General features: G+C 39.0%; 3 protein-coding genes across 3 annotated transcripts; all 3 read left to right on the top strand.

The window, feature by feature from the left end:
- Positions 1–19,049: 19,049 nt before the first annotated feature.
- Positions 19,050–21,744, top strand: LOC134815970 (uncharacterized). The gene is made up of 3 exons (XM_063824607.1): positions 19,050–19,384; positions 19,484–19,645; positions 19,883–21,744. The coding sequence occupies exons 1-3, from the start codon at positions 19,243–19,245 to the stop codon at positions 21,001–21,003; spliced, it is 1,425 nt and encodes a 474-aa protein (XP_063680677.1). The 5' UTR covers positions 19,050–19,242; the 3' UTR covers positions 21,004–21,744.
- A 3,683-nt stretch (positions 21,745–25,427) lies between these two features.
- Positions 25,428–26,736, top strand: LOC134815394 (hornerin-like). Its single transcript, XM_063823926.1, has 2 exons — positions 25,428–25,448; positions 25,630–26,736. The coding sequence occupies exons 1-2, from the start codon at positions 25,428–25,430 to the stop codon at positions 26,734–26,736; spliced, it is 1,128 nt and encodes a 375-aa protein (XP_063679996.1).
- A 12,120-nt stretch (positions 26,737–38,856) lies between these two features.
- On the top strand, positions 38,857–40,155 carry LOC134815942 (uncharacterized). The gene is made up of 4 exons (XM_063824556.1): positions 38,857–38,960; positions 39,142–39,300; positions 39,516–39,569; positions 39,745–40,155. The coding sequence occupies exons 1-4, from the start codon at positions 38,912–38,914 to the stop codon at positions 39,831–39,833; spliced, it is 351 nt and encodes a 116-aa protein (XP_063680626.1). The 5' UTR covers positions 38,857–38,911; the 3' UTR covers positions 39,834–40,155.
- The last annotated feature ends 31,934 nt before the right edge of the window (positions 40,156–72,089 follow it).

The raw sequence follows: 72,089 nt of genomic DNA, 5'->3' as shown, positions 1-72,089 counted from the left end.
CTCCACTTTTTCCTCAGTCTTCTTCTTCCTCAGTCCTCCTCCTCCTCAGTCATCCTCTTCCTCCTCAGTCCTTGTATGTACGATACATTCTTAGTTCTGAAAACAGTATTCCTAATTATTTCCTAATTACATGATGGCGTTTTTCAAAGGGCATATTCTAGGATAGACCTCGGCCTCGGTCAAAAAAGCACCCCAGGCCACGGCTTCCCTCGACCTCGATCTTCTTCCTCATCAGCCCTCCTAGCCTCCTCTTCCACCTCCTCCTCTTCATTCCACCTTGTGACAATTTTAATTTGCCATATTTAACAGTACTCTAGTAGCAGGGAATAGTTGAGTGTGCACTTCGATGTATACGATTTCTGACAACACAGGGTTGTTTGAAAGATCATTCTTAACCAAAATTGTTTAGGTACGCAATTTGTGTCGCTAGACATAACCCTACAGGGCAAATTTTCTAAATTACCCTCAGTCGCGTATACGGGATTTTTGTATTTCAGCTCCTGAAGGTCATAGAGACTTCAATTTTAGCTTAAAATTACCGCAATGGCCATATTTATATACAAGTTATGAAGCAACATAAGGTCCTTAGTGCTTTGTTTTATAGATACTGACAAAAAACTGTTTTTTGTCTCAGCGAACCAAAAATGGGACTGAATTTTGATAACTTGAACTAGGAAAATCGTAGAGACTTGAATTTTAGCTTAAAATGAGCGCAAACATCACATTTATATACAACTTATAAAGCAATATAAGCCCTTTAATGCTTATTTGTCAAGATATTGACAAAAATCGGTCATTTTGGCTACACGTGTGAGGAAAAATATCAAATTGGGCAACAACTTTGGTCTTTTTTTTACCAGTTTTGTGCTCGAAAGTTATTAAAATGTGCTTTGATGTTGTAGATCGGGTGTTATCTTCCAATATGGGTTTCGGTATAAATCTGGAAGCACCCGGTTCATGGGTGATAAGGGTTAAAAACCCTAAAATGTCAGGCGATGGGCGAGACAATTGTCTGAATTTGGTTATAAAAACACTTGCACTCTTTGCTAGGGTTTGCTTTTTTCCGCTACAGCGATCCGATTTCTAACTACTAATGCATCCCCCTTTACATCATTCTCTTTTAGTTACATGATTTCTATAAGTTCTTAAAGGTACATCCGGCATGATGTTAAGTCTATATATCAAAGCATTTTAATGTGGTCTTAACAAGTTGCAAGATATTCAAATTCACTAATATAAAACAAAGATTGTAGGTTATCCTTCTTTTACATGACGTAATATTGGGGGGGGGGGGGGGGGGGGGGGGGGGGGTCCAACCCGATGTCCGATATGAGGGTTGATGAGGCCAAAATCGGAATCGGAAAAATCGGAAAATTGAGAAATTTTAGAGAATCGATCTCTAAAACCTCTCAGAAGTGATAAAAAAACCCCTACATATGCTATATTGTTATGAGAAAACGAACTAATTGGACATTCCAATATAGACTGGAGTACCAAAGAAGAAGGTTAGAAAGGGCACAACAGCAATAACTCCAACGGTGCTGAAAAGGGAGGCCGTGTCGAGGTCAGGACGTTTGAAAGCTAGGAGGTTGAAGTTGGAGAAGGAGAAGGTATGTTTGCAAAAATCGCTTGAAAACTAGAATAGAAGGTTTTTAAATTTAGTCGAGACACCATTACAAAAGCACTATTTCTATGGGGCTGGTGAAATTTTAGTTTTGACATTTTTCAGCGCTTTTTGGCGCGTTTTTGTCGCTTTTTTGTAGCTTTTTGTCGCTTTTTGGCGCTTTTTGACCCTTTCCGACGCTTTTAGCACCCAGCGCTTCAGAAATGGGGGGTATAGTATTTAGTTAGTTCATGTTTTGGATGTAATTCAAAAGCTAATTTGACAAGAAGTTTGGCTCCACACGACACTTAACGTCACTTAAGCTCAGTTAAGCGACCTTGTCTAGCGACTTGATCCAGTAAGAGGCCATATGATCCTTGTACAAAAGATCCTTGTGCTTGGCTTGTGATATCTATTGGTCGGTCGATATACAATATAGTTAAGCACTATTTCTATGGGGCTGGTAACATTTTAGTTTTGACATTTTTCAGCGCTTTTTGGCGCATTTTTGTCGCTTTTTTGTCGCTTTTTTGTCGCTTTTGTGTCGCTTTTTGTCGCTTTTTGTCGCTTTTTGGCGCTTTTTGACTCTTTTCTGACGCTTTTAGCACCCAGCGCTTCAGAAATGGGGGGTGTTTATTTAGCTTACGACCTAGTTACACGTCCCCTCTTTATAGCGGGACTGCCCTCACTTTTAAATTATATCCTTCGTAAAAGGCCAGTAAGTGCCGAAACGTCAGGTGCACATGTCCGTATTATTTCCATTCTTGTTATCACATTTGCCTAGTTTCATTTCGTATTTGTACTTTGTTTCTGTTTTTGCTGTATAGCATTTTAGTCACTCCGCAGTTTATTAACTGTGTCTCAACTCTGCTTTGTTGAATACTGCTGGGATAGGCCAGCTACCATGGGGTAAGACCCATATGATAAGACAGATTAGTATGCCTGGTTTTGGTCTTTAGGTTGGGTAGTGGTCGGAGCCTGCAGCGGATCTGCAATAGAGAAGTCAGACGGGGTCATAAAAGTGGCTACCTCAGCCTACATCGGTACCACGCCTCCTGCTTCTCTAAGGCCCCGGGAGTCTTTATTTAGAGACGAGTTGCCCGGGTTAACAATAAAGGCTTTGTAGGCATCCCTCCACTTACCTGTACTCCGGAAAAGGACAAACCTAGGTAGTCGAGAGTCCTCGACGGTTGAAGCAGGAGAGGGACAGAGTTGTATCTGTGTATGTGGACGTTGGTTTGACACAGTCAAAGGCAGGAATATCCATCGGGGTCGAATGAAGTGCATTTGGGAAGGGGAGTCGTCGGCTGGCAGTATGCCTGTAACTTCGACGGAGGTATCTAGCCAGGAAACAAACCACAGTGCTAGATATATCCGGGCTCTCCTTGACAAGAGAATTTCAGTCGAACCACCTGCTAGCAAAAAGAGACAAGGTGAAGGGCCGGCGTCCAATGATGGTCGGTGGAGTAAGTTTGATGAGTGTGTGGTAGAGAAGTTTGCAGTGGTTCTCAAGCGGAAACCATTTCAAGAGAAGATGGTGAGTCATTGTGATGTAGTGTACGACGAGGGTGCCAAGTTGTTTGGTATTGTTGAAGTAGGTGCTGGTAGTGGAAAGAAGTCCATGAGCTTTAAGAACAGGCGAAAGGAGGAGATTGACAGCCTGATTAAAAAGAGGAAGCAGTTGAGGAGGAAGAAAAGGAAGGCAAGGAGTGAGATAGAGAAGGATGGTTAGGAGGCATTATTGAGAGTGTTGGCTGGTCGTTTGATGAAGTTGAGGAGGGCTGAGAAAAGGAGACAGAAGCAGAGAGAGATAAGGGAGAGTTAGAGGGGATTTTGGACGCGACCCTTTCAGGACAGTCAAGGGAGTGCTAAATCCAAGTCCAGTGGGGGAGCTTAAGTGTTCAAAGGAGGAGCTAGATGATCACTTGGCCAGAACGTACGGAGATCCCAGCCCGGCAGCAGCCCCTTGGTATACTTGAGGGTCTGCCTGAGTGTGCTCCTGAACCCTCTGTTGCCTTGACCTCACAACGGTATCCAGGAAGGAGTTTGAGGAGGTTGTAAAGAAGGCAAGGAGCAAGAGTGCCCGGGTAACAACGGGATCCCGTACACAGTGTACAAAGAGATGTCCCTGGTATTGCCAAGAATCTCTGGGACCTGTTAAGAACTGGATATAAGTTAGAAGAATATCCTGACAATTGTAGGTATTTCGAGGGTGTCTACATCCCAAAAGGCGGATGGCGACTTTTTCACCAAGTTCAGGACGGCCTATTTCCCTGGGTAACATTCAAGGGAAGATCTATTTGGCGATCCTGGCGAAGAGGTTGACCAGCTTTGTTGTCTCGAATGGATATGTAGACCTCTCTATACAGAAGGGTGGTGTGCCAGGCGTCCCGGGGGGTGCACGGAGCATTTTGGTGCCATGTGGGAGGTACTGAAGGAGGCAAAGGTCAAGAAGAAGGATCTGAGTGTAGTATGGCTTGACCTGGCTAACGCTTACGGAGCGGTACCCCATGTTCTGATTGCCAGGGCCCTCCGTTTCTACAATGTCCCCTGAGAAGGTTATCAACATTATCCTACGGTACTTCTCCGGGGTATTCGGAAGGTTCTCCTCAAGAACGGTGACATCAGACTGGCAGCAGTTTGAGATAGGAATCTTCATGGGGTGTGTGATATCAGTCATCTTGTTTGTCTTGTGCATGAACCTTGGGCATGAACACCTAAAGTCTAAGGTTCCGAGAAGCATTGAGTACATCAAGGATGACACACCAATACCAACTCTGAAAGCTGTTTATGGACGATAGCTGTCTGACCCACCGCACGTGCAGAAGATATGCAAACGTTACTCAATGTGTTTCAGAAGTACGTGGACTGGTCCAGATTTTAAGTTAAAGTCCTCCAAGTCCAGAGCACTGGTGTTGAAGAAGGGAGTGGCTGTGAGGTGGGTTGAGGAGGTAGTGGTAGGAGAGGAGGAGGTGGAGAGAGAAGAGGTGTGTTTGCAGTTGGGTGGTGAGGTGATTCGAATGTGTCAGAGAAGCCGATAAAATTCCTTGGGAGATGGATAAGAGTGGAAGGAAATGACAAATCAGTCATCGACTCAAACCAAGGTCGACCCTTAACACTTTTCTTCGGAGACTCGATGAAAGTTCCCTTACTGGACTCCAGAAGTGCTGGGGATATCAGTACATGGTCCTTCCAAAACTGAAGTGGCCTCTTGCCATCTATGATATTCCGATCACAACAGTTACCAGATGGGAACAGAATACCAATAGTTTCCTCAGAAAGTGGTTAGGGGTGGGGACACACTCTGAGTGGTCTTTGTCTGTTCAGTCAATCATCCAGTGTGGCCTTACCGGTGAGCAGCCTGACAGATACATGGAAGATAGAGAAGTGTCGACTGTTGCAATCTTATCAGACATCTAAGGATGACCTGATTAAAGCAGTCCAGCCCCAAGTTCGTTCTGGTAGAGTTTGGAGGCCTGAGACAGAAACTGGAAGAGGCCAGAAGAGATTGGTCTGTGAATCGGTGCGAGGGATGGTGCAACCTCAAAAAGAGTTGGCATCGGTTTTGGTGACTGGAAAAAACCTTGGGAGAGGATGGATGAGCGGGAAGAGAGAGGGAGGATAAGCTGAGAGTGAAGGAGAACATTGAAAGAGAGAGGGAGGTGCAAGTAGGTTTCTCTGGAGATGCAGAGCAGGGTGGGGTGAGTGGAGAGAGCTCGTAATGAAGACGGATTTGAGCTGGCATACACTTTTTAAGTATGGTGACTCACTTATTGGGTTCTGCTAAGTGCTGTGTACGGCACCCTCTTAACCCCATCTATGGTTTCCAAGTGGAGTGAAGATGAGGATGGGAAGTGCAAGTTATGTGAGGAGAGGATGGGCACCATTCAGCACATTTGGCTGGGTGTGAGGTTGGCCCTTAGTCAAGGAAGGTATAGATGGCGGCACGACAAGGTTCTGAAGCAGATATCTGAACAGGTTGTCTCCCATTGATTTCTTGTCATATTTAAGTACAGAAATAGCTACCTATATCGCCTAGAAACCTCAGAGGGAAGATTTAAATTTTCCCGATTTTTCCGATATGAGGGTTGATGAGGCCAAAATCGGGATCGGAATCGATCGGAAAAATCGGGTTGGACCCCCCCCCCCATATATTGAGGGGCTCGCATAATTGCAAAGCACCATATATTGTGTCTCTTCGGTGTTAGCTTTTTCACCAAGAATAGTAATAAAATTGTCTAGAGTCTGTTTCCATTATTAGGTAATAAACGACATTATAATCTCTTAGCGACAATTTGGCAAGATAAACGACATTATATTCTGACGGCCCTAACGTTAATGTGGATCTTGCTATGTGTTGGTTCAGCCGAATTAATTATTATGTAATCAAGTTTATTTTTCTCGTTAGTTGTCGTCCGGCCAAACATTAAGCAACTTATATTGCAGTACCATATATCAATTAGTATATCAAAATATGTCATTGTAATTTTGCATGGCTGAAATGTAACGCTTGATTTATATATATAATAATTAATTGAATTTTGAAATTAATGACAATATTACAAGACAAACGACATTATATTCTGTTAATGACAATATTACAAGATAAACGACATTATATTCTCTCAATGACAATATTGCAAGATACACGACATTATATTCTGTTAATGACAATATAACAAGATAAACGACATTATATATTCTGTTAAGTTAATGACAATATTACGAGATAAACGACATCGTAATCTTTTGGTGACAATATCAAATTTTAAACGACATTATTGCCAAAAACGACGATGTTCGTGGGAATTGCGCCGGCTGACCACCTGCCCATTAGGAAGACTTCAAACATTCACTATTTCACGCTGAATTTAATTACAGTTGGTTGTCTGTTGGGACCGCAAAAGCTGCTGTTGGAGACTGTGTCTTCGTGAGACTAACAGAAGGAATACAAATGGGAAGAATAATATCAATTATATACAAACACAACAAAGAACACAAGAACGCTACAGATCCTGTACGTTTGAAACTGTACAGGATCTACTTGGAGGAGGAGATGTTTGTCAACCAGCGGGAATCAGCGACCATCCATGTCAACGAGGCTTTTGCTACAGACTTTGTTATCCATGCTCTGGCATGTCAGGTGGATGAGACTGTTGATGTGGTTTATTTGAAGAAGAAAGAGAAGATTCCTCCGCAGAATGAGATACCTAAAGGTTAGAAAGGCCCCTTAAAAATGGTTTACGGAATTTATTAGAAGGCCTGAGGTAGCTTCAAAACTTTGGTCACACCTGATTTCCCGGGGTTCGACTGTCTAACCCAGAATTCCTTGTCTTATAAGTTATAAGTGAACAGTAGCGTAGATCTTGTCAGGTACTGCGAGGTTTTAACTAATTCATTATTATTATATAATTAATAATACACTATATAGTATATTATTTACAGGACGGCTGTTTATTAGGCGGTATTACCACCCACAAAGACATTTGCTACGATCCCTCGCTGAACCTCTAGACTCAGCAGATCTCTCTATCATACCTCGACCCTATCCTCCTATAAATGGTTATACCGACTGATTTTATCTTCAGCTATTAATCTTTTTCTTTTAAAATCACGCACAGCAAAAATAATGCGTACATTTTGGGAAAATTTTTAAATATTAATTGATGAAATATAATGATTCCATCCCATCATGATCGAATACCATTGTCATTACTCATTACGTTTTATCTAAATTAGTTCCTTGTCAAAGTAAAACACACATTTGAAACATTTAGGGAGTGAAAAGCACGCTCCCCAATTATTACTAATAATAATCTTTTATTCTGTAATAACATCGCAATTTGGCTACAAAACACGTGAGACATGCTATTCTCTTGTTAAGACACCCTTAAATACGTGACGTCATAGCACGTGACGTCATAGCACGTGGCGTTACAATATAACACGTGATGTGACAAAAAATCGCGTGGTGTGACGTCAAACCATATCATTATTCTCCCAAGACCCAAAATACAGGCGATTCAAGAAAAGTATGAGAAGTGCCAGTTGATACCCCGAGGAATTGAACAAAAAGTAACGGTCACGAAAGAAAGAACTTTATCCCCTTTAATGACTGGGGGGGGGGGGGGGGGGGGGGGGGTCCAACCCGATGTCCGATATGAGGGTTGATGAGGCCAAAATCGGAATCGGAAAAATCGGAAAAATCGGAAAATTGAGAAATTTTAGAGAATCGATCTCTAAAACCTCTCAGAAGTGAGGAAGTGATAAAAACCCCTACATATGCTATATTGTTATGAGAAAACGAATTAATTGGACATTCCAATAGTATGTTTTATGTGTTTTTCCACTGCAGGGGCTAGTATGCTCACTACTAGTTGGAGTTGTCATGTACTCCCAGACCCGAGTGCTTTGGCCTCTTGACGTGAGATCGATTGTTTCTGCTCATTAATTTTATCCTGTTACTTGTTATTATGTATTAGTACAACACTAGGTACCGGGTTATATTTTGTCATTTTGTGGTCCCGTCTTTAAACATACCATAATATCACTAGTACACTGCACCTTAAATGTATAGTCAAGTACATTTGTATCGTAACACATGCTTGGCTGGGGGATCATGTTTTGTGTCCGTTCGGTACCCTATATGTTAAAAACGGACAAAAAGTAGGGCGGACAAAAACAGACAAAAACAGACCAAAAACAGACAAAACATTTAGATGTCCTCCTCCTCCTCCCTAGTCTTCCTCCTCCTTCTCATGCAGTCGCATCCGCCTCCCTATAAGTATTCATCCGCCGCCGAGGCCGTCATCCTCCCGGTGGCGCGTCATGGCCGCGGCATGAAGACGCGTCAGCCGAGGCCTACGCTCCACGCACGCACGACTGTACAAGAAGAAGCAGCTGGCCGTCAGAAAATGGCAGATCGCCGGAGCCTGCGCCGCCGCCTCCGTCCATCCGCCCGCCGACAACCGCAGCCGCTGGCGCGCCACGCAGACCGACAGCGGGCGCACGCCCCTAGCAGCCCGCACAGCAGGCCTTCATGAGAGTCGTCCGACGCCTCATCGTAAGCAGACAGCCGCTGTTAGCACGCACCTGCGTCGGCCGGAGTGCCGCCTCCTCCTGCTTGCGCCTGTGTGTCCGCTGCTGGCAGCTTATGCTGGCCCTCAGATGTATGTAGTGCTCGGCCGAATACGAGTTAGCATCCCTCCTCCTCAGGCCCCTGGAGGCAGACTCATTGTGTCTTCCGCGCCGCTTGACGCATCAGTCCGTCTTCCTCCTTCTCCTCGTTCGGCGCACGCCGAAGCAGTTCCGATGCAGATGGCGGCGGCCGACCGCGCCGTCGGCCTGAGTACGAGGCCATGCGGCTGGCGTCCGCCGCAGGCCGACCGCTGGCCGAACGAGAAGTATGACGCCGCGCCGCAAGCATGGAGCAAGACAGCCGCTGCATCCTACGCAGTCCGCCTCAGGCCGCCGCTGGAGACGACCGATTGCGAGCCGTAGAACTAAGTAGGACGACCGACACGGAGCACAGAACTGCTGCAGGTCCCATCCGCTGGACCGCCATACGAGGTGCGTCCTAGGGCACGCGGAATGAGGCCTCCGCACGCTACGACGGCAGCCCGACGGGGCTCCGCCGAAGCGGAAGCAGCCGGTGGCGCCGGGGGTGGCCGAGGGAGGCCGCCGATCATTCCAGGCCTCCTCCGCGGAGGCTGGGCGACTCACGGAGAGGCTCAGCCGGAGGCCGCCGCGACCGCACGGCAGGTTGACAAGCAGACGGTGGACTGAAGAAGCAAGCGCGCAGAACGCAGCCTGGATGCAGACGGTGCACTCACGAAGCAGCATGGCCTTCAGCACCGCAGCAGCGGCCGCGAGCTGTATGCATGGACGAGGACAGGAGCAAGGGTTGTGTGCCAGCTGACGAGGAAGCATTCCGTAGGCCTGCGGCCGTCAGCCTCCGATGGAGGACGCAGCTGGGTAGGCCGCAGCCGAGCCGCAGATGGTCCGAGCCCGGTCTCTGCGCATCCTCCTCATCCTCCTCCTTAGTCCCCTCAGTCCCCAGTCCTCTTCCTACTCGTCAGTCCTCCTCAGTCCCCAGTCCTCTTCCTACTCGTCAGTCCTCCTCATCCTCCTCCTCCTCGTCAGTCCTCTCCTCCTCGTCAGTCCTCCTCCTCCTCCTCAGTCCTTCTCGGTCCTTCTCCTCCTCGTCAGTCCTCCCCAGTCCTCCTCCTCTTCAGTTTTCCTCCTTCTCCTCCTCCTCCTCAGTCCTCCTCTTCTTCAGTCCTCATCCTCCTCCTCATCAGTTTACACAATTTATTGTTACTAAAATGTTTATTAAACGCATTTGAGTCTGTAACATATTGACATGTTACTGTTACTGACTCAAAATGTGCTGTAGAATTTTTTTGTTTAACATAGTTTTTACTCTCCAGTACAATATGGAAAAGTTGTTACATGATAAATAAAGATTTTGATAAAATAAAGTGATTTTCATCCCTTTTAATGTTATTAAAAATTGTGTAAACTATTCTTGTATCTAAGAGATAACTGTGCTACCCATTTCTGCAGATAGCCTGTTACAAATTGTGGAGACAATTTAAATCAAAAGTTACTAAAGCGTTCGCTATTTGTTACGATTGTTATTACCAACCGTACCTCTTTCAATTGTGGACCGGGGTGGATGTTTCTGTCAAACAAGAGTTGATACGACAGTGTGTTTTTTTTTCGGACGAAACGATTCTTGTTTGGAACAAGAAACTATTTTGGGGTTCTGGGACCACCACCAATCGATTTCTTGTCATATTTAAGTACAGAAATTAGCTACCTATATCGCCTAGAAACCCTCAGAGGGAAGATTTAAATTTTCCCGATTTTTCCGATATGAGGGTTGATGAGGCCAAAATCGGGATCGGAATGATCGGATTGGTTCGGGGGGGAGTAGTTGGACCCCCCCCAATAGGTTTGAATGATAAATATTCCAACCTGTTTTAGGGACAGGGTTGCCGAGAACTTCAAAGGTTGACCTGGTTGTGCTGCTCTGGAGTCCGGTGAGTACGTATAGGGGGTGGCGGGGGGATTTGTTGAGAAATGATGCGCTGGGGAGAGCTGTGGGGCTTTTTCGGTAGGCAGCAGGCAGAGAGAGCGAGAGACGCGCGAGAGAGCGAGAGAGAGAGAGAGCGAGCGGCGCAGAGAGAGGAGAGAGAGACAGCGAAGAGCGCGCAGGAGAGAGACGAGCACGCGAGCGCGACGAGAGATGAGCGGAGCGCGAGAGAGAGAGCGCGATCGCGCGCCTGCGTAGCGAGTACAGAGATGCTCTCTCTGCTCTGCGCGACGCGCTAGATCGTCGCTCTCTCTCTCTTTCTCTCTCTCTCTCTCTTTCTCTCTCTCTTTCTCTCTCTTTCTTTCTCTCTCTCTTCTTTCTCTCTTTCTTTCTCTCTCTTTCTCTCTCTCTCTCTCTCTCTCTCTCTCTCTCTCTCTCTCTCTCCTCTCTCTCTCTCTCTCTCTCTCTCTCTCTGTTCTCACTTGCACTGAACAGTTAAATTGAGCAAACTTACCAAACTAATACATGATTTTTCAGAGGGTGCAAACGAAAAACGATTGGCGGAAGAATTGTATGCCACCCGGCCCTGTGGAAGTCAAGGAGTAAACAACAAACCAGGTTATTTTTCATTTTTGAGGTTCTTTACCTAAAGAACAGGGCCGTTTTTTTTTGGAAAATTTGCATTTTACGCTATGTAAGTGTTAACTTTTTAGTATTACAGAAGGATTTATCATGGTTGCTGGTCAATTTTATCGCTGTAAGGATTATGTTTATCTTTGCAATATGTCCAACAGAAAACGTTACTCTTTCTTATATTTTATTAAACTTCAATCATGCTTACGTCAAACCTCGTTTTCAGTTCAAGAGGGAATAACAATGAAGTGCAAGCTGATTATTGAAGAAATGAGGAGTTATTCCGATTATTATGGAGTTTGGTAGGTAATTCTTTACTATGAACTCATGATGAACAATGAAAGCTTCTAATAAGTTTCTGCTCGTGTATACCATGGTTACTTCCTGTTGAAGAAACGGTATTTGATAAAAGTTGATTCGTAGTATGTAATTGTCATAGTCTCGAGGTTTATCGAACGCCAATAAATTATACACAAAGTCGTCAAAATACATTTTTTGAAACCGCGCGAATTATTATACGTCAAATTCAATTCTATTGTATACGAAACGAAACGAAACACAATATTTACTACCCCGCTACTATTCGATAAAGATATTGTATAAAATATAACTAATTAATTGACACAATACGGTGCCCAGCTCTGAGCGGCTTTCCTCAAAAAACTTTCTCCCCTCATCGGAGCAGAAAGTTAAAAACAAAACACTGATGAGATTATCACTTATCTCAAGTGTCGTTTTTCATGAGATCATGTGGTCAACTGTCATTTTTCTAATTAGAGCTAGCTCATTCCTGACAATTTCTAACGCATTAGTGGCTGTCCCCTCCTGAGGTGTCTTAAGCAGAGTCAAGTGCCTCTTACTAAAATTGTAGAGCTCCTTCATCACTAGAAACATTGACGTCTTGCTGTTCATGGTGGCTAGATCTGAAAACTCAACTAACATATTCAGCTTATTCTTACCTTGTACACTGTTGTTGCCCAACATGCTTTAAATTAGGTGATTCTGGGTAAAATAGATTTAGAATTGTATTTCTATGAATGCTAGTACATAGTAGTAAACCCGCGATGGGGTGGCATGTGCCTCAATAGGATATTTGGGGGGGGGGGGGGGGGGGGGGGGGGGGGGGGGGGGGGGGGGCAATGGCACAAAATGGCATAAAATGGAGAATTTCTCATAGGTTTTTTCCATTTTCCTCCATAGAAATAGTCTCCATTTTATGCCATTTTATGCTATTTTATGCCATTTTATGCTATTGAAAACCTGAAAAATTTAGAATTTCGAGAAAAATTTAAACGAACAATGTCGTCAAACAAACTGAATAATAACTAGATACTATATGAAAATATTACAATAACAATATTTCAATATATATATTGGCTGAGAGGGCTTGACAGTTGTAGTCACTCGATCACTGTCAATAATAAGAGGAATGTCGATGATCAGTTCCATAGACTGAACAGAATTAGAAATAGTCTCGACAGCGGTAACAGTAACTGGGATGATCGGTTCAATAACAGGCTGATTAGAAATAGTCTCGACAGCGGTAGGACAAGAAGGAGGCTCCGGTTCGAGAGGACTTGAGCATAGTGTAGGTCATAAGATTGACTGGAAAGTTTAGGCGCAGGTTTGAAGAAAGAAGTGATTCCAGAGGACTTGGGACGCTCTTTCTTTCTTGACATCTGACTGAGACTAATTAAATATTAATATTCGATTACCAATGCAACGTACATGTTATATGGTTACAATTTACATAACTTACTTAATGATAAAAGGTTTTTACCTACTATGATTTTACATCTTAATTTTTCGACCAATTTAAACGAACAATGTAGTCAAACAAACTTAGTCAAACAAACTTATTAAAAGTAAAAAAGAAAGACATTGTTACTCCGGGGATTGAGCTTTTTCTTTGTGCTCTCTATTAGAAGTCTGACATCAAACTTTGAGGCAACCAACTGAAGCATGGCTTCCACAGCTTTTCCTTGGTCAAAGAACTCAAAGAACACCTGGTCTACGGCAGCTTCTAGTTCATCATCACTGATGTCTTTGCCTGTTCCGTATAACAGCACCTCCTTTCCAAAATTCGCTGCTATAGCCTGTATCAACTCTGGTGAGTAAATAGGAGCTTTGCTGTCAGACGTACTAGCTCGTGCATCAGCTGCTGCCATCAGCTTCTCGATTGCTGCGGTTCTTATCTTTTTCGCAGAGTCCGCCTCAACTGAGGCAATCTGGAACGTGTTGGTCTGTAGCACGCCCGTCTCGACCGCTCTCTTCATTGCTGCATAAATGTTGTCTGTGGGGCCCTCAGGCTATCTCCTTTCCCAAAATACTTGTACATTAACCTCCCTGTTTTTCCTTCTAGCTGAACTCGCGACATGCCGTTTTTCACGAGCACATCCGGATGTCGTCACAGCACGGATCGACGCTTTTTTGTTGGCCTTTTGGACCTGTTCCATGAATGTGTCTCTGAATGAAATTTGTTCTTCGTTGCCGACTGCAGCGAAGTTGCCTCGATTTGGAGTACTAGCCTTAGATCGAGGATATTACAAATACATCGATTTATATCATGTTTATCATATTATAATTAAACAATATTAATAAATTACGGTTGATCCTTCACACTAAATAAATATACAACATAAAATGAATCTAAAATCTTGTTTATTTTGAACAGATAGAAGCAGATTTGCCGAAACCTGCTCACGAGGAGCCGTGCGCGTGCGAACTAATTTTTTTCTGGAAAACGAAATTAGATATATACAGAATAGTATTACAGGTTATATATTAATCTATATATTAATCTAAGGTTATATATTATGAATATCATCATTGCCAAAATAAAAACCAGTCCATGGGACTGAAAAAATTAGTTGATTTTCGATTCGAAAGAGTTAAATTCTAAATCATCCATGTTAGATAATGCACTAGCTCGTGCTGCGGTTCTTATCTTTTTCGTAGAGTCCGCCTCAACTGTGGCAATCTGGAACGTGTTGGTCTGTAGCACGCCCGTCTTGACCGCTCTCTTCTTTGCTGCATAAATGTTGTCTGTGGGGGCCCTCAGGCTATCTCCTTTCCCAAATACTTGTACATCAACTTCCCTGTTTTTCCTTCTAGCTGAACTCGCGACATGCCTTTTTTTACGAGCACATCCCGGATGTCGTCATGAGTCACAGCACGGATCACAGGACGGATCGACAGCACGGACCGACACTTTTTTTTTGGCCTTTTGGACCTGTTCCATGAATGTGTCTTTGAATGAAATTTGTTCTTCGTTGCTGACTGCAGCTAAGTTGCATCGATTTGGAGCACTAGCCTTAGATCGAGGGACCGTAGAGGTTTTGGCAATATATTGTTCAATATATTCACCATCCTTTTGGGTGCGATACGCTAAACAGTGCCTAGCAAAGTTTTCATTCTTTACTTACGGGTCTGACATTAATTTTGTTTTCCTTATATTCCAGTAAAATTTAAGTATTAAGTTATATGATTGTCATGCGATATTTAAGTCACTGGTCACAGCTGCTCGCAATATATTATTGATTACAAAATTGTTAAATATGCTCGTTATACACTTTTGGATACCGCATGTATATGTACATATTAGCTCATAATAACAAATACCAATAATAAATAAAATATAAGCATGAAGAGGTCCAAAACCAACTCAAGCATGACACCAGATTAAAACCAACATTGAACACATTGTCATCGGAAGCTGCAAGCTTATTATCGTATGAATCCACGTTGATCCGTTATTATGCAGTCACCTTCAGGCGGTGTCGACGGATCATGCGAAAAGGGTTTTTGTCAGGCTGTGCCCTTACCATATTAATTAAACTGAACCATTGCTTGATGTAAAAATGAGTTGATTTTCGATTCGAAAGAGTTAAATTCTAAATCATCCATGTTAGATAATTCGTCGGTTTTATTTGAGGTATTTCTAGATCCCCTAATCAACAATAAAATTAATTTCCTAATTAAAAATGATAATTTACACCGATAATAATTTATGATATTGTTGTATTTCTGTTTCTCTCTAATAACCAAGTTTGTTGCATAGCAGTTTTACAAATGTCTTAACTTGAGGTACCATGCCACCCGTCACTCATCACTGAGTAAACTAATGGAGCGAATGATCCGTGATCTACATTAAGAATTCTCTCGTTGTAACATCGTAATTTCTGTCTCTCGGCATTTTTCATGGTCTTCTTTGTCGAATGTTGAAGGTAGGAATTAGAATTAGGATTAATTACCTTAACATCGAAAAAAGGCCACTTGGCCCGGCCTATAGAAACCACGAGCTCGAATATCCAGTCTTGCCCGGTCACCCGTAAGTGTTGAGGACCTCGTGAACTGCTCTCCTTCTAGTTCTTGAAGCTGAGGTTCAACTTCCACGTCCGAGCAAACAGTTATCAAGCAAACACAGTCAACTCTTCGTAAATGAACAAATGAGTAAACTCTTTTATAAATTTCTTCATCACTATCAGAAAGTCCTAGAAAGAGGAATGTTTTGGACTTGGTTAAAACGTCCCTCAAAATCCGCCTCTTCGCCGAAAGATTCATCTCGGTAACAGTCGGGAAGTTTCCCCCAATCAAAATAAACTGATGGTAAAACCGCCGGGTTTTACGGATCTGTTTTAAGGAAAATTCAGTATTCGTAACTCGTGGACAAGAAAGGTTTTCGATTTATCCAATATTTACTGTTCACTTACTTTGGTAAGTGAATCATTTTATCTAATTCTAACCTTTAAAAATAATTTATACAATACTTGTTGCTGCTGGAAGTACACGTTCGTCGGCATGTGTTTAGGAGCTGATGGTAAACACGATAAGAATGTTGTTCAGCTGCCCCAGATGTTGGCGGGAGCTGTTCGCACTTGATGTCTGCTGTTGAAGATTGCGACTTCAGTTCAAGAACTGAAAGTCTAGCTTCATCTAGTGATCTCGATTTTGATGAAATAAACTGCAGCATCAAAAGTACTCCGACATGCTTTATGGTAGCTGGTCTAGAATTTGCCGAATAAAAAGCATCTATTATACTTAATAGAATAATATATAACTTAGGAGCCCGCCCCGCGAGCTCATTACTACCCTGGCATGAATAATGTTCGCCTGAAGTTGTCGAGCTATCTCCTCAATAGTAGAGGATGGTGGGGAGGTGGGGGTGGGGGGGTGCAACGACCATTAATGTCAGTATTTTATTTTTTGCCAATACTGACATTGTTATTAATGATGATTAAAGGTCAAAAAATTATAATAAAATTCATCACCCAAAGCAGACATCTTTAAAAATTGTCCGAGGATTTTAAAATATTTATCAATCCTTAAAGTATATCATGTGTGCGGCTGCCAGAGTCTTCTTTAAGAAAATGATCAAAATTCGAGGTTACAACTTCAGGCCGCAAATGGAGACTAGCATTTTATAGTATCTTAATATAAAGATGTAAAGAATTTGTGATGAAGGCCATAAGAGATAAGACTTCTAACAGTCTCGAGGACTCACTAGTCACTCGTATGTATAATAAGTTGCTATACGAGTAATAAACTAGTTAACTTCACAAAACTTTCTCTCTTTACTAACAAGAGGCTGGACAAAGTTCACAGTTACTTTAAATATTACACAAAAGCGGATTTCATTCTGTTGTCATAATCAATTATTCTATGACAACTGGAAAATCATTAGCAAAAGATGGACATAGATCTATGCCCAATACGCTTTCAAAGTTCTCCATGCAAGAAAGCACCCCCCCCCCCCCCCCGCTTCCGTCTTCCGACAACCTCTTGTGTATAATGTATACATATATATTGTAATGTATACAATTACATGTACATATACTTAACATCAACCGGAAGTGTCGGGTCAATTGTATAATTTAGTCGTTTCCCAATATCAATATACGCTTTGTATTTCCCGAGTTTGTCGGTATTAAACTATTCTAATCCCTGTTAAGTTCGCTATCAAATCCGAAGTTTATGTCTGGCTCCATTGCGCGTTTTCTCAAATTAAGAAATTCCAAAAATACAGAATACTGAATAGAGTTTATTAGTTCCTCTGTTACGTTCCCTTCTATTATGTTCCCTTCTGTTAAGTTCCCACTTCCCTTCTTCGTCTGCGTAATTTATTGTGCTATATTTTAGTAACCTGGCAATGCGTAATTCACAGCATGACAAGTAAACCCATGTTCTAAGTTGTGTTTTCGTGTGATAGTTTTTACCGAAAATCCTGCATCTTTTCTCCCATATTGTCAGGCGAGTCTTCAAGGGCTCTTGGTGAACTAATAGTCGGACTATCGGGTCCGAGGATTCTGCCATGCTCTCGGTTCTTTGTCTTATCAGTAAAGGGATCCTGGTTCTTAGTGAAAGTAGGCCTAGTCCACCCGTACTGGGACGTCCTTCGGGAGTTTCAGCCACCTTCTGACATACTCTCGCACTAGTATGTCGATTTCGGCGAGGATCTTACAGGTTACTTTTTCGAATATCATACGGTGGTTAAATCTTAAACTCTCAACTCCTAGCATGGCTCCATCGAAGAAAAAAAGAAATATTATAAATTAATGAATTAAATTATCATATTATTAAACTTTTTTTAAATAGCATAATCGACACGTAAAACAACGAAATTTCATCTCTCTAATTCATCTTATGAATACTCTTCCTTTTTGACAGCAGCTGTGAAATAATCTAACGGAACGGAGTGGAATCTCTCGTTGACCAGTGGGTTTAACATAATATCCTTCATTGACTTGCGCGTTTTCTCAAATTAAGAAATTCCAAAAATACAGAATACTATATACAGAGTTTATTAGTTCCTCTGTTACGTTCCCTTCTGTTATGTTCCCTTCTGTTAAGTTCCCACTTCCCTTCTTCGTCTGCGTAATTTATCGTGCTATATTTTAGTAACCTGGCTATGCGTAATTCACAGCATGACAAGTAAACTCATGCGCAACGTTGACCCCATGGCCATCCCCAGTCACTGTGTCCTCCGAGGAGTTCATAATCCGGGCTATACAAAGAAAGCGAGCTAACTAGACGAGCATGAAAAATCGATACGAATAGATCAGGTAAATGAGCTGTACTATCGGAAAATTGTTTATTAGTCTAATTGTTGTATTAGTTACAGTTTATTGCGACAAGGAAAAGGCTCTCATAAGGATAAGGAAATGTTAATACATTGAATCACGTGATAAGGAAATGTTAATACGTTGAATCACGTGATCCTTTTCATTATATAGTGCGCTAATCGCACTTTGTAACGACAGGACTATATGGCGACAGTTTCGCAATAACGTGCTGTCGTAATATAGTGTATTCGTAATAAAGTTCCATTTTGTTGTTCTATTCTTTTCTATTCTAAAACTGCGGAAACCACCAGTTCAACAACATTGTGCAAATGTAATGACGTAATGTGTGTCTCTCGTTTGACATTTTAAGCGGCGCGGTGGCCACAAATAAGGTTGACATTGAGGTTTTCAGAACAATTAAATGCAGACCATTTAATAATTCAATTCTTGTTTATCGTGCACTACACAGCACTATAAACGATACACTTACACATGTTTTATTAAAAGATACACTCGCACAATTCTTATTAAAGTTGAATGTAGGGCCGAAAAGGGTAGACACTTGACTACGATGTAATTGTATGTGTGCCTTCTGAACCTTTATTTCTCAATCCTCATGGGACAGTCGATTGTTTTGTTGTTGAATTAGACTCTTTGTTATCGGTAGTCATCATTCTTTATACGTCACATACGAGAGATACCAAATGTTTGGATCGAACTTGCTCATATCTTCATGTGTTAGTATCCACCCTTAGTCTGAAGCTATCTTCGTGGTGAACTCTCCACCAGTCTCCTGAGCCCTCCAGTTTTCTGGAGACTTGACTTTTCAATCTGTTGTACTAGTAGAAAACCTAAAATATTTGCCTAATATTTGCGTAATACTTGTGTACCTAGTTAGTAGTTGGGGTATGGAGAACTGTTCCGCCTGGATGAGGGGAGATAAACGCAAAGCTCTGCTTGTGTTTGTTGCAATTTGTTTACAAGGAATTATCATCTACCTGTCTGCTGTTATTGATAACACCTATTACGTCACTCATCTACTCAACAGAGGTACGCTATTAAGTATAACAAATATTGTCCTCCGCAGATTCAAGTTTTATTTTTCTTCTCAAAAATGATATCCATGGATAAAGAATGCGTTATCTCCAGGAATCCCTAATATTCAAGTAGGACTGATCGGCATGATACCAGCCATTGGAAACATTCTGATGGCATTCTACGACTTCCTTTACTATTTGCTACATATAAAGAAATTCTCATTACGCGGTGTCGGAATCATTGTTATGGCAACCATGATTGTTAATTGTGCAGGTTAGACCTTTTTGTTTGTTGTCCAACTGACGATAACTCTCTCTAAATCTGAAAGAAATAGAACAGTTTTTATTCAACTTAAAGTTTAATGAGATTCATATTACAACATAAGGACTGTTATATGGATGATGGTAACCATTACGATTTTTCTTACAACAGGATAAAAATGCGAATATATTTACATTGTTTGACAACATCATGAGTTCCTTCCAATTAAACAAATACGCTACTTTACAGGCCAGGGTGTGGTGGAATATCTTCCGAAAGAGTACAACCACCTTCTATCCGCGGTTCTCATGCTTCTAAAACTGTTCCAAGGAATCTTGATATTTCTCTGTTGCAAAGTTTATGTAGAGGAATGTAGTGTTTGGTTTCCCGACCACGTGACCCTCATTCTGGGTCTTGTAGTTAGCACTAATTATATTGGTGGAGCTACAGCTATACTGATGGGTGGATACTTATACGACCTTCTCAGCTTCAACGAGCCGTACTTAATAGCCAGTCTGATTTGTGCAGTTTGTTTGCTTTTCAGCTTTTTTGTCTTGCCCCCAACTTCAGATCCATTGTACCGCAAGGCTAAGGGTGAGGGCAATGATGATAAGGATGATCATGAAAATGCTCAATCTGCTACCGTAGAGGAAACGACCGAGAACTCGGGCGTAACAAAAGAAAAGGGGCTTACTTGGCTTGTGATATTTCCTCTGGTTGCGCATGGTCTATGTGCTATTTCGGAAGGTTTCATTTCAGCTATAACAACACCTTACCTTCAAGATGAGTTTGGAATGGAGATTAGTCAGGGCAGCAGCTACGTGTTCGTCATGTACATAGCCTTTATAATCGGATCAACTGTAGCAGGGTACGTTCTACAAATGGGCTGGGTGTCCCCCTTCAAGACGATGGGAACAGGATCTGCCCTCGCTATGATAGGACTCCTGCTCATGTTCCCTGGGCAAGGTTCGAAGGAGTTTTACGACCTTGTCCCGGAGTTGGCATACCTAGGAAATGTTTTCATAGGGATCGGAAACCAGTTCATATCCATCGCAGCACTTGAAGCTCTAGAGGTGACTCACGTGACTATTGCGGGACGAGAATACACCGGAAAGAGTAAGTCACTGGCTGAATCCCTCTGGATACTAGGATGGTGGATTTCCATATATGTTGGTCACTTGTTGACTCTCATGGTCATGAAGTACATGACATTCACTACCGGGGGCTGGCTGGTGGCTGGGTGCTCTGGTCTGTCTGTTTGTTTCTGTGCCGTTTTTGAGGTTTGGACGATCAGATCTTCTCGCTCTCTGGTGGTGACACCAGTGGAACCATCACCTTCTCTGATCATTAGTAACCAAACAGTTTTATGATTACCTTAATTTGGAATATTAGGACAGGACTGCAGGAAACATTGGACTAGTCTTACAACTTGTTCTTCATCCAAATCTCTCATTGGAGTTCACCATCCCATTGCCTCTTCTTCTTTCTTCGTCTTCTTTTATATATATTCAACAGAGACACCCACAGAGTGGTTGAGTTTTTAGACCTCGTGCTCTTCACGAGTTCCAGCTGCTTACCCTCGAGGTGACCCAGGGGAATAGCTTGTGTAAAAAAGATATTGTAGTAGACTACTTATAAGCCCACGGAGTGTTCTGGGCTGATCTTCCCAGTTCTGATAACATAACAGATCTGAATAGAGAATTTGATTAATAATTATTGTAGCTTACTGTGCCTCGCATACCTTTTCATTTATCATTAATTTATATACAATTATTTTACATTTTTATTAACATGTTTTTCTTCACGCCGCGTTACAATGTTATCCATAATTCACAAAACCCTTCAGCCTTGTGCTTGGTCGAAAGGGGGAATGGTCGCTGGTATTTGACGCTCAGATGAGTTGCAATTTGATCACAAAGTTTATACTTTTACAAAGCATTTCCGTCATACTGTTTTAAACGTGCACATGTTGCACCGCTTTGTTGGCCAGTATCAACTCCATTTTTTGGACTTTGGTCGCTTATACGGCCTAAGCGGTATACAAATAAAGCGTTATTATTATTATTATTATATTTATGAATAAGCCGCTTCTTAGTGAAACTGGCTATATAACAGAGGAGTCGTTATTCCAGTGCCAAATACCATTTAAGCCTTGATCTGCTTATTATTTGCTTGTGTTTCTGGTCATAAGCTATACTAGAGAAAGGAGCTGAAGTTTCGTTACCGAAAGATGCTTTCCAGCTCTTTGAATAAGTTAGGGTCATCTTCTTTAAACATTTTTAAGTCTCTAGGCTACTTATCAGAAGCATCAGATGACCCTCCCTAAAGCTGCGTACAACCAATAGCATAGTTAACTGGAGCTCTAGCACTCTATACCAATAATGAAACATAACTTTATCTGTACTTTTTTGTAGTTGCGATCCTGATTCAGAAAGAGCTTCAAAAAGATAGCTGTACAGACAGGGTGCTATGACTTGTAAAGCATAGCGTGCTTTATTGATATGGTTTACATCACATACAGCAGTTTTTAAACCAGTAATTGACAGGCTCCGGATCGAGAGGATATATTTAGTGGCTGACAGGGCTTGACAGTTGTAGTCACTCGATCACTGTCAATAATAACAAGAGGGATGTCGATGATCAGTTCCACAGACTGAACAGAATTAGAAATAGTCTCGACAGCGGTAACAGTAACTGGGATGATCGGTTCAATAACAGGCTGAACAGGAATAGTCTTGACAGCGGTAGGACAAGAAGGAGTCCCCGGATCGAGAGGCTAGGACTTGAGTATAGTGTACTGTGGTCAGAAGATTGACTGGAAAGTTTAGGCGTAGGTTTGAAGAAAGAAGTGATTCCAGAGGACTTGGGACGCTCTCTATTTCTTGACATCTGACTGAGACTAACATTAATATTCGCTTACCAATGCAACGTACATATTATATGGTTACAATTTACGTAACTTACTTAATGATATGGAAAGCACCTAATCATTATCACGTAGGACGTAGGACGTAGGACAGATGACCAAGTGAATAGTTATAGAAGCTTTTCTTAAATTAGGTAGACAATGGCAAAATAAGAAGCCTGGAATATTCTATATCGACGTGAAATAATGTACGACTGCCCACGTGCAAATTAGGTATAAATCAAAAGGTTGCAATTTAGGATATATAAGTCTGCATGATCTACTTGACTTGCTAAACCGGTGATAAACATCAACAGGAATTTGTTCTTTAAGTAGCCTCATTGCAATACATCCAGTAAAGTATGTAAATAAGTTAAACAAGGTTAATATTTTCAAACGAAAGAAACTAACTGTCGCCCGTTTAGCTCCGGCTCCGGGACGAAGTAGCGCTGCTTTCCTTTCGCACGCTCTTCTTCTCTTGCATTAGCCTGCGAATTGTATATCTCAAAAGAAACCCTTTTAGCACGATTCGAACAAGAAATAACTAAATTATTTTACTGTTATATACCCCAGCCTACATATTACACTATATCCCCCGGGAAAATTTAATCGATTTCGTCAATATCTCCAGGAGGTATTGACAAATTCGACCAAGTCCCCCCCCCCCCCCCCCCCCTACCTACTAAAATCCTAAAATGCTAAATCCTACACCACTAAAAAATTAAAAAATGCACGTATAAACCCTCACGTGACTAAAACTAACCCTAAAAATCCCACGTGCTGACCTCACGTGTCCAACTCCATACACTTACTTTTACTTTGGGCGATCCTCAATCGAAATCCCATTCACTGTCTGCCTCCACACGTCTCGATCGCACATAACAGCTCGAAGGTCGTCTAACTGGAGCCCAGTGTCACGAGCTACTACGTCCAGGAAGGTGAGTGGTCTCCTTCCACGGCCCGATTGGGCAAGTCGCCAGGGGAGGATAGTGGAGATAACTTGGTCAGAAGCTCTCATGCAATGCCCAGCAAATCTGGAACGCCTCGACGCAACCACTGAGGCAATAGATGGAAGGTTGCCATAGATCTGCTTGAGGGTTGGATGCTTCTTCCACGAGATGTTCTTGGCCTTCATTAAAAGACGGGTGTAGCATCCGTTGAGGCGTTTCTCAAGCTGCTTGTTTATGGTCCATGTCTCTGATCCATAGAGCAATACTGGTTCGACACAGGCTCTAAAGAACTTGACTTTCAGTTGTTCGGAAATGCCAGAGGACCAGACTTTTTGCAGTTTAATACAGGCTGACCAGGCCATTCCTTTCCTTGTGTTGAAATCCTTTCTACTGTCCGCAATGAAAGAGCCGAGGTATTTAAAGTCATCAACCTGTTTAATCTTAAACTCCATACACAAACAGGGAAAAAAATTTACACTAAACGTGTAAAACCTTCAACTACAAATAAACAATTACGCGCATGAAAAAGCTCATAACAAACAAATAAATTATAAATATCCCGTTGCTACCCTCCAGTCTCTTTTAAATATTTTCTCATAACTGTCCCTCCTTTCTGATGTTAAAATCTGACCGACGAAGATGACGTGTGTATCCTGCCCTCTCCACTATCTGTTGTTCCATCTCCACCAGGTGTTCAATCTCCGTCAATTCTCTACTAGGTACTCCTAAGTATTAGCCCACTACTCCAGTCTCCAGATCTGATGTTCCGAACGCTTTAGGTACGAACATACTCTCTACTGAAATGCTCAGTACGCTTTAGGTACGAACCTACTCTCTACTAAGAAATTCTGTACGCTTTAGGTACAAACTAACTTAACTAAAATGCTCAGTACGCTTTAGGTACGAACCTACTCTAACTAAGAAATTCTGTACGCTTTAGGTGCAAACTACCTGTAGCTTGAGCATGCTATCCGTCATTATATTCAACATCTAATAAATAATAGTATGCTCATGTTCTTAACCAATTAACTGCCGTACAAAATATTTTAACGGATTAAACGCCAAAAAGGCGAACATTAAGGCGAACATTAAAAAAATTAAAACTCACCCATTTCTTTCTCTTTTTCTTTCTTCTCTCTCCATTCGACATTGCAGGGTCTCCAAAATTAGTTAATTCATATCATCAAATTTATATTGATCTTATATTATTAATGTAGTTTGTTTTAAATTGATGTAGCCAGAATTTCAGGGGATCACGTCTCTGGGTTTAGTTCCCATGCCCAAATAAACTTTGTTCTGGTCCATCATCTTTTGTAAACACTCCATAATTTCGCTCTCTTAAAACAGATCGGCTCTACCGTCCTGGTTAATTTTTGCCAGGATTCTATCTAGCGGGACATGTTCTGTATTATATATAAATAACTCCCGAATGAATCGTTGGAATTCATCCAATCTTTCTTCAGAAACAGAAAAGGGTGTGGTACTGGTAGGGTCAGCGGGTTCTGAGTCGTGATCTTTAGTGGTGTCCTCACAAACCGCTTCCTGTCTGTTCTTCCTTTTCCTCCTTTTTTCTTTGCCTACCATCTCCTAGATTTAGCATGAGTTAAAAAATCTGCTGGTTCCGCTGGTGTTTGACGCTCAGATGAGTTCCAGTTAGATCACAAAGTTTATACTTTTACAAAGCATTTTCGTCATACTGTTTTAAACGTGCACTAGACTGACCTGAATTTTCACTTTTTCGTCCGATCATCTTGGAAAGTTTTTTGTACATCCCCATAGACGTAAATAGTAACCAAAAAAATTATTTTTGAAAAATTCGGAAATTTAGGTGTTCCCCAAGCCGTTTCCATGACAACCGCGCTCGCGAACCTCAGAAATCTGGAAAAATTCGATATCTCAGGACCCATTGCACCTACAGAGCTAAAATTAGGCTTAAAAGATGCGGAATCAGCACATTTATGTGAGACTTATTAATAAACATATAGCCTAAAGTGCTCACTTTCGTCAAAAATTGCAAAAAACACATTTTTTGTACATTTCCATGGCAACCGCGCCCTACAATTTGGATGTGCATCTCTATTTTTCAGTCAAACTATGAACAGCTCAGAACTACAGGGGGATAACTACAGGGGGAGAACTAGAGGGGAGAGAACAGCTCAGTACTACACCTGAGGAAGAACTACAAGGGGAGAACAGCTCAGAACTACAGGAGGGAGAACTACAAGGGGAGAACAGCTCAGAACTACAGGTGGGAGAACAGCTCAGAACTACAGGTGGGAGAATCACAGGGGGAGAACAGCTCAGAACTACAGGGTGGGAGAACTACAGGGGGAGAACAGCTCAGAACTACAGGAGGGAGAACTACAAGGGGAGAACAGCTCAGAACTACAGGTGGGAGAATCACAGGGGGAGAACAGCTCAGAACTACAGGGTGGGAGAACTACAGGGGGAGAACAGCTCAGAACTACAGGGTGGGAGAACTACAGGGGGAGAATAGCTCAGAACTACAGAGTACAGGGGGAGCACTACAGCGGAGAGAACAGCTCAGAACTACAGGGTGGGAGAACTATAGGGGCAGAACAGCTCAGAACTACAGGTGGGAGAATCACAGGGGGAGAACAGCTCAGAACTACAGGGTGGGAGAACTACAAGGGGAGAACAGCTCAGAACTACAGGGTGGGAGAACTACAAGTAACAAGGGGAGAACAGCTCAGAACTACAGGAGGAAGAACTACAAGGGGAGAACAGCTCAGAACTACAGGGTGGGAGAACTACAGGGGGAGAACAGCTCAGAACTACAGGGTGGGAGAACTACAGGGGGAGAACAGCTCAGAACTACAGGGTGGGAGAACTACAGGGGGAGAATAGCTCAGAACTACAGAGTACAGGGGGAGCACTACAGCGGAGAGAACAGCTCAGAACTACAGGGTGGGAGAACTATAGGGGCAGAACAGCTCAGAACTACAGGGTGGGAGAACTATAACAGGGGGAGAACAGCTCAGAACTACAGGAGGGAGAAATACAGGGGAGAGAACAGCTCAGAACTACAGAGTACAGGGGGAGCACTACAGCGGAGAGAACAGCTCAGAACTACAGGGTGGGAGAACTATAGGGGCAGAACAGCTCAGAACTACAGGGTGGGAGAACTACAGGGGGAGAATAGCTCAGAGGAACTACAGGGGAGAGAACAGCTCAGAAGAACTACGGGGGAGAGAACAGCTCAGAACTACAGGGTGGGAGAACTATAGGGGCAGAACAGCTCAGAACTACAGGGTGGGAGAACTATAACAGGGGGAGAACAGCTCAGAACTACAGGAGGGAGAAATACAGGGGAGAGAACAGCTCAGAACTACAGAGTACAGGGGGAGCACTACAGCGGAGAGAACAGCTCAGAACTACAGGGTGGGAGAACTATAGGGGCAGAACAGCTCAGAACTACAGGGTGGGAGAACTACAGGGGGAGAATAGCTCAGAGGAACTACAGGGGAGAGAACAGCTCAGAAGAACTACGGGGGAGAGAACAGCTCAGAAGAACTACAAGGGAGAACAGCTCAGAACTACAGGAGGAAGAACTACAGGGGGAGAACAGCTCAGAACTACAGGGTGGGAGAACTACAGGGGAGAACAGCTCAGAACTACAGGAGGAAGAACTACAGGGGGAGAACAGCTCAGAACTACAGGGGGAGCACTACAGGGGAGAGAACAGCTCAGAACTACAGGGAGGGAGAACTACAGGGGAGGGGTAACTACAGGGGGAACAGCTCAGAACTTCATGGTGGAACAGCTCAGAAGAAACTACAGGGAGGGGGAGAATAGCTCAAAAGAACTACAGGGGGAGAACAGCTCAAAAGAAATACATGGAGAGAGAACAGCTCAGAACTACAGGGGGCAGGCATGGATCCAGGGGGGGTGTGAAGGGGGGTGATCACCCCCCCAGAATTTTCTAAAAACAAAATTGAGAAAAGCATTTTAGAGCATTTTAGAGCATGTTTTCTCTGAGGGGGGGGGGGGGGGGTAAATAGACATTATTAAAGTTAATAGTTATAGACAAATTTGCAGAAAAACCCAGAAGAGTGGTTTTGAAGTAATTTAACTGTTTTTTTTGTAACCCGACATTCTAAAATGGTTGAGATTGAACTGTTAATTAACATTGTTGTTTTACTCTAGAAACAGATTACAGAAGAAATCCCTTAATGGAAACAGCCATCGACATATATAGCGCGCAAAACACCCCAAAAATTTTCGGGGGCTGCGCCCCGAACCCCTGCCGTGGCTGCTTCGGTGGCCCTTCACGCCACCTCACCCCCCCAGAATTTTTCAGCTGGATCCATGCCTGACAGGGGGTGAATTACAGGGGGAGCAGCTCAGAAGTACTATAGGGGGAGAATTACAGGGGAGAGAACAGCTCAGAACTACAGGGAGAGAACAGCTCAGAACTACAGGAGGGAGAACTACAGAGGAGGGGGAGAACTACATGGGGGAACAGCTCAGAATTATGTAGTTCTAAGCTGTTCTCCCTCCTGTTGTTCTTCCTCAGGTGTAGTACTGAGCTGTTCTCTCCCCTCTAGTTCTCCCCCTGTAGTTACCCCCCTGTAGTTCTGAGCTGTTCATAGTTTGACTGAAAAATAGAGATGCACATCCAACTTTTAGGGCGCGGTTGCCATGGAAATGTACAAAAAATGTGTTTTTTGCAATTTTTGACGAAAGTGAGCACTTTAGGCTATATGTTTATTAATAAGTCTCATATAAATGTGCTGATTCCGCATCTTTTAAGCCTAATTTTAGCTCTGTAGGTGCAATGGGTCCTGAGATATCGAATTTTTCCAGATTTCTGAGGTTCGCGAGCGCGGTTGTCATGGAAACGGCTTGGGGAACACCTAAATTTCCGAATTTTTCAAAAATAATTTTTTTGGTTACTATTTACGTCTATGGGGATGTACAAAAAACTTTCCAAGATGATCGGACGAAAAAGTGAAAATTCAGGTCAGTCTAACGTGCACATACTTATAAATAAGCCGCTTCTGAGTGAAACTGGCTATAAAACAGAGAAGTCGTTATTCCAGGGGGGGGGGGGGGGCCAAGTGGATATTTGTAGATATTTGGATAATGTCATCCACTTTTTTCGTGAATTATCCATTACAATAATCTACAAATATCTACATTTATCTACAAAAAATGTATATCTCAAATATGTGCCCAGAAATTCTACTGAATTTTTGGAGATAAATGTATAAATTTGTAGAATTTGTAGAATTTTCGTGAATTATCCATTGACAATAATCTACAAATATCTACATTTATCTACAAAAAATGTAATCTCAAATATGTGCCCAGAAATTCTACTGAATTTTTGGAGATAAATGTATAAATTTGTAGAATGTCATCCACTTTTTTCGTGGATTATCCATTCTACATTAATCTACAAATATCTACAAATATCCACTTGCCCCCCCCCCCCTATTCCAGTGCCAAATACCATTTAAGCCGGATAATCACAAATTAATAGACTTTAAATATTTAAATAAGCGGTTATCTAAAAGTTGATTTCCGTCAAAAAATGATGTCCGTCAAAACGCAGGTGTCCACCGAAAGAATTTTTCCATGTTCCCTTAACAGCAATTTCGCCAAAAAGATTAAGGAATTTAAAAGCTTTTACAAAGCGTATTTCATGCTTTAAAAATATCGTCTGAAGATGAATTAATAGGTAAGATCCGTTTGTGGAATTCGGAAGGTGATCTTAATGTAGATATTTGTATTTATATACGCTACAACCTTTCCCTACGAAAAACTACTCCATAGTAGTTTTGTCAAGGAACTTATCAGATTTAAAATTAATCTCTTCGGCCACTTCTGTTCCACTCCAGTGATCCCATGCGGCTATTGATATGCTTATCCCCAGCTCAAGATTTATGCGAGATTGCGAGCCGGACTCATCGCACAAAATTTGTAAATAAATGAGGAAACAGAAAAAGTTTAACTTAAAAGTTGAGGTAATTAGGAACTTAACATGTATTTTATACTCTTAACGTGTATTTTATCACTTGTTTATAGCGTGAAAACTTCGACGTAACGCGTGCGAGATTTTTGCCAGATTTTTGCGAGTTTCGTTTAAATCTCATAGCTAGGCTCACAATATCGTGAGATTCTCCGCGAGATTTCGGCACCCTCTTTCAGCACTACATATTCGGTCGCGCGCTTGCATTTTCATCGCTTTTCAGCGTGTTTATTCACTGTACTGTCTAAGTCTTAAAGGATACTAGTTGTTATAAGATCAAGATTCACAGTGGTTACTATAGTTACCATGGTTACCATTAAAGGAGGTACTATTCCTGGCTACAGTCTACTCAATCTTTCTCAGAATATACTTGATACTGCCATAGGCATAGTGAATTAAAAGTTTGAGAAAGGGTCTCTTCAACTGGAGAACTGACTTATTAATCCTAGCAGGTAATTAACTCTGGATCCTCATCACATTGATTCCATTCTAAATTCTAGCCATAAACAAAACAAACATTACCAGATAACTCCGTTTACAATAATTTGACATGTTCCAGTGTGAACGAGGCCTTCCCCGGACAAATCCTTAAATGTCAGTCTTCTCTTGATCTTAGTTCTCTAGATGAAGTACGAACAGTATAATCTATCGGATAACGTATATAACAAGGTGCTCTGATGATAATTTTAGTAAAATAATTAATAATTGCCAAAAGAATGACCGCTGACGAGACTCGAATCCAAGTCAACTGCTTGGCGAGCGCGCCCTGAACCATCGGGCTACGTGAGGCTTACCATAATTACAATATGTAACATAATATAATTCATAAAAATACGCACGTAAATTTTTCGTTATTTATGGATCCGATAACAGTGACATACTTTTCGCTTACAAAGGGACTCGCGAAATCTTTTTAAATAGAAAATAATTAGTGGGGCAAGAAATCTTGCAGGCTGGAGGGGGGGGGGGGGGGGGGTTGTGGGGAGTACATTTCGCCACTGCACGTGACACGTGAAAATCGCACTTCTAGTGTCAAAATCCAATCTCATCGCACTTTTTTTAGAATCTTGATAGGGGTGCTTATCCGGAACGTTTGTCCCATTGTCTTCTATAAGTTCAATAGATTTCTAAAGTTTTTTATTGTATGACATAAAACGATCATGTTGGAAATTAAATACCAAACACTATTTGATTAAATAATAACTTAGACTATAAAATTAGTATATTATGTGAAACACAATCATGTGATAAACTGTCAAAAGCCTTGGCAAAATCAAAATACGGGACCATCTGAGTGGTGCAAGACTTTCCATTCACAAAATCGTGTTGTCTTAAGTCAATAATTAACCCTTCACAAGTTGCATACAACAATTTTTCCTAATACATCGTTCAAAATCTTTCACAACTAAACATGTAAATGAGATGGGTCTATAATTTTCGACAGATTCTTTGTCACCTTTCTATTGTACCAGAACAACAGATGATACAAGCTTCCATTCCTCTGGCACACATCCAGTTACAAAAGAGGTGTTGAAAATCATGATTAGTGGCTTTGGAGGAGTTCTCGCACAATTCTTAAATACTGTACCATGGATTCCATCCGGGTCTGCTGCATTACCCGGATTTATCCCTTTTAAAATGGAGAGATTCTGCTTCAGCATTCAGCAATGAGCGTAGTCTGCAATGCTATAAGCGTGGTCTTCTTAGATTCGTCAGAAACTTTCTTGATCGCATTTAAACCTGTACATGGCAAAAGTCCCGCTCACACCGCGACCCCGGCCCCCACTATATATTATCTCAGCTTCTGATTGAGATACAGACTTCAGGGATGAACCAAAATGTGCCTAAGATGCATGTTTATATTAGTGCTATGAACATTCTTAATGCCTAAGAGTTATTTTTTTGAGAAACCGCTAAAAATCTGATGTTACTATATTAGCATATTATAATAAGAAACATCGCCAAAAGATAATTTTACATGAAACCTGGATTTAATTGACGCATGGATAGGAACAGTCACTATTGCCAGGGACTAATCCACTCATTTTGAAAAATTGGTTAAATATCCACGTACCTGACAACTTTCTGTACAAGGTTATTTTGTTTTTTGAAGAGTTCAATCCGTACAACTCTGCGATCGCTTCACATAATGAAGCGATCGACAGTACATCAGACAGTTTTAGCTTTCTTTCTAATTTTGTGCTATGACATCGATAGTGCCCACAAAAACAATAGCTACTCCATAGTAGTTTAATGTACCAGCTGTAACTTAAAGCATATCAGCTAGCCTATTTAGAGTACATTATCTCCTGAAGAGTTGTACACTGTAGAGATAGTTGCTGCCTAGTAAAGAAGGCGCTGTTCCTTGTAGCTTGAGCATGCTATCCGAAAAATACGTCATAATATTCAACATCTAATAAATAATAGATTTAGCATGACTTAAAAAAACACAACATTATCGATTGTTTTTATTAAAACTTTCTCATTGGGCATACACACATAATACACACGCTATACTCTCATCTGGTCTTAATTGTCTGCTAAGCCACAAAAGTTTCCCTCGTTATCCTTGATTATTCTTTTTCTCTTCTTCATTTAGTATACTCTCCACTTCTTTAATTCTCGTAGATGAGATTTCTATCGGCGAATCGTGTCCCCGTAGTTCCTCTGATCTATCATTATACTTTCCGGTTCTTGTTGCAGGTTCCATCCTAGGTAGGTAAATATTCCAGCGTTCATTCTAGATATCCTGAACTTTTTTTTAAAACACAACATTATTGATTGATTAGCAGTATATAGTACAGTCGCAACATCAAGACACCAACTAAAATCAGGATATACAAAGACCAACCCCCCTCCCCCCGGCCCCCCGTAATGAACCGTAAGCATTTGGAACCCCCCCCTCGCGTCGGCAGATTTCGTAATATGTGAACGACCCCCAAATACTAATACAGGGACTCACATCATCAGATGGCTAACAAAATACTATCTTGATTAGAAATACAGTTCTAGTTGACATGTCCAAATAAACTTTGTTCTGGTCCATCATATTTTGTAAACACTCCATTATCTCGTTCTCTTCGAATGTTTACCCCCCCCCCCCCCGGCCCCTCGTAATGAACCGTAAGCATTTGGATGATTCTCGATAAATCGTTGGAATTCATCCAATCTTTCCTCAGAAACAAAAAAGGTGTGGTAGGGTCAGCGGGTTCTGGGTCGTGATCTTTAGTGGTGTCCTCACAAACCGCTTCCTGTCTGTTCTTCCTTTTCCTCCTTTTATTTTTGCCTACCTCCTCCAGTATCCTAGCGGAACCAGTTCGATTCGACCTAAAAATATGCCGTGAATGAACTCTCTGAATTCATTCAATCTTCCCTCTCTTAGGGGGTAGTGGGGTCTTCACGAACTGCCTCTTCTCTGTTGTCCTAGTATTAGCAGGAGTAAAAAAACACAACATTATTGATTGACTATATTGAAAGTTTCTCATTAGGCATACACACAGATGCTATACTCTCATACATTATATTTATAACCAGACAAGACACTAGTCAGTGTAATCTAGGAGATGTGAAGATTGTAAGTTTAACTTATGATATGGGACACCTGAGAATATTTAATAAACATAATAACAGCAACAAAGAAATTGGATGATTTATGCTTAATTGTATAAAAAGAAACCATCGTAAAATATTTAAAATTAAACAATTGTGACAAGGCGAGCCTGAAAAATCGGCTAAATAGTTTAATGTATGTACATGTCAAGAGCAAAATCACAGTTAGCAGTTTCCTTTTACCGCATCGAAAACTATCCTTTCCTTTATCTAAAACAGAAGAACGAAGATAACCCCACCCCCACGATAGGCTCTTGCCAGGGCACTTATACAATATTATATAATTTAACGTTAATACTATCTTAACAAGAAACCTAAATAAAACTAACATAGTTTTGATGTTTAGACAAACATGAATCTATTCTGAATTTCTGAACCAATATTATTTTTAAGTCTTAACTTGTATCGACAACTCTTCGTTTATACAGAAATTCGTAAACTTCCTAGGAAATGTCTTAGATTTCCTCGACCCCATCTGAAATCCCCAAGCAGAGGAATGAATCTGACTTGCTTAAAACATCCCTTAAAATACGCCTCTTCTCTGACATAACAAATTCATCTCTGTTACAGTTAAGAATTCTCCCCCTATTACGAAACTGATGATCGCATAGAGGCACAACTCACAACATGCTATTGTCTGTTCCCCTCATTCGTAGAAGTGTCCTCTGTGGCCGGACAACCATATTTATTTACTGTCACTTCTTCAACAGTTTCTCTATTGTTACTCACAGTTTGTCTAGTGAATACTTTCAACTTTGTGATATAATCTATTTCTGCATCATCTGCAATAAGACTTTTGATTTCCTGAGATATGTAAGACCCCACGGCTATAGACATTCAGATACAGCATACTCCTGACATATAAGCATATGATAAAGGTATTAGCCCAAAGTAATTAACACATATTATATACAAACACATGAAATATAATATAAACATAATATGAAGTTAACACTCTGTAAGTCTGTACCTCTGAACTCCCTCATTTTATAACGAGCTGATTAGATTCCTTTAAACTATTCCCTCACTTTTCCTCTGATGTAAACTGCTTGGAGATGATCGTATTGCAGGGGATGGTATCCAATGGAAAGAGACTTCATAGATCCCAGTGCAGATAGGGTTAACACTCCGTTAACCCTATCTCCACTTCTCCTTGAGATTTCAACCTCCTCTTGTTCTTCTGTTTTACCTTCTCTATCTCTGCTTCCAATTTCAATTCTCTTCTCTGGGCTCTCTCCTCCAGCTGGCATTTTCTGCAGAGCTCCTCGTCCAGCAGCTGCCCTTCTTCATCTTTGGTTTCCTTGCAGATGTAACATCTGTATGACATTCTGAATCGTATAAGTATATTTGTTTGGTGTTGGGTTAGTACGTAGCGGACAATGGTAGTGTGAGGTCGTATTTGTAATATACGTGAACAAGTGAATCAAATAATTAAACAATGTCAGGCTCATTGCGATAATAAGGAGCATTTGAAGCACACAACCAGTGGTTGTTGTTGAGATTCAAAATTTGAATCTACTCGGGCACTTATCTGATGTTCTGTGCTTTGCTTGACATAAGCGGTCACAAAATGGCCAAAGGTTGTGCGTATCCTGCTTTCTTTTTACAGGTCTTTTGTTCGAAAAATAAATATATACATATATTCTCAGACTTAAAAAATAATTTCTACAGGTATGAATTTGCGAAAATTTAAAATACGCGTTAATTTAATGTTTATCTGATAACTATAAAAAATAGTTATCAGCTATCAGTTATAAGCTCCGATAGATCTTTTGAACCTGCTGGATCGACCTCTTAAAGTCTTATTCCTGAGCGGCCTCATATTTGCTGCATTATCCCTAACAAAACAACGGATCTTATCCGACAGTTGGAACGGATCCAGTTTCTCCTCGATCAGATGAAGAATGTTCTCCGCGGTGTGCTCAGCATTAAATGGGATGCAATCTAGCACAACCATCTTGGGCTGGAACTCAGAATTGAGGTAGTGAAGAGTTAATGAAAGAAATGAGTCGTTAGCTTCGCTTGTCTAAATATCCGTGGTAAGAATCGCATGATCCCCAACTTTCTCAACTATTTTTTTCACATGTGCCAATAATATCGACCTCTTAAAGTCTTATTGCTGAGCGGCCTCTGGGCGACCTGTTTTACAATATCATTTTTATGATTCTTATTTCTAAAGTTTAAAAAATTAGCAACATAAATTGTAAACACGTAATATTTGTGACACAACAATCCAACAAAACCGACTGGTAACTTATTAATATTATCATTTTCGGAATATCTTAACAATAAATTAATAATTGGTACCACTACCATTGTGAAATGCATTTTGCTATCATTATCTGTGATGGTCCATTTAGATAAGGAACTCTGCTCTAGGTGGGTCATCTTTGGGTCATCTTTGGGTCATTTTTCTGACAGGCAGGACCAACGCTGCTGTTTTCTGACAAAAGTGAATAAGTCAGCTATTGAACATTTTGCGCAAATTGACTTCAAAATTTTCAACTCAAAGTCTGAATGTCTATCTTGTGATGTTGTTCTTGAAATGCCATTTTAGATGAACTCCTTTGCAACGGGGTTTTTAGCGTAACAGTTTTTACTCTACTAAATGTGAAATGGAAATCTAGCGTCCGCCAAAACGAAACAACGGGCGCAATTCTTGTTAGATATTCGTCTCACCTTAATTCCTGTCTCACATGCCTGTAGCCCCAGGCTCCATCTGTGTGCAACAATATCTGTGACAGCTTGGGTTACTTCTTGGTCAGACAAACTGTTGTCTGTTCTTTTTATCTCAAAAAACTGTAGCATTCTGAAAGTTTCAACTTAAAGATTTTTGATGACTCTAAAGTCTAAAGATTCTAAACATGCGATTAAAGCCCGTAAAGGAAACTGTTTAACATTTCATTGTAGCTAAATGTTCTCAAATTATTTATTTCATAAAAATGGTGTAAGTATTTTTACTACCCGAATATTACATTCTGTAACAATGTTTTGAGAACACAGCAGAAGTATTAACATATATTACCTCTCAATTGTTCTTGATGAACTTGGATATTGATCGTAGTCCTTTTTAATTCTGCCTCTGATCACGTCCGTTGTGTAACTTTCTTTTACTAGATAATAGATCCTCTAGATATTGGCGGAGATTGTTGTTGGCGGAGATTGTGAAAGTAAATTAGCAGCCGCAGTTAAAGTTAAACTGTTCATGGTTTGATCTATATCAATGATTATTTAAGTTGTAAGGTATTGTTTGATGGCTGCTTGTTTGCTTAAATGTTTAGTGACTTTGTTAGTAATTGTGGAATCAATAAGGTGGAGTCTGTTATATTCCAAATCAACGCTTACGTAGAGAGAGTAGGTAACGCGTTCAAACATGTCTTAGCACAAATGGGCACAAATGTGTCTTTGGCACACCAAAGCCCAACATACCGAAGGAGGGTGCCTCCGAGCCTGGGGTTGACCCAAAGGCAGCGAGTTCAGTGTTACTGTTCTTCCTGGAATGAGATGAAGTCTTCGTAAGAGTAGGAGTCGACTTGTTAAGATGAGCCATGATCAGATCAAGCTGTTTCTTATCAGCAAGTCAGTGCACTTAGGAAAAGATTAGAGAGCAAAAACGTTGATGCTTAATGTAAAGTAAAATGTGTTCAATAAAAAGTAATATGTGTTGAATGAAGTAAAATGTGTTCAATTCAAAACTCTAGGACTTTCCTTATCTCTAAATCTTACGCATCTTTAATCTTTGGGTCAGGACCAACGGTGAAAGTAAGATTGTCAAAATTGCGGGTCAATTATCAAATCCCTAGACAGTTTCAATAAAACGTTTATCCTTGAGCTTTCACGGAGACTAACTCAACTAGATTTGAATCTCTATAGCAACTGAGCCCCTCCTCTCCCCCTAGTTTGTGGAGCAAAATAACACGTACTTACACTTTTTTAAACATGATGAATAATTTCTGCCTATAATTCTGCTTTTTTTGCATAGTATGTATTTTAATTTGGTGTAAGTGGTGGCCGTTGTATTCTATAAACCGTTTTTAACGAGTTTTTTAACGATTCAGTATTTTGTGAGGAGTTTTAGGCAGAATGAACTGTGGCTCATTTTTTATTATTTAAGCTGCGCTACGAGCACACACGCTAGCTAGTTAGTTTTTAGATAGTTAAGAGTATTAGTTAGTTAGTGTAAATTGGTATCAGTTAGCACACAGAACTCAGAACTGTTAGTTTTCGCGAAGCATGTCTGACTTTCATGTATATTCTTATAGTGATAGACTTTATCATATACATTTATTTTGAACTTAGTAACAATTTCAGGGAATAAATAGAAATTTAAGATTTCATTTCTATTCTAATATTTTGCTTGAAGAAGTATGGTCCGAAGAGGCGTTGCGAGCAGATTCCAATCCATTTGGTGATATTTGAAGAATGAATAGGGCGCTTCTACAGGCCAGTGTACCGCATTGTGGCTGTTGATTGTTCCATTCAGTTCGCACTGGCCTTCGTCAAACGCTTTAGCGTAGTCTAGATAAATCACATCAACTTCATAATTGTCCTGGAGATTTTTGAATATGTTTTCCCTATGGTCAAGGAGCTGTGTGAAGCAGCTCCTAACTGATCTTAATCCGTTTTGGTTGTTAGTGATTATCTTGTTATTCTCTAAATAGTCCAAGTCTGCCCGTTTACGCACGACTCGAAGAATTCCTGATTTGAGAAGTTCTGTGTTTTCCTTACCCGGTTCAGCGACCAGAGTTGGTATCCCCTGAGCTGGTACCCTGTAAAAACCGGATAAATCTGGACCTTGTATATCTAACTCAGAAATTCTTCCATATTAATATTGTTAGTTCTCATTGACCTAGTAACCCTTCTATTTTCAAAATTGTTGTAGAATTGTTGACAGCGCTCTGGTATCCACCATGCGTTTAATAAAGAAGAATGCTCTCAGTGCCTTTTTTCTGAGTTGGTGGCACACTCAAGTGAACTTTACCCTATATCTAGTCCATGATCCATTTCTTATTTCTAGGTCAATTAAATTCTACTGATGGATCACATCACTAATTAATCGGCTTTTTGAGAAAGAAAGAAAAGATATCAACAAACCTAATACTTTCTGTCCTAAAAAATTCAAGCAATTGAATTTGTGCATATTCCTAATATGAGGGTATGAGTCAAATATGTCGTTTTCTTACTTTCTTAGGTATTAATGATAAAAAGTGTGTGTTAGCCACGGGGAAGACTTCTTAAACTAAGATCATTAATATTTTCAAATACTAATTTCATATCAGAATCACGACTCAAATTTTCTACATTATTTCCCCCAACCGGGAGAAAAAGAAGCACACGTACTTGACTTCTCTGATAGGTTGTAAAAAACTGTTCTGAAGTTTGTATCCTTTGTAATAAAGTTTTTATAAATTGCTTTAGACTCTCTAAGTAACAGAACAGAGTGGACGAATTAGTGCGTTTAATTTTAAATACTCCGTTTGCAAGTTTAGAGTCAGTGGTTGATGCCTCTCGTTCGTGCTACCAGTCATTTTATTAAGCTATTAAAAAATTAAATTTTACGGATTTTATCATAGCATAATTCAATAAGGTTACATTTGATATTTTATTATTCTATTACGGTAATAAAGTACTATAGAGTTGAAATAGAATTCTTTACGAATTTTGATTTCTGATCCTTTTAGCACTTTCAAACACCTGTTTATACTTGAAATATAATTGAATAATCTCATCTTAGTTGCTAGAATGTGGTGACTAATCCACCATAAAACATAACAAAACTTTCATCGTAATCACTCGAATAATTCACCGTTGCTGAAAAAATGTTTAAAATTTCCCTCCTTTGTTTGACTCTTCTCGTTTGTTATTCAGGTGAGCAAACTTTTTCAAGTAACTTAATTAATTTGAAATAAATTATTCATTTTTATTGTAGATTGTAGAATCAAAAAGAAAAAAAAAATGCTCGCTAACATATCATCACGAGATAAGAGAAGGAACAGTAGTATATTTATAACAAGAATTTAAAGAGAGAAACATATCTGCCGCTCTTCAGACGCAGTATGTGTTTGGGGACAATGGAAATGCCACTCACCAGAGAAATGCGACGGAAAGTATGATAAAGGACTCTTTGCATGCTCCTATGGATGTCATAAAGGATATTGCGCTTCCCAATGCATGGGCTGGTGCGCATCAACTGATATCCACCCCCGAGGTAGGTTCGGTGAAACATACCAACGTGAACTCAAGAACCTCAGAACCATCATGTTTTAGATTCACGTTTAAGCTATAGTTTTCCATGTACCTTTTGCGTTGCGTCTCACACTTGAAAAGGTGACGTCACACCGCCCCTCACATGACAATCGCATTATATTTGCTTTCATATTTGCCACGGTTACGAACCTCAATCTAAGTGTTATCGCCCTGTAGGTTGCTGTACTACTTGCAAGGAATGGTGCTATTTAGCGGCTGATTCTGACAGTGGTAAGTGCCATTAATCTCTCGAGGTCTACTGACCCCCCCCCCTCCCCTTAAATGTTGGGCGAATCAATAATCATAATCAATAATATGTAAGCTTCTGGTTTCCATAAAAATGAAATATAAAGACCGAGGAGTCCGTAAGGTCTAAGTTTTGTTAAGAGCTAAGACACTTTTCCAGGAATTGGAGCTGACTACAAGACTTGCACTGAGAACAGTGACTGTGACGATATTGCCGGCAACTCCTGCTCCAGTGCTTGTACGCTCTAAAGTTTAGACGTAATCAGATGTCAATAGCTCTGTATTTTATACTTTATAGTGTATACTTGAAGCGCTCTGGAATTTTACTGATTTGAATTCGAAACTGTTTAACTTTAAAACTGGATACGCTGAACGTTAATTTTTCTATTTCAAAATAACACGAGTCTTGATCCTGTTGTGATGTAAATGAACAAATGCAGGCCGTCCCAAAATTATGAAGATTAAAACTGTTGGGTCTGCCACTGGACTGAGTGTTCTTGTTACTTTTACAGTTTACAGTTGTCAACTAAGCGGTGAAAAAAAATGTCAGCAAGACTCCTAGCTGATTCCGAATGAAATGGCTACAGTTTTGGTATGTTTGAACTCATGTTCGTGGTTCAAAGCGTCTACAAGCTGGTAGTTCAAGCCACTTTATGTCTAATTATTGCAAGGTGATGCTTGTCTCGTAAAGCTGCAGGTTCGAAATCCTTGCTTCTTAAAATATAATCCTGAGTCTTCGTCCAACATGAGTCTGTAGAATCTTAGGTCTTTCTTAATCTTGTACTTATAACCGCTCTTTCGGTGAATTGTCTCGTCTCCTTCCGATTATTCTACATGTCACATGCCAAAATCGAGGATATCATAGATTTATAGAATCAAAATCATATTAAATACTAAAGCTACATTCAAATTCGATTGTTAACAAACTAAATTATTTAAAATCCCTTAATTTTTCCTTTGACTGGAATGAAAATTGCTTTTGATGCCACCGAACCACCTGTAGAAGATCTTGGAAACAGCTTTCTTTTCTAGCGATTCTAGTATTATAGGTAGTCATTAAAGATATAGCCCTCTCTGCCGAGTCATTAGTAGCTGAGAGGTTTCTTAGAGAGGACTTCAGTTGCTTGTACTCCGCTGTCAGGTGCCAATCGTCTTTCTCTAGAAACTGTGTGCTGACTCCTACAAGAGCAATCTAGAACGAGGTCCAGCGAAGTCAGCTAGAGTCGAGGAATCTTTTACTTCAGGCAGCTCTGGTTTCCTCACTTTAAGTCTTCCTTCTTTTTTTGTCGTCTTCACAATTGCTGCAGCTTCTCTCGTACTGAGATAGGCAGATTCTCATTAAAGAGGGAGAAGGAGATGTTCTCTTCGGTTAAGTACCTGGTGTGTCTCTGAAATACTTTGTTGCAGCTATCTGCTACCTTCTTGTCAATCTTCTTGTAGATGGTCAGATTCCTGGTAATTTCATCAATTATTATCAAAAATTCAAGATATTCTGTTTAACTATGAACTATGAAGATTGAAAATTAAAGTAACAATCTTCATCCGTTAAAATCTTAACTGCTATAATTCAGTAGTTTGAAACGAAATATTTATCTTAAGAAATTCTATTAACAAACCTGAACAGTTCAAGATCATTTGAAGCAGCAGATGTAACGGAGTGAGCTCTAAACCAAGGTTTAATGTTCACGAAAACAATGAATATCCCCAATTTCGTTAGCTTCTTCCCGCTTCCGTTTAGTGTGGTGAATATTGGTTAGCTGGTTCTGCGACAAGCACATTTTTAAGGCATAGATAGCTTTGGACATCCATCTTGCGTGATGGAAGGAATGAATACTGACGTGTACATGTAGTCTTAAAATTTCTATGGCAATGTCTTTACCTGAGATAACTGTTTACTTGGTAGCCGATCAGAGAAAATAAACATCTCAAAAGTTCTTACTAAGTAACTTTTAAACTACTTTAAATCACAATTCATAGTAAAGAGTCTGGTTACATGACCTCTGATATCCGAAGGTCAACAGGTGCTTACTGAAAGCTCACCACCAAAATACTATCAGCTTCACAATCACCATATAATTATTGGGCACATCAAAATCTTGTCTGTATTCGACCTCTGTTTCAACAGTTCTCGTGGGGTTCGCGTAATCAATAGCATTTATTACCTGTATTATAGCGCACATGTGCCCGGTTTCTGTACCAGCGACCAGCGTCAAGACGTAGTCGTCGTGGTAACAGTCTACTCTCTATTAAGTAATCCAAATAGAGACGACCAATTACCCTTGGATCGCTGTTCGTTTGGCCGATCCACAAATACAAAATCTTGCGACTAAACGTATCTAAACATCTGAGATTGAGTATTACTTTTATAAAATACTATCACTCGTGTTTTTATGCTACATTTCATTTTGCTGCTATGATATGCTACACAAAGTTTAAACCCACCCGTTTGAATCGTAAAATATGATAAATACACCCACCCATATATCTTCAGATCAAATAAGGAATTCTGGTAGCCTGCAAGTTTATCGTGGCCGTCACACGAAAGAAGGTAATTAGGGCCATTAGATCTAAACGGCATTTTAGGTCGTTTGCCGAGAAATCTGGGTTTCCTCTGTTCTACCTCAACACGATCCACATCTCTTAACGTCCTCATCACTTTAGCTTGTGTCACGAGCATACTCCTGTTGCATCTAATAAACAAATCGGTAACACATCTGGAACCTTTGAGAACGTACTAACTTCTTTAGAAGGATACTATAACTATTAATACTGTAACTTATTAGATCCGATAGAAACGTCACAGAATATTTTGAGATAATCGTCTCACCTTAATTCCTGTCTCACATGCCTGTAACCCCAGGCTCCACCTGTGTCTGCTACAATCTCTGTGACAGCTTGGGTTACTTCTTGGTCAGACAAACTGCTGTCTGTTCTTTTTATGTGAAAGAACTCTAGCATTCTGAAAGTTAAGAGTTAAAGATTTCTGATAATTCTAAACATGCGATTAAAGGAAACTGTTTAACGTTTCATTGTAGCTACATTAAATTCATGTTCTCAGATTATTTATTTATTTCATGAAAGTGTTAAAAGTATTTTTCTACCCGAACGGCGAACATAAAATTTTGAAGATGAAAAGTTTTAAATCTAATGGTATTTTAACTTTGAGACGAACTAACAACACAGCAGATGTATTAACATAGAGATTAGAGACCTCTCAATTGTTCTTCATGAACTTGGATATTGATCGTAGTCCTTTTTCATTCTGCCTCTGATCTCTCCCGTTGTGTAACTTTCATTCACTAGATCCTCTAGGTATTTGTGAAGACTATTGTCTGTCTGCCAATCAGACATAACTGTAACAATAAGCCGTTATTAAAATTGTCGTTAAAATACTATCTATCATAAAATAGGTAAACACTAATTATATAAGTATAAAATTTTTAGCAAAATTTCTCGTCAGAGCATATTATCATTGTACTTATTATTCAGGAAACAAATAAATTAGAAAAAATAGGGTAAAAACTGGTATAAGATTTGCAATTTAGGATGTGAGTTAACAAAATAAAGAATGTTAATCTTTAGTGATTTAAATTATGTCAAAACAAAGCAATGCGTTCAAATACAATTTCGTTGCATTTACATAAATATTTCGATATTCGGGGGAAAGCTTGTCAGTGGTCGAATTAATATTGTCTGAATTATAGTAGAGATACTTGACTCCTGATCCTGTTGTGATGTAAATGAACAAATGCAGGCCGTCCCAAAATTATGGAGATTAAAACTGTTGGGTCTGCCACGTGATTGGGTATTCTTGATACTTTTACAGTTGTCAACTAAGCGGTGACAAAAATTGTCCGCAAGACTCCTAGCTGATTCCGAATGAAATGGCTACAGTTTTGGTATGTTTGAATTCATGTTCGTGGTTCAAAGCGTCTACAAGCTGGTAGTTTTAGCCACTTTATGTCTAATTATTGGAAGGTGATGCTTGTCTCGTAAAGCTGCAGGTTCGAAATCCTTGCTCCTTAAAATATAGTCCTGAGTCTTCGTCCAACATGAGTCTGTAGAATCTTACGTCTTTCTTAATCTTGTACTTATAACCGCTCTTTCGGTGAATTGTCTCGTCTCCTTCCGATTATTCTACATGTCACATGCCAAAATCGAGGATATCATAAATTTATAGAATCAAAATCATATTAAATACTAAAGCTACATTCAAATTCGATTGTTAACAAACTAAATTATTTAAAATCCCTTAATTTTTCCTTTGACTGGAATGAAAATTGCTTTTGATGCCACCGAACCACCTGTAGAAGATCTTGGAAACAGCTTTCTTTTCTAGCGATTCTAGTATTATAGGTAGTCATTAAAGATATAGCCCTCTCTGCCGAGTCATTAGTAGCTGAGAGGTTTATTAGAGAGGACTTCAGTTGCTTGTACTCCGCTGTCAGGTGCCAATCGTCTTTCTCTAGAAACTGTGTGCTGACTCCTAGTCCTACAAGGTCAATCTAGAACGAGGTCCAGCGAAGTCAGCTAGAGTCGAGGAATCTTTTACTTCAGGCAGCTCTGGTTTCCTCACTTCAAGTCTTCCTTCTTTTTTTGTCGTCTTCACAATTGCTGCAGCCAGCTTCTCTCGTACTGAGATAGGCAGATTCTCATTAAAGAGGGAGAAGGATATGTTCTCTTCGGTTAAGTATCTTGTAGATGGTCAGATCCTGGTAATTTCATCAATTATTATCAAAACATAAGATATTCTGTTTAACTATGAACTATGAAGATTGAAAATTAAAGTAACAATCTTCATCCATTAAAATCTTAGCTGCTATAATTCAGTAGTTTGAAACGAAATATTTATCTTAAGAAATTCTATTAACAAACCTGAACAGTTCAAGATCATTTGAAGCAGCAGATGTAACGGAGTGAGCTCTAAACCAAGGTTTAACGTACACGAAAACAATGAATATCCCCAATTTCGTTAGCTTCTTCCGTTTAGTGTGGTGAATATTGGTTAGCTGGTTCTGCGACAAGCACATTTTTAAGACATAGATAGCTTTGGACATCCATCTTGCGTGATGGAAGGAATGAATACTGACGTGTACATGTAGTCTTAAAATTTCTATGGCAATGTCTTTACCTGAGATAACTGTTAACTTGGTAGACGATCAGAGAAAATGAACATCTCAAAGGTTCTTACCAAGTAACTTTTAAACTACTTTAAATCACAATTCATAGTGAAGAGTCTGGTTACATGACCTCTGATATCCGAAGGTCAACAGGTGCTTACTGAAAGCTCACCACCAAAATACTATCAGCTTCACAATCACTATATAATTATTGGGCACATCAAAATCTTGTCTGTATTCGACCTCTGTTTCAACAGTTCTCGTGGGGTTCGCGTAATCAATAGCATTTATTACCTGTATAGCGCACATGTGCCCGGTTTCTGTACCAGCGTCAAGACGTAGTCGTCGTGGTAACAGTCTACTCTCTATTAAGTAATCCAAATAGAGACGACCAATTACCCTTGGATCGCTGTTCGTTTGGCCGATCCACAAATACAAAATCTTGCGACTAAACGTATCTAAACATCTGAGATTGAGTATTACTTTTATAACTTAAATATAAATAGGTGAACATTACTATTTACTATCACTCGTGTTTTATGCTACATTTCATTTTGCTGCTATGATATGCTACATAGAGTTTAAACCCACCCGTTTGAATCGTAAAATATGATAAATACACCCACCCATATAATAAATGGGTGGGTGTATTTATCATATTTTACGATTCAAAGATAGATATTTTCTTCAGATCAAGACAAGAAGCCTGCGAGTTTATCGTGGCCGTCACACGAAAGAAGGTAATTAGGCCCATTAGATCTAAACGGCATTTTAGGTCGTTTGCCGAGAAATCTGGGTTTCCTCTGTTCTACCCCAACACGATCCACATCTCTTAACGTCCTCATCACTTTAGCTTGTGTCACAAGCATACTCCTGTTGCATCTAATAAACATTAAACAAATCGGTAGCACATCTGGAACCTTTGAGAACGTACTAACTTCTTTAGAAGCATACTATAGCTTTTACTACTGTAACTTATTAGATCCGATATAAACGTCACAGAATATTTTGAGATAATCGTCTCACCTTAATTCCTGTCTCACATGCCTGTAACCCCAGGCTCCACCTGTGTCTGCTACAATATCTGTGACAGCTTGGGTTACTTCTTGGTCAGACAAACTGCTGTCTGTTCTTTTTATGTGAAAGAACTCTAGCATTCTGAAAGTTAAGAGTTAAAGATTTCTGATAATTCTAAACATGCGATTAAAGGAAACTGTTTAACGTTTCATTGTAGCTACATTAAATTCATGTTCTCAGATTATTTATTTATTTCATGAAAGTGTTAAAAGTATTTTTCTACCCGAACGGCGAACATAAAATTTTGAAGATGAAAAGTTTTAAATCTAATGGTATTTTAACTTTGAGACGAACTAACAACACAGCAGATGTATTAACATAGAGATTAGAGACCTCTCAATTGTTCTTCATGAACTTGGATATTGATCGTAGTCCTTTTTCATTCTGCCTCTGATCTCTCCCGTTGTGTAACTTTCATTCACTAGATCCTCTAGGTATTTGTGAAGACTATTGTCTGTCTGCCAATCAGACATAACTGTAACAATAAGCCGTTATTAAAATTGTCGTTAAAATACTATCTATCATAAAATAGGTAAACACTAATTATATAAGTATAAAATTTTTAGCAAAATTTCTCGTCAGAGCATATTATCATTGTACTTATTATTCAGGAAACAAATAAATTAGAAAAAATAGGGTAAAAACTGGTATAAGATTTGCAATTTAGGATGTGAGTTAACAAAATAAAGAATGTTAATCTTTAGTGATTTAAATTATGTCAAAACAAAGCAATGCGTTCAAATACAATTTCGTTGCATTTACATAAATATTTCGATATTCGGGGGAAAGCTTGTCAGTGGTCGAATTAATATTGTCTGAATTATAGTAGAGATACTTGACTCCTGATCCTGTTGTGATGTAAATGAACAAATGCAGGCCGTCCCAAAATTATGGAGATTAAAACTGTTGGGTCTGCCACGTGATTGGGTATTCTTGATACTTTTACAGTTGTCAACTAAGCGGTGACAAAAATTGTCCGCAAGACTCCTAGCTGATTCCGAATGAAATGGCTACAGTTTTGGTATGTTTGAATTCATGTTCGTGGTTCAAAGCGTCTACAAGCTGGTAGTTTTAGCCACTTTATGTCTAATTATTGGAAGGTGATGCTTGTCTCGTAAAGCTGCAGGTTCGAAATCCTTGCTCCTTAAAATATAGTCCTGAGTCTTCGTCCAACATGAGTCTGTAGAATCTTACGTCTTTCTTAATCTTGTACTTATAACCGCTCTTTCGGTGAATTGTCTCGTCTCCTTCCGATTATTCTACATGTCACATGCCAAAATCGAGGATATCATAAATTTATAGAATCAAAATCATATTAAATACTAAAGCTACATTCAAATTCGATTGTTAACAAACTAAATTATTTAAAATCCCTTAATTTTTCCTTTGACTGGAATGAAAATTGCTTTTGATGCCACCGAACCACCTGTAGAAGATCTTGGAAACAGCTTTCTTTTCTAGCGATTCTAGTATTATAGGTAGTCATTAAAGATATAGCCCTCTCTGCCGAGTCATTAGTAGCTGAGAGGTTTATTAGAGAGGACTTCAGTTGCTTGTACTCCGCTGTCAGGTGCCAATCGTCTTTCTCTAGAAACTGTGTGCTGACTCCTAGTCCTACAAGGTCAATCTAGAACGAGGTCCAGCGAAGTCAGCTAGAGTCGAGGAATCTTTTACTTCAGGCAGCTCTGGTTTCCTCACTTCAAGTCTTCCTTCTTTTTTTGTCGTCTTCACAATTGCTGCAGCTTCTCTCGTACTGAGATAGGCAGATTATCATTAAAGAGGGAGAAGGGATGTTCTCTTCGGTTAAAGCTGATAAATTCGAAATCCTTGCTGCTTAAAATATAATCCTGAGTCTTCGTCCAACATGAGTCTGTAGAATCTTACGTCTTTCTTAATCTTATACTTATAACCGCTCTTTCGGTAAATTGTCTCGTCTCTTTCCGATTATTCTACATGTCACTTTACCTATTATATTTATTGCAGCGAATATTAATGTTTTAGTAATTTGGTAGTTATAACAATAACTTATTTACGAAAAACTTTAAACTTATTTACAAAGAACCATTTCCAAATAATCAGCTAGTCTAGATCTACCACCTGCACCGGAAGATCTGCATCCCGAGATTGTCCTGTCACGTTTGACGTTGTCCTCCTATTTTCCTGTCTTCTTCTTCACCTCTTCTATCCTTTTCAGGATTGCTGCTGCCAGATCCGTCACGTTAAACGTTTCAGGAAGCAGTAAGAGTCCCTTCAAAAGGGGACTGGATTGCCTGATCCGTACACTCATCGACAAGGCCAATGCCCAATATGCCAATATGATTCGCCTGAATTTGATAAACTTATCAACTTATTACCTTATGTTGGCTTTGCTTGGGCCACGGCTGGATAATGATCTTTGAGCGTTCTTTCCTGGTGTGAAGTAATTAAATTGTCGAATATAAAGATAATTATAAATGATTTTACATAAGTTTGGCTAGTAAGTAAAACTAAATAATAGCACAGAGCGATGATTCTAAAAAATTTTTTTGATATAATAATATGTTACTGACTACACAAATATCTGTTATAAACAGAGACATTAAAAACTTAGATCAGTTTTTTCAACGAAACAACACTTCAACTGAAGCATGATCCATATGACGGAAGCTCAATTTGAGTTCTGGACAGCAAAACTTTATGCCAATAACCTACAATGAGGATTGAGGACGACTATTTAAACTGAAACACGTCTGTTATGTTTATAGGGAGCAAGTGTTGTTGATCAGCTGGTCGAAGGACTGTGCGGCCTCGTGTGTGGGCGACAGCTGAAGTATCTTCAGGAGAACACAATGCAGTTCGAACATTCCTCCTCTCCATTCCAAACGCCATCGTCGACGCATCCATATTCCTAGATCTTCCCCCAGTGTAGGACGTCTGAACGAAAGTAAAGAGTTGCTGGTTCTTCCTTGGTAAACCTCACGTGTCCAACTTTGCTGCTGTTTCAGGCTTACGTTTTCTAGACGGTGCCCAGAAGCTCATCAGATTGGATTTTGGCTCGAGTTCCTAGATCTTTGAGTTGCTTAAGCTCGGTTAGGTTGTCTTTGCGACCAGCCTTTATCTCTTTCCATACAAGATTGTTATCTGTCTGAACCTTCTGCTTTTTACTGTCTGGATATGCGGCAACAGCAGCTTCGAATAACTGCTTGTATCGATCTGCCATGATTGATCAAATGTAAATGAAGTCTAATAATACACAGTAAGTGTATGTTGATGTTAGAGAGTGATGAGATATACAGTAATACAGCAATAACTACCCCACGTGATACCAGTTACGCGCAATACATAAATATTTAATACATTGCGCAAATAAATAATGCACGTAACAAACGAATTTACAAAAAAATATCCCTGTGATATAAATCACGTGATCTGTTAACTCTGTTAAACATTTACACGTGGCTACAACTCTAAATTAAAAAAACTGGGGGGGGGGGGGGGGGGGGGGGGGGGGGGGGGGGGGGGGGGGGGGGGGGGGGGGGGGGGGGGGGGGGGGGGGGGGGGGGGGCCAACTCATATTAAAGTATATTAAAGTATATCCCCGGGTCAAAATCGGAAAAAATCCTACATTTTAATATACTTTATATACCTACAATTAGAAGATTTATATTCTTCGTTAAGATTTACATGATGAACTATATTTTCACTCAGATTCGCAAGATAAGCCTGTTTTAGGACTAGTACATGAATTTCAATCCAGATTGGTCAAAAATTGGCTGAGCTATGAGCTTTAAAAAATATGCCCATATTTGGGCATACGCTTTTGCCCAAATTCGCTTTTGACCAAATTCGATAAAATTTCAATATTTTTTAATGAGACTAACTCTATGTGAAAGATATAACTCAGTGTTTGTTGAATATAGTGGATACTAAGTAAAAAGACCTCCATGAACAAAATTGGGAAAATTGCACATAATATCTCGGTTCGGAATACTAGCCAAAATGACTTCATTAAAATTGAAATAACTCCATCAGTTTTCAATATTTTTTCAAGAACTTTTTGGAATAGATTAAGAATTGCATTTCAAGCTTATTTTGGGCAACAATTTTTGAAGTAGGCCTCCAAGGAGATAGGGATTTATTAAAGTATATTAAAGTATATTAAAGTATATTAAAGTATATCCCCGGGTCAAAATCGGGAAAAATCCTACATTTTAATATACTTTAATATGGTTGGCCCCCCCCCCCCCCCCCCCCCCCCCCCCCCCCCAATATTATTATTAGATATCTGTTAGATCCTAGTTTAGTAAGGACAAATACTGTTGGTAGAATTAGGATTATCACAATTTGAAACACTATCATACATAATCCATATATTTAAATGATTCGATATGGTACATTTTTTGGCACTATCCGTCGTGGAGTGGACTCCGCGGCGGAGCCGCCGGACTCCGAGCGGACTCCGGCGGAGCTCCGCCAAAATGTATTCCGTTTGGACTCGAAACTATTCTGGCGTAACTGCTTTCTTGGATATAAACATAATAATCACTAAAAGGCGATGCTGTTAAATACGTAGCGTTTCAAGCAAACGTATGCATACGCAAACGTATTTGTCGCCGAAAATTCGCGTATTTCGATTTCCACTGTGGAGAACGATTTTTTACAATAAATATTTTACAATAATATGCACAATTCTTCCATCCGTCACAAACCAGCGTGCACGGTCCGCGGTCTAAAGTAGCATTAGCGACCATAGTCGCTACTTCATGATACTTCTGATCAGTGAGAGTGGTGGCTAGAGTTTGCCTTTCCGGAACTGAGACTCCTCTCCCCATAGTGGAAAGGGCTTGGACCATATTAAGGAAGTACGAGTTCCAATCTATCTGGCTGTAGTATCCTTTCCATGAGTTGTCACTTAATTTGACGTAAATGAAACTCCACGTTACTGTTATATGGTATTAAGTGACATACCTATAAATATAAATCATTATATATTTAGAAGAGTAAGTGGGGCGTTGTTTAAGAGTTGCATGACGTAATGTTGATAGGTGAAAATTCTGTTTTTCCTCCACTAGCGAGCTCAACAAATGAAACAAGCAGTTAATCACACAAAAATATTTTCGATGGTCTACATCTTCATCAGTTCTGAAATTTATCAATTAAAATTAAATATAACGACAAGGAACATATGTGGTAAAACTCTGACAGAAAAATATATTAAATACTACGATACGAATTATTATTAAATACTACGATACAAATCTCTCCAACTGTTTTACGTATCTTATATTTATTAAAATATATTAAATATTTACTTACTTATTCTATCAGCGGGTTGTTCAACGATCTCAATGACAGTTAGGTCTTTTTACTTTCGGTGTTGTTGTTGATACGGGTTCGCCGTCATACCTAACAACTGGATCATGAGACCACTTAAAGTGGCTGACAACAGTTTCTCGTAGCGTCTCTTCGCCTTTTGCTGCAAACTGCGAGCTCCTTTTATCGTCTTCATCTACTCCTTCGTCGTTAAAGCTTTAAAGATCGTCGCCTTGACACTGACTACAGTACCAGGCATTAGGCACCTCTTCTCACTCTTGGTGGTTATACTTAGTCTAATCATTACTGCACAATTCGACAGTTATATTTATAGTATATACAAAGCCTTCTTATCAATAATTATCGAAGGTTTTATTAGTACATGGTACCCAAAACTGACGGTCACAAACTATTATGTTTTATTGAAATAAACCCGATTGATATCAATATCAGGTACTGAAGATCCAAGGAGCATATTGCATAAGGGCCTCAATATTAATAAATTCAAGAGAAACTTGACGAAGTCAAATTAAAACACGTACAAGCGAATAAACATTCCAAACAAAGGAAGCTATCTCTTTAAGCAATGACGTTGAATCAATACGTGGATCACGTCATAATAATAATATTGGGGGGGGGGGGGGGGGGGGGCCAACCATATTAAAGTATATTAAAGTATATCCCCGGGTCAAAATCGGAAAAAATCCTACATTTTAATATACTTTAATATACCTACAATTAGAAGATTTATATTCTTCGTTAAGATTTACATGATGAACTATATTTTTCACTCAGATTCGCAAGATAAGCCTGTTTTAGGACTAGTACATGAATTTCAATCCAGATTGGTCAAAATTGGCTGAGCTATGAGCTTTAAAAAATATGCCCATATTTGGGCATACGCTTTTGCCCAAATTCGCTTTTGACCAAATTCGATAAAATTTCAATATTTTTTAATGAGACTAACTCTATGTGAAAGATATAACTCAGTGTTTGTTGAATATAGTGGATACTAAGTAAAAAGACCTCCATGAACAAAATTGGGAAAATTGCACATAATATCTCGGTTCGGAATACTAGCCAAAATGACTTCATTAAAATTGAAATAACTCCATCAGTTTTCAATATTTTTTCAAGAACTTTTTGGAATAGATTAAGAATTGCATTTCAAGCTTATTTTGGGCAACAATTTTTGAAGTAGGCCTCCAAGGAGATAGGGATTTATTAAAGTATATTAAAGTATATTAAAGTATATTAAAGTATATCCCCGGGTCAAAATCGGGAAAAATCCTACATTTTAATATACTTTAATATGGTTGGCCCCCCCCCCCCCCCCCAATATTATTATTAGATATCTGTTAGATCCTAGTTTAGTAAGGACAAATACTGTTGGTAGAATTAGGATTATCACAATTTGAAACACTATCATACATAATCCATATATTTAAATGATTCGATATGGTACATTTTTTGGCACTATCCGTCGTGGAGTGGACTCCGCGGCGGAGCCGCCGGACTCCGAGCGGACTCCGGCGGAGCTCCGCCAAAATGTATTCCGTTTGGACTCGAAACTATTCTGGCGTAACTGCTTTCTTGGATATAAACATAATAATCACTAAAAGGCGATGCTGTTAAATACGTAGCGTTTCAAGCAAACGTATGCATACGCAAACGTATTTGTCGCCGAAAATTCGCGTATTTCGATTTCCACTGTGGAGAACGATTTTTTACAATAAATATTTTACAATAATATGCACAATTCTTCCATCCGTCACAAACCAGCGTGCACGGTCCGCGGTCTAAAGTAGCATTAGCGACCATAGTCGCTACTTCATGATACTTCTGATCAGTGAGAGTGGTGGCTAGAGTTTGCCTTTCCGGAACTGAGACTCCTCTCCCCATAGTGGAAAGGGCTTGGACCATATTAAGGAAGTACGAGTTCCAATCTATCTGGCTGTAGTATCCTTTCCATGAGTTGTCACTTAATTTGACGTAAATGAAACTCCACGTTACTGTTATATGGTATTAAGTGACATACCTATAAATATAAATCATTATATATTTAGAAGAGTAAGTGGGGCGTTGTTTAAGAGTCGCATGACGTAATGTTGATAGGTGAAAATTCTGTTTTTCCTCCACTAGCGAGCTCAACAAATGAAACAAGCAGTTAATCACACAAAAATATTTTCGATGGTCTACATCTTCATCAGTTCTGAAATTTATCAATTAAAATTAAATATAACGACAAGGAACATATGTGGTAAAACTCTGACAGAAAAATATATTAAATACTACGATACGAATTATTATTAAATACTACGATACAAATCTCTCCAACTGTTTTACGTATCTTATATTTATTAAAATATATTAAATATTTACTTACTTATTCTATCAGCGGGTTGTTCAACGATCTCAATGACAGTTAGGTCTTTTTACTTTCGGTGTTGTTGTTGATACGGGTTCGCCGTCATACCTAACAACTGGATCATGAGACCACTTAAAGTGGCTGACAACAGTTTCTCGTAGCGTCTCTTCGCCTTTTGCTGCAAACTGCGAGCTCCTTTTATCGTCTTCATCTACTCCTTCGTCGTTAAAGCTTTAAAGATCGTCGCCTTGACACTGACTACAGTACCAGGCATTAGGCACCTCTTCTCACTCTTGGTGGTTATACTTAGTCTAATCATTACTGCACAATTCGACAGTTATATTTATAGTATATACAAAGCCTTCTTATCAATAATTATCGAAGGTTTTATTAGTACATGGTACCCAAAACTGACGGTCACAAACTATTATGTTTTATTGAAATAAACCCGATTGATATCAATATCAGGTACTGAAGATCCAAGGAGCATATTGCATAAGGGCCTCAATATTAATAAATTCAAGAGAAACTTGACGAAGTCAAATTAAAACACGTACAAGCGAATAAACATTCCAAACAAAGGAAGCTATCTCTTTAAGCAATGACGTTGAATCAATACGTGGATCACGTCATAATAATAATATTGGGGGGGGGGGGGGGGGGGGGGGGGGGGGGGGGGGGGGCCAACCATATTAAAGTATATTAAAGTATATCCCCGGGTCAAAATCGGAAAAAATCCTACATTTTAATATACTTTAATATACCTACAATTAGAAGATTTATATTCTTCGTTAAGATTTACATGATGAACTATATTTTTCACTCAGATTCGCAAGATAAGCCTGTTTTAGGACTAGTACATGAATTTCAATCCAGATTGGTCAAAAATTGGCTGAGCTATGAGCTTTAAAAAATATGCCCATATTTGGGCATACGCTTTTGCCCAAATTCGCTTTTGACCAAATTCGATAAAATTTCAATATTTTTTAATGAGACTAACTCTATGTGAAAGATATAACTCAGTGTTTGTTGAATATAGTGGATACTAAGTAAAAGACCTCCATGAACAAAATTGGGAAAATTGCACATAATATCTCGGTTCGGAATACTAGCCAAAATGACTTCATTAAAATTGAAATAACTCCATCAGTTTTCAATATTTTTTCAAGAACTTTTTGGAATAGATTAAGAATTGCATTTCAAGCTTATTTTGGGCAACAATTTTTGAAGTAGGCCTCCAAGGAGATAGGGATTTATTAAAGTATATTAAAGTATATTAAAGTATATTAAAGTATATCCCCGGGTCAAAATCGGGAAAAATCCTACATTTTAATATACTTTAATATGGTTGGCCCCCCCCCCCCCCCCCCCCCCCCCCAAAACTTCACGTGCTAATAATAATATAAAATACATCCAATAAAAAACTACCCGTGAAACTCCTCACGTGATACAATACAAATAAGATTCACGCGATTCACTTCACTTATACAATATAAATTAACCTTCAAAATATTTACAAACTTGCTACCCTACTACTCTCTTAAACTGTCTCTCCTAAACTGTCCCTACTCCCTCTGATGTTCTTGGACTGACGAAGATGTAGCGCCGTCTCCTGTCCTGTTAACGTAAACAGGGTAAACAGCTTGTCTCTCGGCATCATCCTGTTTTCTCTTTTTACTTTAAGTAACTTGATCCGCCTTATCTCTCCGAAGAAGACACTAACTCAACCTCGTCTACTAGAGGTTCATATTTGGACCTCCTAACGTGTCGTTTAACTAGGACTGGCCCCTTTTGCAATAGCCAAGATGGCAACGAAGGCCCTGACGCAGTGCGCCGATCAAACGAGAATAATCGCTCATGTGGCGTTTCATTAGTAGCAGTACAAAGAAGGGAACGCTGGCTATGTAGTACTATCGGAATGAAATGTTCCCAATGAGTTGTTAGCCAATTTTTAGAGAATAAGGCTAACTCAATGCCTTTCCAGATAACCCCGTTATAGCGCTCTACCTGGCCATTTCCCTGGGAATTATATTTAGTGCTGTTGCTATAAGCGATCCCGTGAGCAAGGAAAAAGTCATGAAGTTCGTCACTAATCAAGGATGGTACATTGTCCGAATGGACATAGCCCGCAGTACCGAATATGGAGAACAATTCGGTTAGACATTTGACTATTGTAGAGGACTCCTGATTCGGACACGGAAAGGCAAAAGAGAACCTGCTATACTCATCTATGACCATTAACAGGTATTTGTTGCGAGTACATGTAGGAAGGGGTCCTTTGAAGTCTATACTGATGCGATCGATCCTTACTTCTTCTGCTGTTCTGTCGAAGTCGTAGAAAGTCTACCATCCGCCGTCTCTCCGTCCACACCACCCGTTGTCGAACACCCTCCACAACCATACTCCTAACCCAGGTACCGTACATCTACTCACGAACCTAATTTACACAATGTTTTCGTACCTCTAGTTACGAATATAACTAACACATTTATCTCCATACATCTAGTTACGAACATAACTAACACAATTGTTTTCGTACATCTAGTTACGAATGCAACTAACACAATTATCTCCGTACATCTAGTTACAAATATAACTAACACAATTGTTTTAGCACATCTAGTTACGAATACAACTTACTCTACCCCATTCATTACCTCTAGGTATGAATCTCCTACTTAAAGACCGCAAACCGATTGTGGAGAGTGCACAACCTCGTCAGCCCCAGCATCCCTGATACTAACATCTCTGGCGGGATCCTCTCTGCCTCCTCCGCTGTTTCTCTCAGCACCCTTGTCTCTTGTACGTACTATCCCAGGAACTTCCTATTGCCACTCGAAAAACTGATTGTAACGGGGCAGATGAGAATTACCAGCACTGCGTTACGCGGCATCACGTGGCTCGGTCTGTCCAATAACTTAACCTAACTAACTAACCTGACTACCACGTGTCCTCCAAAACCATCCATAATCTATTACACTAATCTAATCTAATCTAACACTACTAATCCTAAAGGTTTTTATTCACTAAACTACAATATCCTAACTAAAATATCACTACACTTAAACTGCTGCAACCAGCTTACCACATTACACTAGTTAATGTTCATTTAAATTAAACCAGCCAATATTCCTAGCGGGTAAGCGGGAGCCTTATTTTCAGTCCCAGGTTCGATCTCTTAGGTACTGCAGCTACTGGCTTCAGTATCCTCTGTTCCTGGCTCCTGCAATATGTTTCGAATAGGTAAGAATTGGTCAAAATAAGATATGAATGTTTTAAGTAAAGAATTTGTGCACTATATTGTGCATGGCTAAATTTGTATTCACTCGCCTCTCAGAATTAAAGGTTACTCATATCAAGTATATATAAAATGTAAAATATAAATGGTTAGGGTTATGTTAGTTTATACTTCAAGAGCGCAAGACGACTCTCTCGTATTTAAAATCTTGACTCACCGACTAAGCTTTTACAGCTTACTGTAACCGTAACCTTTTTCTTACTACTCAGAAGAAGGGGGGAAAGTTGAACTTTCGCATTCCTTCACTATCTCCCATCCTAAAATGAAAACAGTCAGAAAATATACAATTATTTTTTATTATGCAGCATAAGCTCTAGCTAATCCTGAATGAATTGGTATCAATTGAAGTATCGGTATACTTTGCTCATCATTTTATTAAGGGGACCTATTTACAGACTTAATTAAACATACTTTATATTTATTGTATTCTAGTTTAAGATGGCACTCACCCTCATATTGTTCCTTTCTGAGATCTGCGCTGCTTTTCCTGACACACTCCTCGGAGTCCTCGTGGGCTGTGTCGGAAATGACGAGCCCGACCACAACCACGAATAAAATCAGGAAAAGATTCATGATCAGTTAAAATTAGGTGAGCAAATGACGAGTTAAAGGTGACTAGGAGACTCTACTGATTCTTCCTTTACGACACATGTTTTACTGTTTGTTGCTCAACATCAAACGATGCGTTCTCCCTTTTTCACTCCCCATCCTTTTTAGTGGTGCTGGTTTTTTTACACCATTTCGGAGCTCTTCTATTATGTATGCGTGCTCCCTGGCGACCTCCTTGAGGATTTCTAGCTTCATCAAGAATGCTCTGTGGTTCTGGTGAAGTTTTTAATCCTCCGTATCTCTTACTAGCCTATGTAGTTGCTCAACATCGAACAATTCGTCCCGCAGTGCAATTACCATGTTATTAGCACAGCATTTTCTGATAACAGAGATTTTTAGCTATCCAAACCGTTATCCTCTCAACCTTCCTCGTCTTCACTTTGACTATTATATATAAAAAGTATGGGTATACTTAGCTAATAATATTATGCAGTGGAACTTGACCTATTTATAGACTTAATGAAACATATTTTATATTTAAATCTCTTCGATAGTTAAAAAATCATCCCAAAGAGGGCGGTGGAGAGGGTGCAGATTTTAGTAATGTATTGGTGTGTTGAAGAAGGTTCTCCAATGTTTTTTGCACCTGTATCAGCTCTTCGTTGGCGAGGTTTCCCAGCTGAGGAAAAAAAGTAATTTTCCTTTTTTCTGGAATTGCGCTCTTTAATTCAGGATAGTCATTAAGTTAGAATCGGACTTCCTATCTTTTTTTCCTAAAGCAGCAAAATACTCCATTTCATGTCTGAAATAATCTGAAATACCGCTCAATTGTTCACTTACAATATTTGGCTCGCTGTCGAAATTTGGGGGCAATGACGGCCGACGGGGCTTCCCAATCGATTTGCGTCGTACTTTAAGCTGTTCTCTTGATCAAGCAGCAACAACTTTTCTATCGCAAGTTCTTTTCCTGTTTTTAAGGTTACGAAATGAACTTAACTGTCGTCAGTCTCAGTGGATTAAGGGGAGATACACCAAAACCGTTTTTGCTCCGAACATCGATTTTATTTTATATTATTTTTAAATAGACAAAAAGAATAAGATTGTACACCTTCAAAAATTTTTAAAAATATTCCCTCATCGAGAAAAAAAATATTTTTCTTTTTCGAAAATTTTTAAAATTTGGAGAAGTCTGTCACTGTAATACCGATAGTTCGGCCATTTAAAAAGTTTTTTGGCTTATTTTTTTACTGAACATTACTTACACTCCGTACTAGAAGCCATTGAAAGGATTATATAATTGAACAATAAATGACCAAGTTACAGACCGAACAAGGTGAAAAAAGAAAAATTGGGATTTTTGCCTACCACCAAAGTTGTACATTTCACCACCCGCCCAGGTCATCAGATATCGCTTCAAAAATTCTTGTGAGTGTAGTTGATGATCATGGCAAGCTTTTTGGAACCGGATTTCTCTCAATTTTGAGTTTTAAGCTATGCAATGTGGCCTCAAACGACTTAGTAAAATTCATCGTAAAAAAGGGCAAAAAAGGCAGATTTGAGGCTTAAAATGCCTATAACTCAAAAAGTATCAGTTTTTTGAAATAATTTTTACAGGATCGTAATCAGCTTGGTAAGACGAATCTTTTAGTACGACATTTATAATATTCAAAGCCACAAAATTTGTAAAAAAATGTGTACAATTTGTACAAAATTTATACAAGGGGGGACCCTTGTGTTCGAGCTAGAAAATTATTTAAAACAGTTTGTCTTCTAAAAGCACCTATTATATTTGGTACTAAAAGATTCGTCTTACCAAGCTGGTTACGATCCTGTAAAAATTATTTCAAAAAAACTGATACTTTTTGAGTTATAGGCATTTTAAGCCTTAAATCTGCCTTTTTTGCCCTTTTTTACGATGAATTTTACTAAGTCGTTTGAGGCCACATTGCATAGCTTAAAACTCAAAATTGAGAGAAATCCGGTTCCAAAAAGCTTGCCATGATCATCAACTACACTCACAAGAATTTTTGAAGCGATATCTGATGACCTGGGCGGGTGGTGAAATGTACAACTTTGGTGGTAGGCAAAAATCCCAATTTTTCTTTTTTCACCTTGTTCGGTCTGTAACTTGGTCATTTATTGTTCAATTATATAATCCTTTCAATGGCTTCTAGAACGGAGTGTAAGTAATGTTCAGTAAAAACATCAGTCAAAAAACTTTTTAAATGGCCGAACTATCGGTATTACAGTGACAGACTTCTCCAAATTTTAAAAATTTTCGAAAAAGAAAAATATTTTTTTTCTCGATGAGGGAATATTTTTAAAAATTTTTGAAGGTGTACAATCTTATTCTTTTTGTCTATTTAAAAATAATATAAAATAAAATCGATGTTCGGAGCAAAAACGGTTTTGGTGTATCTCCCCTTAAGCATTTGCAAAATTGGACGCTGGCAAGTGCTAGAGTACTTTGATAATGACACTTTTTTTCTATAGAACTATATAATTGATTAATTTGGTAAAAATGGATATAAGATTGAGATTCGCTGTTACTGCCATGGAAATCAGATATGATCATCCAAGATAACTCATTTTTAATTAAAAAATTTTATAGCAAAACTGTCTAATAATGGTTCTTTAATATTACGTTCTGCAATTGTTGTTATTCCTATATTGTGAACCTATAGTTCTTCTAAACAAGATATAAACAATTTTCCTCATCTACAATCTCACAGTGTAGCAATTTGTTACCACACATATCAATAGACTCATTAAAGGCTTCTGACTCTCTGCATTTATTGAAATGATGTACAATCCTAGTTTTATTTAACGTGGAGTACTTTATACATACTGGACAGCGGTAATGCTTGGAACCATCAGTTTTAATTGACTGGCGTGATTTTACGAATTTGCAATTTTCACCGGTTTTCCAACATGTAATATAATTTTCTGTTGTTCGAAGATTGATTGAAGCTTTAGCATCAGTTTTAGTAATAATCTTGACATTCGAAATTTTCGTGTTTGTCATGACATTCTTCGGCCTGGCATCGCGATCGTCAAAACTCACTGGCTTTTGTTTTTACCGATTGACTGGCGGTTGCTTTTGTTTTACTGATCAACTGACCACTGGCCAATGCTGTACACGTCTTAGAAGACTTATCAATTATAGGTGGTTTGCACGATAAACTATTTTTGCAGTGAAAAATAACGAGATTTCGAGATTCAAAGATCTTGTCACACTTGATACAATGGAAATGCTGTTGATAGGTGAAAATTCTGTTTTTCCTCCACTAGCGAGCATATTTTCGATGGTCTACATCTTCATCAGTTCTGAAATTTATCAATCAAAATTAAATATAACGACAAGGAACATATGTGGTAAAACTCTGACAGAAAAATATATTAAATACTACGATACGAAGAATGGAAATGCTGATTTGAAAATACAGGACATTTTATCACGTCTGTGCAGGTGTAAAAATTATCCTAATCATCCAAACTATCCAGCGAGCCTGAAGTTATTGTTTTGGGGACGTCAATTATCCCAGAGTCTAGGTTTGGCAAATTAGTCTTTTTTTTCATGGTTGATCGTCGAAGTTTACGCGTAAAACTTGCAGCGCCTATGCTCGACTTTTTACTTTTAGCCTTTTTGTTACTGTTATCTGAGGCTTTACTTTTAATCTTTATTTTTCTTTTTCTTGACTTGCGCTCTAAATCGGGATATTCAAAGTCAGAATCAGACTATCTATCTATTAATCTTATAGAAACAAAATAATCCATTTCACGTCTGAAATTTTCTGAAATACCGCTTTGTTCAGAAGCACTTGCGATATTTTGCTCGCTGTCAAAATTTTGGTGGCAATGACGGAGCTTCCAAATTAGAATCGATTTGCGTTGTACTCCCGTTCAATTTGGAGGTATTTCGATAATTTTCGACAAGAATTTGTTTTAGCTGTTCTGTTGTCTCATGCAACAATAGTTTTTCTTCCGCAAGTTCTTCTATAGTTTTTAAAGTTATGAAATTAACTTGGCTCTCGTCAGTCGCAGTGGAGTAGGCATCTAAAAAATTCGACGCTGGCAAGTGCAAGAGTACTATATTAAACTATTAAACTATAGAGATCGTCTCTTTTGGTAAATATGTCATATTTCAAATAGGAAAGTCTCAATAATGAGGCTAAAACTGAAAACGAGCCATCATTTGGCAGATCAATAAGTTTCATTGAAGTTGACCATGGAAAGTTTAAGTGTAAAAACATTTTTAGATCAGCTGTGAGAACAAAATCTTTACTTGATACTGGACGATATCCAACTATCATCTTGTCGCTGGTTCTGCCATGGCAATCAGATATGATCATCCAAGATGATTCGTTTTTTTAACAAAAAAACTTTCAAAGCAAAACTGTCTAATAATGGTTCCTTAATATTAAGTGTTGTTGTTGTTTTTAATCCTATTTCGTGGTCTTTTAATTCGTCTTCCTCTGCTAGAACTTCACAGAAGGCCCTTATGTCGGGACCTTTAGTTCGTCTAGACTATGTTGTAGACCCATTACATAATTACATCTACAACAGTAATTTAGATTTATGTGGATCCTATGCGAAAACTCCCTACAATTATAACAGAATCACAGATAATAATCTATTATCATACTGTATTACATATAAGTATAGCTAATAACCCTCTGAAAATGGACAAAATACATAATATACTTTACCACTGGTCTCTGTGTTTGAGGGTCCTGGACCACTGTTAGCAGAATTGCTTCTTCTTCTGAAAATTACTTTTCTTTTTACTCCAGCAGTTAGTTGAATTTCCTCATTCTGCTAGCTCCTTGGTTCTTTTCGTCTGACACAGCAATATAATACCCGGCTTTACAAGTAGATTGTGTGCAAGTCTTCAATGTTTGTGCATATACTTCACCACTGGTTTCTGTGTTTGAAATTGTCTGATCTTCCTTGTTAACAATGATACTCTTATATAATTCTGAAAATATATATAAATTAAAGATTCTATATAAGTTAAGACCCAAACTTCTACTCACGGAATTTTAGGTCTGCCAGGGGGGCTGGCAGATAAATCCATTCGACTGTCCCAACCCTCGTGGTGGTTAAAGCAGCTTATCCAAACAAGCATTGTCTTACGATTTTTTGGTAGTGGTACCTCGTCTCTTCATGTTTAATTGGTCATATTATCTAAAAATATTTAAAATGTACATGTAGGTCTTTTAGATTCCAGCCATGAGGTGGATAGTCCGTCTTCACAAGTGAGAAGAATGTACACACAGAACCGAGTTCCTTTTCAAAGATAAAAGTATGGGACTAAATAATAAAATAAAGTACTAATATTACTGATATTATATATTGCCAGATAAAAGTATGGGACTAAATAATAAAATAAAGTACTAATATTACTAATATTATATATTGCCAGATAAAAGTATGGGACTAAATAATAAAATAAAGTACTGATATTACTAATATTATATATTGCCAGATAAAAGTCTGCGACTAAATAATAAAGTAAAGTACTAATATTACTAATATTATATATTGCCAGATGAAAGTTTGGCACATAAGAGTATCAAGTAAGTGGTGACGTACTTCCTCTTTACGGTACTGCTTATCTAACTTAGCTTTAAACCAGGTGTTTCTATCTCCGTAGTCCGGAGTCTCGCCGTGGATTGATAGTATCTTGTAAAATAGCTGGGGAGAAGGCTTGAAGGTTGCGTCAACTTACCAACTAGGACACTTTCAAAGCTTGTCAAGATTCTGCTGTATCCAAAAGATGATTATTCGGTGCTCCCTGTCTTGGTTATCGTGTAAGAGCGGGTCGAGCTGAAGGTCGAATAGTTTTAACTATTAGCAAAATTAAAACAAGTATTATTAAAACAAGTATTATTAATCCCTTGACGTTATGTGTATTGTGATGTAATTTTTCCGCCTTACTTAAATATAATATAATCGAAACAAAAAGGCACGTGACAAAGTAATATTCATGGTTGGTTACTTCACCAGCTTTAACATCAAAACAAACACTTCGTATTACATCATACGTCAAATAAACAGGAAAGTGACCACATCGATAACAATTAAGAGTTTCGTCAAGTTTCAAGTCCTTCAAAGCCATGTATGCTTTAACAGTATCAAGTAGGAGGTGGATATTGTAATTCACGTCGGTCATAACTGTCATGATCTCAAAAAGAGCAGTCAGTGAAGTGTTCTTAATCCAAGCAAGTTTTCTGTAATATATCCTCTATAACCGACAGGCAACTTCATGATTACCTTTTTCGGACTGTTTTTTCTTTGATTAAATCGCTTTCGATTTTCCTGCATCTGTCAGTCGCGATATCCACTGCTCTTAAAGTTCATATCTGAACGCAGTAAATTAATATTTGAAATAATATAATACACATATCATACTAATAACAGCAGAACATTGTTGGTAGTTAGTGGCGGCCTTTTTGTTGTCCGCTCGCGCTGTCTATTGTATAACACATGGATAAGGGGACGCCAATCATAAACAATCATAAACAAAAACATAAAACTGTCAAAATTACTGCGAGTAAATGACACAACACAATTATCTAAACTTATCATCTTATCACTTTAGCGCTATTAATCCCCAAATATTTGTTCTGAATATGGGAATTAAACGATGCTCTTCCCTATCTAGTTGCATTGCCGGACATTTCTTAACAAAAGCAACTTTAAAATTCATTAGACTCATGGATTCCAGGTGTTCATTAAAACAATGCTGCGATAAAGCTGATTTAGTATAAAACTTCTCAGCATCAAATTTAAATTTGCTCCTGTGCCCATTAAGATCGAATTTGGAGTTATTCAGCAAGCTCGACAAATTTAGGTAGACCTGGTAATTTTTTTTAAATCACTGTCCACCTCCCTTAAAAAACAGGGTTCAAATTGACAAGTTGGGTACACACGAATGCGATGTCGCTCAGATAAGGCAACATCTTCGCCACAACTTTGTTTCCCAAAATCTTATACCGCTTCAGATAGCCAATGGAGCGTTCCACGTGGATGCAGGCGATGCTGACTTTTCTGCTGGCTGCTACTTCTTCGGGCGTGAACTAAGTCTTGCCCCACATCCCCGCCAAATACTTTAAAGTTCTTAAGATACCTGTCTGTCCTGTCCTATATTTATACAGTCAAATTAATAGTTAGCTGATCTTATATGTCAGACTTACTTGGTTTCTCTGACTATTCTATTATTTAGTCGACAATTTACATATCTCCTGCATGTCTGTAGCTTTTTCTAGGTATACTGAAAAGGACATATATCGTCGTCCTCCGACAAATTCGCAGGGGCTATTTTGTCTTCAAAGTGCAAACTACTTCAAAATTGAGATTCAAATTTTTGTCCTCAAAACGTACGATCACACAATATAGTTTACAAACATATTCTTATATCAGTTATCTAATATACATGTTATTTACTTCTTTGAAGTTCAGCAGTGTTCCTAACAAAGTGTCATGGGCCTCGTACATAACTTAAAGGTGTTACGTTGAGATATGTCCATAGCAGCGTAGGAGTTAATTATGATGTCATCGTACCATAGATGAACCGAAGAGCATATCCTTTGCTGCTCCGTGTGCAGAGTCAGGCGGCCAGTTATTGTGTCATGCGTTCACCAGACGCTGGGGTGCGTTAAAGTTGGCTGCAAGGTCCACATTTTGTTTTAAGTTAGGCTGGGAAGCCCCCTGCAAACTTTCTTCCGTTTCCTATTTAAATTATTTGGCTGATGTCGAAAATATTGTGATTAGGGGCTTTGTGAGCTTCGACCTTAATATTAAACTGGGAGGAAGAGTTGGAAGAAGATAGAGAATAATCGACGAGTCTACATAATAACACATCTGCTGAACGTGACATAGCTAGAAATGGATCACGTGTGTGTAAAGTCATGTTAGTGGAAATCAATTAATATGGAATAGAATCATATAGAGTACAGCATGAGCTACCCTTTGTAAAACCAATCAAAACATATTTACTACCTCCTACTTTCTATATCATAATGTAATTTAGATTCACTGAAGTAGGAATTGCCATTGGGTTTACATAAAAATACAAAATCTCTGTTACCAACATGTCCCAAACAGTTGGTCAATGCTACCCCAGCATTTAAACTAGACACCTCGCTAGCTACTAGAATAACACCTGTGATTGTTATGAATATTATGACTATTATGACTATTATGACTATTATGACTATTATGACTATCGTGATTAACCTGAATATCGTGATTATTATGAATATTATGACTGCCATGACTAATAATACTATTGTGACTATTATGATTATTTTTATTATTAAATTATGATACCCTAGAATAGTATAGATTACATATTAGCTCTCTCCATTTGCGGTGAAAAGGCCTGATACATGGTCGAGCTCATAAATTTTAATAATCTTCTGAGGATGATTACGAGGAGAAGATCTACAGGGAGGACCAGAAGTGTTGTTATTAAATGACTCCCTCGATTTTCCTCTGATGTAAACTGCTTGGAGATGATCGTATTGCAGGGGATGGTATCCAATGGACAGAGACTTCATAGATCCCAGTGCTAAGGGACCACAATCATTGCCATTTGTTTGGCGTTGGGTTAGGACGTAGCGGACAATGGTAGTGTGAGGTCGTATTTGTAAAATACATTTAGACAACATGGAAGATAATTGGCCACCAGCCTAAAAGGACTTAGGATGAACAAGTGAATCAAATAATTCCACAATGTGTGGCTCATTGCGATAAGTAAGAGCATTTGATGCACACAACCAGTGGTTGTTGTTGATATTCATTTGATGGCCCAATCATTGCCATTTGTTTGGCGTTGGGTTAGGACGTAGCGGACAATGGTAGTGTGAGGTCGTATTTGTAAAATACATTTAGACAACATGGAAGATAATTGGCCACCAGCCTAAAAGGACTTAGGATGAACAAGTGAATCAAATAATTCCACAATGTGTGGCTCATTGCGATAAGTAAGAGCATTTGATGCACACAACCAGTGGTTGTTGTTGATATTCAAAATTTGAATAAACTGAGAATCTACTGAAGCAAAGCCACTGAAGTATGGTGTTCCTAATAAGGTGTCCTGGTACGTAAATGTGTTACGTTGAGCTCTGCACAGTGCACATAGCAGCGTACGAGCTCATTATGACGTCATCGTACCATAGATGAACCAGACGCTGGGGTGCGTTAAAGTTTTGCTTTGAGTTAGGCTGGGAAGTACCCTGCGCGGTACCCTGCTGCGGTACTTGCTTCCGTTTCCTATTTCATATTTATTGTCAAATCCATAATATACGCGGGCATTAGAATACGTTTCAAATTCATCCTCTTGCTTAAACAACTCCGTCTGAACCCTTGTTAATATATTTAAATAGGTATTCCACACACCAAGAAATGTGCAAAGAAAAATATGCCAAGAAAAGAAAAGCAAATTGACAAACATAGTCATGTAAAGAGATGAAAAGAAATGGAAATATGAAAACAAACAAAAAGAGTGTGTAGTGAAAAGATGAAAATTAATGAAAAGAACATTTTGATAAATACTTTAATTAATTAATACTTTATATTAACAAACTCCGGATGTAGAATATTTGTTATTTGCTGGTGTTTTTCACCATTAATTGACAATAATAATCACAATAATTCACTAGTTGGGTTTTAATAAATCAAGGCATATTTGTTTTGGATTACTGATGACATCATGATTTGTTTTCCATTCCATTTCTACAGACACACGCTGGAAACTGTCAAGTTTGCCTACTAGATTCGTGGAATCTAATTCTATTAGGATTTCCTTGAAAAGACTTTCGTCCATTCTAGGGAGGACTGGAACATGCTCTACAAGCGGATGTGGGTTATTAGGAAAGACATATGCGGTGGGATCAGTAGTTTCTTCTTCTTCTTCTTATCTAAGCGCTCTATTTTTGAGGCAAGCTTTTTCTCTTTCCCAGAGATGTTATCGGTGGGTTTGTTGGGTATCTATCCGACAGTCCATACCCTTTATGGCCCGCAGTTCTGCTAGGTATTCTAATTCCACCCTCGATCGCGGATCTCTGATCTTCTTATTTTTTTTACTGCTCAATTTCTTTTATATCGTTTAAGTAAGCGACTGTTAAAGAAGTGAACCAGGTTTTTAGATGTAGACATTATCGCTAAATAGGGAAAAAAGGGGGGAAGAATATAACACAATATGAATAATAGAATGAGGATCACAAAAATTTGTGAAGAAGGAAATACAAAAATACATAAATCTGAAGATTAAAGAATTGTATATCTATAAGATATACCAACTTACCCCTAAGTTTGGCGATAAAGACTTTAAGATTTGTTCTGACAAGAGAATCCTAGATTGGGAGCTCTGTTCAATTCTGTTCTTCTTTCTATGCAATCGGCCACATGCCAAAGCCGCCATCCTTTTTATCTCAACACCTAGCCACTCCACCGAAGTGGAACGTAGCTTTTCAGCTTATTCCAGAGTTCTGACTAAGCTCAGGACAAACATGTCGGACTCTGAGAACATGTTATATGGTACCCTTTAATTGTATTATGTGAGATGAACAATATGTATGAAGTTATGAACCAGCTTTTATCTGAAATTCAAGGCATGGAATTTGATTTCTTATACTCTTATTATTATTATGAATTGATTAACTCAGATTTAAACGGATAATCTTGATAAATTGTTTAATGATATGATATAGAATAGTTGGTGACTGACTGTGGTATTCCTGTGTTCCTTTTGAGCCGTATCCTGCTGTTGTGCTAGCCAGTTCCCCCTGTTTCAGAGTTGCTTTTAACGCTCCGATATTGGCGTCCGGGGCTATGAATCCTGTAATTCCAGTTACCTTAGGGTGTCCCCACATCAGTACATACAAACCTATTGGCGACAGCCAATTTTTAGCCCTGAGCCACTGGACAGCCTCCTCGTCTATTTCTAGGTATACATGCCAACTTGTCTCCTTCTCTCCTTGACAGCATACTCCCATTGCCTTCTTTGCAACTTCATTAGATGGTTTGGCAGCATTTTTTGCAGATACCTTGTCACTTTCATAACCGCACGTTATGTGCCGTTCTGTACTGCCCCCCATAACTTAACCACTAAGTCCAACTCTGAACTCAGTATGTACGAAGATCTGATCTCTTTCTGTAACTATATATTATAGTAGTCCCTGAAAACCATTCACAAGCAATGTTACTTCTTCTGTCACAGTTATCAGATTTGAAACGTCCACAAGTACTCCATCTGCCATTCTTACAGTCCTGATATTATTTGGTGAGGACTTATACACTACATACAAGACGTCTGGTTCTTTGTGTCTTGCAATAGCCAAAATTGGCTCGACTGTGAGGGACATTTCAAAACAAGTTGTTTCGTTGTTGAATGCGCTCAAGAAGGTTCCACCGTACACTACACCCTGCTGCAGTACTTGCTTCCGTTTCCTATTTCATATTTATTGTCAAATCCATACGCAGGCATTAGAATACGTTTCAACTTCATCCTCTTGCTTAAACAACTCAGTCTAAACCCTTGTTAATATATTTAAATAGGTATTCCACACACCAAGAAAAGTGCAAAGAAAAATATGCCAAGAAAAGAAAAGCAAATTGACAAAAATAGTCATGTAAAAAGATGAAAAGAAATGCAAATATGAAAACAAACAAAAAGAGTGTAGTGAAAAGATGAAAATTAATGAAAAGAACATTTTGATAATTACTTTAATTAATTGATACTTTATATTAACAAACTCCGGATGTAGAATATTTGTTATTTGCTGGTGTTTTTCACCATTAATTGTCTCTGTAATTTCCTCCTCCCATTTTCATGACCATAATTTCCTCTTTAGCTTTATATGGTATATAAATAAGACACAAGTTAATTAATGTTCAAACCTTGTGATTCATAATAGGTCGTTTGATCACGAACTTGCGATGATGGTCGATTACAATATTGCAAGCTTTACAGAAAAGTTTTCCCCTGCTTTCAAACAAAGACGAACTAAACTCGTTTGCGTTCTTCTTATTCTTTTTTTCCCCGTTTTGTGTTAGTTTTAAAACACACTTGTCAAGTTTGACAAAACGCATCCTTGCATAACAATTACAAAGTGTTATATACTCAATATATTATAGTCTCCATGATGTAGTCTCCATTGTGCATATGACCTTTTAGAGAGCTCTGTGTGGGAGTGTTCAGTGATATTTTTCCTTATACTCAAATGAAATATGAGATACGCCCTCTTTCTGAGGACCCGTATCTGAAAATTTGGTTTCTTGCCTGCAAAACGGAACAATTTGTTTCCAATTTCTACAATAAGGTCTCGTATGTGGAATAATTAGCGCTTGGGATTTTCCCCTGGGCATTACTGACCTGATCCCTTGCTGAGGGTACGGTTGATGGGGTGCTGCAGTAGACAGAGACTTCAATTTCTCTAGGAATTTTCCCCCAAACGGGTAGGGTTGCTCCTTACAACCGATCTCGAAGATGTTCTCCGAGTAGGCTGTTTTTAGGGGCGTGTCTGCTGATGAAGGTGATCTAGCCGGAAGGTTTTACCTCAGGGTGAAAACTCTCCTAATATGAAGCAATTGGGCTAATGTCTGTCCCAATCCAACTCCAACCAGGTGTCATTTTAATTTAACTTAATCTGTGCTTCATCGAGTTCTCCTTTACCAAAGCCTTCAAGGTAAATTTCAGGAATAGCATTCAATGACGCCGATTTGATACCTTTTCTTGACAGAGTGTCACATCCTGTGGCAATATGGGCTGCAAGTAAAACTTTTACCAATGTCCACTTCTCTGTAGAAGTTTATTAGAGGTGCTGGTCTTCACAGATTCCGGATGGCAGGAGTTCTTGTAGAGTGTGATATCCTTCTGCTGTGGTTTACATGCGGCTCATAACAGTTCCTTCAGGTTCTTCTTAGTTTCCAAGAACCACGAATTCTTCCTTATGTATACCAATAAAATATCGGTATCATCCAGTCGACGGTTTTGTTTTAGTCTGAGGACTGACCAATTTATCGTGTTATTTATCTGAACAAAAAACTGTTTCTATAAAACATTTTACAGAATGAATATATCAAAAATATATGTGCAAAAAGAATAAAGATGTAAATTAATTTCACTATTTAATTATATTTTTTAGTTTATTTGCCCTTTTTCAGTGACAGGAATACCATGAATATTTGGGGCCCTCCAAAATATTTGTGAGGCTCCTTTTTAGAGGGTTACATACAAGGTTTACGAAATTAGTTGAAGTAATTATATAAATGATTGAAACAACAATTAAAATGCTGACCTTGCAGTACGCTCCCGCTTGGATTTACAAATACAATTGTATTTACAAAAAATTACATCAAATTTAATTATTCAATTCATAAAACACATTATCAATATCAGTTAAGATTTAATTACAACCCATAATTTATAACAATGACGACATTTCATCTATTGGTATTATCATTGCTGTAATATTTGTTTATTGTCACAGGTCCATTATAATTTATGGTCACGGGCCCGTTTTAATATTAAATGAGTCCACGTGTAACACCACACGTCATACAATATAAACTTATTAAATATTTAAAAAAGTCACTTGCCACCCTCTCCTAATAAGTCTCTCCTGTAACTGTCTCTCCTTTCTGATGTTAAAAACTGAGCTGATCGACGAAGATGATGTTGTCTCCTGCCCTCTCCACTATCTGTTGTTCCATCTCCACCAATTCTCTACTAGGTACTCCTCTAAGTATCAGCCCACTACTCCACTACTACTAACTTATCTAAAATGCTCAGTACGCGTTAGGCATGAACATACTTATCTAAAATGCTCAGTACGCGTTAGGCATGAACATACTTATATAAAATGTTCAGCACGCGATAGGCATGAACATACTTATCTAAAATGTGCAGCACGCGATAGGCACTAACATACTTATCTAAAATGCTCAGTACGCGTTAGGCATTTCAGCGTGAATATTTATCAAATATAAGCGCGCTAGCTGCTAGCATACTTGTATCATTTAATTTTTAATCAAATTTATTCGGATATATATTTATTGATTATGTATTGAATTGGTGATAAATAATAAAATTGTCTTTTCTCATGAACATACTTATCTAAAATGTTCAGCACGCGATAGGCACAAACATACTTATCTAAAATGCTCAGTACGTGATAGGCACTAACAATCTAACATACTTATCTAAAATGTTCAGCACGCGATAGGCACGAGTTAAGTTGGTTAAGAATGCCTCTAGTTGCGCTCTCCGCTGACATCAAACTTAAAAATAAAACGGTAAAAACATATTACTATTATTGTATATTAGTTGACAGCTACATTTTCTTGACAGAGTGTTACATCCTGTAGCAATATCAATATGGGCTGCAAGTAAAACTTTTACCAATGTCCACTTCTCTGTAGAAGTTTATTAGAGGTGCTGGTCTTCACAGATTCCGGATGGCAGGAGTTCTTGTGGAGTGTGATATCCTTCTGCTGTGGTTTACATTCCGCTCATAACAGTTCCTTCAGGTTCTTCTTAGTTTTCAAGAACCACGAATTCTTCCTTATGTATACCAATAACATATCGGTATCATCCAGTCGACGGTTTTGTTTTAGTCTGAGGACTGACCAATTTATCGTGTTATTTATCTGAACAAAAAACTGTTTCTATAAAACATTTTACAGAATGAATATATCAAAAATATATGTGCAAAAAGAATAAAGATGTAAATTAATTTCACTATTTAATTATATTTTTTAGTTTATTTGCCCTTTTTCATCGACAGGAATCC

The sequence above is a fragment of the Bolinopsis microptera genome, chromosome 5 (genome assembly GCF_026151205.1).
Source record: "Bolinopsis microptera isolate Bmic1 chromosome 5, MBARI_Bmic_1.0, whole genome shotgun sequence".
Lineage (NCBI taxonomy): Eukaryota > Metazoa > Ctenophora > Tentaculata > Lobata > Bolinopsidae > Bolinopsis > Bolinopsis microptera.
The sequence above is the reverse complement of the archived record's forward strand: the minus strand, read 5'-3'. Positions and strand labels throughout refer to the sequence as shown.

What these genes read in the sequence shown, in the direction of transcription:
- LOC134815970 (XM_063824607.1), top strand. Translation starts at nt 19,243, where the DNA reads ATGGAGAACTGTTCCGCCTGGATGAGGGGAGATAAACGCAAAGCTCTG. An exon ending in CACTCATCTACTCAACAGAG is followed by an intron (nt 19,385 to 19,483) that starts GTACGCTATTAA and finishes CGTTATCTCCAG; the next exon opens with GAATCCCTAATATTCAAGTA. An exon ending in CATGATTGTTAATTGTGCAG is followed by an intron (nt 19,646 to 19,882) that starts GTTAGACCTTTT and finishes GCTACTTTACAG; the next exon opens with GCCAGGGTGTGGTGGAATAT.
- LOC134815942 (XM_063824556.1), top strand. Translation starts at nt 38,912, where the DNA reads ATGTTTAAAATTTCCCTCCTTTGTTTGACTCTTCTCGTTTGTTATTCA. An exon ending in TCTTCTCGTTTGTTATTCAG is followed by an intron (nt 38,961 to 39,141) that starts GTGAGCAAACTT and finishes GCCGCTCTTCAG; the next exon opens with ACGCAGTATGTGTTTGGGGA. An exon ending in AGCGGCTGATTCTGACAGTG is followed by an intron (nt 39,570 to 39,744) that starts GTAAGTGCCATT and finishes ACACTTTTCCAG; the next exon opens with GAATTGGAGCTGACTACAAG.
- LOC134815394 (XM_063823926.1), top strand. Translation starts at nt 25,428, where the DNA reads ATGCGGAATCAGCACATTTAT. An exon ending in TGCGGAATCAGCACATTTAT is followed by an intron (nt 25,449 to 25,629) that starts GTGAGACTTATT and finishes GGGGAGAACTAG; the next exon opens with AGGGGAGAGAACAGCTCAGT.